Source organism: Theobroma cacao, chromosome 3, assembly GCF_053813885.1.
Source record: "Theobroma cacao isolate CCN51 chromosome 3, ASM5381388v1, whole genome shotgun sequence".
In the NCBI taxonomy this organism is placed as follows: Eukaryota; Viridiplantae; Streptophyta; class Magnoliopsida; order Malvales; family Malvaceae; genus Theobroma; species Theobroma cacao.
In genome coordinates this window covers 40135209-40201178 of record NC_142641.1, presented here as the reverse complement: position 1 = coordinate 40201178, position 65970 = coordinate 40135209, and the positions used below count along the sequence as shown (strand labels likewise).

At 36.3% G+C, this 65970-nt stretch overlaps 10 protein-coding genes, 1 long non-coding RNA gene and 1 pseudogene across 23 annotated transcripts; 9 read left to right on the top strand and 3 right to left on the bottom strand.

The window, feature by feature from the left end:
• Window positions 1-15111: 15111 nt before the first annotated feature.
• GLT1 (NADH-dependent glutamate synthase 1) lies at window positions 15112-27961 on the top strand. Of its 3 annotated transcripts, XM_007038947.3 has the most exons (22): window positions 15112-15983; window positions 16096-16215; window positions 16490-16603; window positions 17002-17154; window positions 17362-17462; window positions 17560-17656; window positions 18139-18248; window positions 18915-19018; window positions 19195-19374; window positions 19458-19801; window positions 19917-19987; window positions 20079-20548; window positions 20716-21585; window positions 21962-22116; window positions 22398-22559; window positions 22727-24328; window positions 24688-24903; window positions 25003-25271; window positions 25502-25807; window positions 26025-26292; window positions 26665-26922; window positions 27176-27961. In XM_007038947.3, the coding sequence occupies exons 1-22, from the start codon at window positions 15588-15590 to the stop codon at window positions 27458-27460; spliced, it is 6651 nt and encodes a 2216-aa protein (XP_007039009.3). In that variant the 5' UTR covers window positions 15112-15587; the 3' UTR covers window positions 27461-27961. The 3 variants fall into 3 exon arrangements, with proteins under 3 accessions (XP_007039009.3, XP_017972849.2, XP_088660982.1); XM_018117360.2 differs by lacking the exons at window positions 15112-15983; window positions 16096-16215; window positions 16490-16603; window positions 17002-17154; window positions 17362-17462 and adding an exon at window positions 17715-17848 and having other exon boundaries at window positions 17580-17634; XM_088804856.1 differs by lacking the exons at window positions 15112-15983; window positions 16096-16215; window positions 16490-16603; ... (1 more) ...; window positions 17362-17462; window positions 17560-17656 and adding an exon at window positions 17724-17856.
• Window positions 27962-28145: 184 nt separating this feature from the next.
• On the bottom strand, window positions 28146-31317 carry LOC18605742 (uncharacterized). Its single transcript, XM_007038944.3, has 3 exons — window positions 30952-31317; window positions 28482-28654; window positions 28146-28379 (listed from the first exon to the last, which is right to left on the bottom strand). The coding sequence occupies exons 1-3, from the start codon at window positions 31025-31027 to the stop codon at window positions 28362-28364; spliced, it is 267 nt and encodes an 88-aa protein (XP_007039006.1). The 5' UTR covers window positions 31028-31317; the 3' UTR covers window positions 28146-28361.
• A 549-nt stretch (window positions 31318-31866) lies between these two features.
• On the top strand, window positions 31867-32458 carry LOC18605741 (succinate dehydrogenase assembly factor). The gene has a single exon (XM_018116934.2). It carries the CDS (start codon window positions 32007-32009, stop codon window positions 32361-32363), a length of 357 nt encoding a protein of 118 aa, XP_017972423.2. The 5' UTR covers window positions 31867-32006; the 3' UTR covers window positions 32364-32458.
• A 764-nt stretch (window positions 32459-33222) lies between these two features.
• Window positions 33223-35527, top strand: LOC18605739 (RING/U-box superfamily protein). Its single transcript, XM_018117713.2, has 2 exons — window positions 33223-34049; window positions 34837-35527. Exons 1-2 carry the CDS (start codon window positions 33353-33355, stop codon window positions 35262-35264), a joined length of 1125 nt encoding a protein of 374 aa, XP_017973202.2. The 5' UTR covers window positions 33223-33352; the 3' UTR covers window positions 35265-35527.
• A 1694-nt stretch (window positions 35528-37221) lies between these two features.
• On the bottom strand, window positions 37222-39854 carry LOC18605738 (rust resistance kinase Lr10-like). Its single transcript, XM_007038940.3, has 3 exons — window positions 39043-39854; window positions 38551-38577; window positions 37222-38459 (listed from the first exon to the last, which is right to left on the bottom strand). The coding sequence occupies exons 1-3, from the start codon at window positions 39794-39796 to the stop codon at window positions 37345-37347; spliced, it is 1896 nt and encodes a 631-aa protein (XP_007039002.3). The 5' UTR covers window positions 39797-39854; the 3' UTR covers window positions 37222-37344.
• On the top strand, window positions 39702-40856 carry LOC148763824 (uncharacterized). The gene is made up of 2 exons (XR_016025436.1): window positions 39702-39841; window positions 40224-40856. It is a non-coding gene; the product is annotated as an uncharacterized LOC148763824 (long non-coding RNA).
• Window positions 40857-42675: 1819 nt separating this feature from the next.
• Window positions 42676-45467, top strand: LOC18605737 (rust resistance kinase Lr10-like). 6 transcript variants are annotated; one of them, XM_018117709.2, is made up of 5 exons: window positions 43184-43320; window positions 43388-43442; window positions 43659-43916; window positions 44050-44082; window positions 44233-45467. In XM_018117709.2, the coding sequence occupies exons 3-5, from the start codon at window positions 43727-43729 to the stop codon at window positions 45336-45338; spliced, it is 1329 nt and encodes a 442-aa protein (XP_017973198.1). In that variant the 5' UTR covers window positions 43184-43320; window positions 43388-43442; window positions 43659-43726; the 3' UTR covers window positions 45339-45467. The 6 variants fall into 6 exon arrangements, with proteins under 6 accessions (XP_017973195.2, XP_017973197.1, XP_017973196.1 ...); XM_088804864.1 differs by having other exon boundaries at window positions 43192-43320; window positions 43367-43442; XM_018117706.2 differs by adding an exon at window positions 42676-42954 and having other exon boundaries at window positions 43111-43916.
• Window positions 45468-47054: 1587 nt separating this feature from the next.
• Window positions 47055-50089, bottom strand: LOC18605736 (rust resistance kinase Lr10-like; annotated as a pseudogene). Its single transcript, XR_016025434.1, has 3 exons — window positions 49144-50089; window positions 48481-48507; window positions 47055-48334 (listed from the first exon to the last, which is right to left on the bottom strand). The product of XR_016025434.1 is annotated as a rust resistance kinase Lr10-like (transcript).
• Window positions 50090-50135: 46 nt separating this feature from the next.
• Window positions 50136-54601, top strand: LOC18605735 (rust resistance kinase Lr10-like). Of its 4 annotated transcripts, none has more exons than XM_088804861.1 (5): window positions 50136-50230; window positions 50889-51837; window positions 52620-52652; window positions 53146-53175; window positions 53282-54601. In XM_088804861.1, exons 3-5 carry the CDS (start codon window positions 52634-52636, stop codon window positions 54427-54429), a joined length of 1197 nt encoding a protein of 398 aa, XP_088660987.1. In that variant the 5' UTR covers window positions 50136-50230; window positions 50889-51837; window positions 52620-52633; the 3' UTR covers window positions 54430-54601. The 4 variants fall into 4 exon arrangements, with proteins under 4 accessions (XP_088660987.1, XP_017973201.2, XP_088660986.1 ...); XM_018117712.2 differs by having other exon boundaries at window positions 50165-50335; XM_088804860.1 differs by having other exon boundaries at window positions 50188-50304.
• Window positions 50964-51746, top strand: LOC108661186 (uncharacterized). Its single transcript, XM_088804630.1, has one exon. The coding sequence runs from the start codon at window positions 50964-50966 to the stop codon at window positions 51744-51746; it is 783 nt and encodes a 260-aa protein (XP_088660756.1).
• A 108-nt stretch (window positions 54602-54709) lies between the features above and the next one.
• EMB2261 (Tetratricopeptide repeat (TPR)-like superfamily protein) lies at window positions 54710-57904 on the top strand. Its single transcript, XM_007038935.3, has one exon. The coding sequence runs from the start codon at window positions 54755-54757 to the stop codon at window positions 57335-57337; it is 2583 nt and encodes an 860-aa protein (XP_007038997.3). The 5' UTR covers window positions 54710-54754; the 3' UTR covers window positions 57338-57904.
• A 2145-nt stretch (window positions 57905-60049) lies between these two features.
• On the top strand, window positions 60050-63003 carry LOC18605733 (protein phosphatase 2C 51-like). Of its 2 annotated transcripts, none has more exons than XR_016025435.1 (3): window positions 60050-60888; window positions 62044-62226; window positions 62370-62420. XR_016025435.1 is itself a non-coding variant. In XM_007038934.3 (3 exons), exons 1-3 carry the CDS (start codon window positions 60148-60150, stop codon window positions 62681-62683), a joined length of 1161 nt encoding a protein of 386 aa, XP_007038996.3. In that variant the 5' UTR covers window positions 60118-60147; the 3' UTR covers window positions 62684-63003. The 2 variants fall into 2 exon arrangements, 1 of the variants encoding a protein (XP_007038996.3); XM_007038934.3 differs by having other exon boundaries at window positions 60118-60888; window positions 62121-62226; window positions 62370-63003.
• Window positions 63004-65970: the final 2967 nt, after the last annotated feature.

Below are 65970 nucleotides of genomic sequence, written 5' to 3'. Positions count from 1 at the left end.
ATCTTGCTCAAGGCCAAGGCAAACCATTAGTCCTTGTCTGCAATCGCATTCTGATCATGGACCAGGCTTCCGCAACATTATTTTGGAGTGTTTACACCCAAGAATTTGACAGCAGTGGATCAAAATCTTCTATCTGTTTTGATTTTTGACAATGTCAAAAGATTGATGCAGGTCCTCGCAAACATGACTTCAAAGCCACTTGCGGTGACAGTGAAGATCTCAGTGGAAGGAAGAAAAGAGGAAACAAAGGCGAATGAAAGTAACTGCACCAGAATCTCAAGAAAGTGAACTGTGATTTGTCCAGTAAAGGTCTGGCATTTGGCTATGCAAACGACCCTGCAACAACTGCCTCCTAATAAAGTTCAACATGAAAGCTATTATTGCCTTGAATTTGCTTTTAAGGACAAGATCCACAAGCCTTAAGTACCAAAACAATTTTCAATTAACAGCTAATAAATTCAATGAGTATCCACATCAAAAGAAAACTTTTAGTGCCCGGAAAATCTAATCCCATGATCTTAGTCTTACTCTTAGGTAAACACCATCATTATGATTAATGATACATGCACCATTCCTAAGACTCCAACATACCCTTTCTTTTACAAAATTTCTTTTTCAGTACAAACCACATGGAATTATTTAAAGGAATTTGGGTTTTGATAAATCAAGATGATGCGTAAAGAACTGAATGCTTTGGGCAAATTAATAAAGTGAAACTTCATGCTAATTAAATAAACTAGAGATCAAATATGCAATTAAGTAGTAGTATATTGGGTTGGTGGAATACTAGAAAGTAGAAATAGTTCATCTAATGATGACTAGGAGGAGGTCCAAGACCTTTTTCTTTCTTTGGTTCTTTGTTAACCACCTTTTTAATCAAAAGGAACTAGGAAATGAACCCGAGCTTTCGCTGCTTGTCCTTTTCCAATATTTCCAGCTACCCACCAGTGATAAATGGTCCATCAACTCACTTGCAACACTCAACCTACTACCATCTAACAAGCCACCACCCAACACCCAGAGCAAGCACACTTCACTGTTAATTTTCTAGTAAATGTATCTGTGTTCAGAAATTTTGAAGCCAATAAAATTTGAAGCTGAAGATTCCTTTCACCTGTCACCACTGATTCTCTGAGATATATATATATTTATTGGTGAGAAAACAGCATATTCTTGGCTAATATGTTAATTATTTATTTCCCACAGGAAATATTTAAATTGTTTGAAGTGGTCAGATCTCCGGGCATGCAAATAACATTGTCAAGAGTAAATATAATAACCTGTTCTCATTTCCCCATCTTCTCGATGGACACAATACCAATTTTAAATGAATAATCACAATGACTTTTGCCTCTTACATTAAAGATTTAAAGATACAGCATAGAAAATCAAATCAATTAACGACATAAAACAACATAATTAATCAGAAATCGTGGATTTAGGGACCTATAAAAGAAACTTTAAAAACATTAAATCACATGATATCTGAAGGACTTGGAGGAGCTTGTGGAATAAAATCTCTTTCCCTTGACACCTATACAACCAAACATCAAAAATGGAAAAAAGGTAAAGAAGACGATCATGGACTGATCCCTTGTCTTCAACAAGTAAACTAAATTAATGTTTTTGGAGTCCAATCTGGATTCGTTCTCTCTACAATTAAAAAAGAAAACACATAAGGCAAGCATCTGCACGTGTAAGAGTTCTGCTAGCAGACAAAAAGGTTGTCTTGAAAATGAAATTTTGCTGCCTATAAAAAATGACCCACGTGCTCTCTCTAGTTGCAAAACTCGAACTGCAACCCTACACCTTGCTTAAGGGAGCGCAGCCCAGTGTCCCACTTCTGAGATTTTTCCTTTTATAAGCTAGACCGATTGATGCATGTTTTTGACAATGCCCACCATTACTAGAGCGCGTATCCAACCTTCATATAGTGCAAACTAAGGGTTCATTAATTCATGTAGCAATAAAAAAATTAGTAGAGAGTGTATAGATGGTACAACCGTAGCTAAAAACCTGTTCATTAGAATCTTTCTCTTATTTAATTTGCATGATGTAGGTTTATTCTATTTAATTAGCAATGTTTATTTATGGACAACTTGTGAGTATATTTGGCAAAGTTAGAATTAAAAGAGAAAAAGTACCCATTAAGGCTTTAGGATTGATCTCTCATATTTATTTAAATGATGAAGTATTGTCTTTAAAGGAGCAGCTCAACGATTGAAAGTGAAGAATTTAATTTAAAAGTTTTAGATAAAAAAGAAGATTTGTCTTAACTCAAAACCATATGCAGTAATTAATTACATGATTAACGTGAAATCTTATTAATTAATAGTATAGCATTAGCATAGCAGAGAGGTTGAGGGTTGTACCCATAATTCTGCTGTAGCTAACCTGACAGATTAACTCTTTTGTTTTATTCGGATTAATGAGTTTTAGCAGTGTTTAACCAGCTGACAGAACAACGCTGAGCTTCAATGATTGAATGGGTGTTCTATTGGGAACGTTCGTTACCTCAGAGCGCGCGTAAGAAAAGAAGGGAACAATACCAATGGCCTCTTCAACATTAATTTACGAGGGGGACAGGCATCGTCTTCACTCTTCAGCCAACGTTAGTACACACCAAGGGCTCTTTTCCCTGCTCAGTCTTGACTCTTAGAATCTGCGAAGGAGTATTGCTGGGGTCTCTTTAACTAATCAAACAGCCAACTTGCCCTTTTTTTTTTCCTTTTCCACCATGCCATTTTTGACCACATTGGTGCATTCGTGTCTCTCTCTTAAATTATACTACCAAAAGTTGTAATAAAAATATAAGAAGCGAACATGATAAAGAATCATCAAATGAATTTCATTGACCAACTTAAAAAGATCTAAAACCTTATTGATATGCCGACAATCTAGCTGTGAAGTGTGGTGTACGCAGCAACTCGAGAGAGAGAGAGAGAGAGAGAGAGAGAGGATGTCGTGACCATATTAACCCACAAAACGTGGTGCATTTTTCAACCAATTCCATTGATCTTCCGATAATGGATCTAACTTGTTTTATTTAAACATACCCAGAAAAGGAAGTTTGCAATCTGCCCCGAGAAGCCGCATTTAGTGTTTCAATGGTTTTGAAACTTTGATTACTACAAAACAGGGGACATGATTTTTAACCTTTATCTTTTAAAAAAAAAAAAAGTAGGTATTTGGGTGGTGCAAACGTGACGTATGAATCAATCTCGGCATATATGTTTATATTATATCCATGCAAATGGTTAAAATTAATATGGCAAGGTAAACATGTATAATACTCTTAACTCAAAACAATACCAAAGAGGAAAAATACGGAAGTTTTCTCCTAAATGGAACATTAACGTAATTGTGTATAATCAGACACCTTCGGTGTAATGATAAAAAATCTACTCATTTAAAGCGAGATATGGGTCGAACTAAACCTTTACAAGTGACTCCTTGGAGTAATTTTTTCCTGGAAAACCTCTGTTCTTCTTTAAAACTTAATCCCATTCAAATCTTTTGCAAGTTTCCATCTGAAGTTTTGTCCCTTGGAGATTTTAGTTTATAATAAAGATTCATGACCAGGGACAGCCAGTCATGGAAGTGTTCTCTCCACATGCAACTCGCATTCTGCATGTGGGTAAGCATGGGCGGAAGATCCTTTCATCGACAACTTTAGGTTCCCTTACCTATTAATATATCTACTATCATACATGTCAGTTGATCATTGCCCATTGTCCTATCACTATCATTGAGGCAAAAACATGCAAGTTCGGTCATTTTTGAGAACCTAGGCATCTGTGTAATCTAATCGCAAAGCAAAACAGATAAGAGGCCAGAAAATATCCACAAATATGGGGATTTGGGACTGGTTTGTCCATCGCTCAATCCATGTGTTTACATTCCACTTTGAAGCGTAAAACCCTTTGGCTTTCCATTTTACTTCAAGGGACACATCTCTCTGATTTTGTTGTCTATAGTTAAACAATTGGTGTTTGATGTGGTTTTGTTTCAAAAAAGTTTTTTCTGGCAATCTTTATGATTCCACATAAGACAAAGAAAACAAGTTTTTTGCCTGGAAATTACTGCCTATTTAACAAGAAGGAAAGTAATGGAAAAAAATAAAAAAAGAGGAACAAAAGCCCTGGTGTTATCGTGTGTCTTTTTGCTTTATTAATTTCTTCTTTGATCCCCTTAGGACTGCCACTAACCTTAATTTGTAGATTCTTAAGATTTTTTAAGGCAACGAGACGCTAAACGACAATTAATTGACTAATCAGATATAGAAAATAATGTATATTCGTATTTTTCTCTCTAAAAATTAATAGAAACAAGAATTAAACTTCCTACAACTAATACACTTCCTATTAAAAAAATTGCATTACTATATATAATTCAATTTCTTTTATCACGTAAACCACGCAAATGCCATCATCAATATTGAAGCAGTCCAAACATATGAATCTTTTTTAATACAAAACCACTAATTAATTGTTAAAAGCATGCTAAACTGTTCATGATTAAGCACCATCTCACCATTTCTTAACTATAATATTCCCTTGAGCTTGGTGATTCAAAATACGGCGGTCCATTAAACTAGGCTCTGGTCAATTTGCAAACCTTTTATATGATTAATAGTACAACTTAGTTCTTGTTCTCATTGCTCCTTGAATATGATGACATGATTAATTAAATCTTAGAGCGGAGCTTCCTAAATATGCTGTGAGAACAGCTTTCCGTCTTCCCCCCTTTGTTTATTCGTCGATGAAAGTAATGCAACGAATTTCCTAATCCAGCTGAAGGGAGCCATTACCTAAGCCTTTTGGCTCGGATTGATTTCCATGCCTCGGCTTTTAGGTTCGGGAGCAGAGTAAAAACCAAAAGAAAAGAAATCCGAAATTTACCCATTTGTCTAAGCAAAGATTAATTAGGTCGCTAATGATGACATTTCAAACGTGTTAAGACTTTGCAGCCACAAATTGCATTTCCCTTAGTATTGGATTCAATATGAGGAAAATTTGGACACATTCGAGAAAGTAAATTTTAGTTTTTCTTCAAGTATCAGCTAACTGCTCTCGGATTGGGAATGGCTATTTTTGTTGGCAGCAGGTATCTGTCTGATGTAGCACCAAACTTGAAAGATTATTTTTGCTGTACCATTGTTTTTTCTAGGGTTTCTACTTTCCCACGTTGCAATCTCATTTTTCCAAGTATTAACTACTCCTCATAATCACAAAACTGGAGGCTTATAACACAAGTTAAATGTCATTAATCAACCCATGGTCGACGGTACCTAATACCAACAAAACATTAGATTAGAAAATTAAAGAAAATAAAACATGCATGATTAGTTTTAATTTTTTGGCCAAGTAATTAACAATGATATTAGTTGATAATTCAAACCGATCGTTTTCAGTTTATAGCCAGTCACCTGGAATAGTGACCTACAAATATTAATTTAAGTAGTTAAAAAAATAAGAAATAGCCAAACTGGATATTCAGTTTCAAAGATTCCAAAAGAAGGCCATAAACCACCAATTTGACTTTTAATTATTCTATGAATCTAACAACAATGTTTTGACGTAATTAGCCACTGTTATTAACGGGTTTATTTTCTTCGTTTTGTTAATTTTTGTGGTTGCAAAAAAAAATTAAAAGCTTAAATTATTAAGCATCCACATTATAATGCCAACCCAAATTTGGTAAAACATCATTATCGTTGATACATTGTTGTGATTTAAGAAGCAAGAAAGTTGATTGGAGTAAGCCACATATTTCTTCGATTTAAAATGTCATTAGACAAGTGAAGAAATTGTGATTCGTGAGGGCAAATGTATATAGGATTTCTTACGTCATCTCGCACTGTTGTTTTATGAGCATTTGCAACGGTTTCCTATCTTTAACTTCGATAGCAACTTTACGAAATAAAAAAAAAAATCATTAAGGAAATTTAAAACACAGGTAATTTTCGCTTTCCCTCAAAAGTTTTTTGTTTCTACAAACAAAGATACTAATAAATTGATGATTAAAAAGTTTTATCCATAATTGACTGAAAAAATTGTTTTAAATTGAAGTAATAAGTTTATTAAATCTTGTGTTACATAATAGAAGTTAATTTTCTTTCGGGTTTTGGAATTAGTTTGGTCCAACAAAGACAAAGTGGGCATTATTAGAATTCCTTGGTAGTGAATATTGTGTGGACATCATCAAAGGAGGCCGACCGGCTGCCACGCCCTTTTTAACAAATCAACAACCTAATTACCTAAAATCTCTTTGGGGCCCCCATGACATGACGCCAAAGATAAAAAGGTTTGAAGTATAGAGGTCTTTTTAAAGGCACACGTGTTTTTCCACCTCTCCAGAATGTTAAATCTTTTTCCCAAGCATCCATGCTGCGGAGACAAGACCCAGTGCACCACCGAACCTGCAAGTAAAATATATGTTGTATATGTACCCTTTCCACGCCCGTGGAGCTCGTGGCATTCCATTAATCAAACAGAGCTGGGATTTCACCCGAGTTAGCATGGGTTCAAGCATATATGCTTTTTCTCTTTTCGAATCTCCCTTTTGTATCTCCTTTTTTACAATTCACAGAAAGGAAGGAAAGTGCATTTCATAGACTGTTTTTTCTTTTTCTTTCTCTCCTCCTTTTGAGTGCTGGTTGACAAATGCTTACTTGACTGCAATGTAACTTTATGATAATTGACCAATACTCTATTCTATTGTTCTTTTTACTTCATTTTTTTTATTTTTTCAAAAGTAATATATAAGAATGAGTAAATTGTTAAAATGAAATACCAATTCAAAATATAATTGCTTTGTGCATAAGTAAAATAAGCTGGTATTTGTTTTCTTATGCAAAACAAAATGTCTATAGTTGTGAAAAAAACAATTAAGTCCGAATACAATTAACAATTTAAAAAGAAAAAATTATGAAAAATAGTTTTTCTTTATATATATATTTTAAAAATAACCATTAAAATAAATTTCACTGTTTTTAATCATATTTAGTCATAACTTAATAAAAATGACCTTAAAACTATTTCAAATAAATTAAAACATTCATCACAATTTTTTCTCATTTGTGTTTCTGATTTCTCTCTCTCACCATCACAGTCTCTCAAATTTTATTGATTTCTCTATTCGACATTTGTCTGTTATGCTTCTGATTTCTCTCTCTCGCATTTTCATATTTCTTCTTCTTGCGCTTTCAAGACACCAAACAATAGTTTTGATGTGCTTTGGTGGATGACTATTTGAAAATTTTAATTTTTAGGTATTTTGGGTAAAACTAAAACGGTATAAATAATCACAGATGTTTTAAATAGTTTTCAATTGAATTAATTTGGGACGTAAACACCAATAAATACAAAAAATTAAAATTTATAAACCTAAGTTTTCAAATGATTTTTTTAATTGAAATAGGTGTTTTAAATAAGAAAATTTATATTTTGATTTATGAAAATATATTAAAAACACTTTAATAGGTGCCAATTTGTCAAAAAAAAAAAACAATGAAAATAGTTGAGAGGATTTGAAGTTTTGATTCCCTAAGTAATAACAACATTTTAGATATTAAAGTATAACAAAATATTTTTGAATATGGCGTGTAATAATAATATTTTTTTCAACATGGCGTGTAACAACAGTATTTTTTTCCAACATGACGTGTAACAACCTTTTTTAATCATGACGCGTAATATGTTTTTGTATATGACGTGAAACAACAGTATTTTTTCAATATGGTGTGTCATATGTTTCTATACATGATGTGTAACAACCTAACCAAGACGTGTCACATGTTTTTACAAATAGCGTGTAACATATTTTTGTACATTATATGTAACATCATAGCGTGTAATTTCATCAAGAATAATTTTATCTAATTTGGTTAAAAATAATTAAAATTATAAAGATGATTATTTTTGAAAACATTATATCTTTAATGGTTATTTTTAAAAATCCTCCATTTAAAAATGAGAACCAAGTGTTAAATATGAATAAGGAACTAACAGGGTGTTTGGTTAGAAAATGAAATAGTCATTCTCCCACTATTCTTAAACTCCTTCTAATAACATGTTTGTTTCGTAATAATGATTTTTCATGAAAGAACTTGAATAGCTATTGATAAAGGGGTCTCGAAAATAGCTATTTCAAATGTTGGAGATAGGTCAAAATTTTTGTTACACAAAATTGACTTAAATAAATTTAAAATTATCATCATATATAATAGAGATTTTCTTCATTTTTCATATTTTCTTTCTCTCTCTACCCATCTTTTTCCTCTCTCTCCTTCTCTCTCTAAAGTCCCTTGGTAGAGGGTGGTGGCGACACCAACGTCAACTGCGACAAACGCTAATTTGACGCTCTAGCGGCTAGATCTAACCATAGAGAATATCAAATCGACACTCCATTACGCTGATCACATATTTGGTGTCTAACTAGTGAAAAGAAAGAAAAGACAAAAAAATTGAAAATGCTACAGAGGAAAAAAACTAAAATTAATATTTTATATTTTAAAATTAAATTAAAATTTTAATTGTAAATTATAAAAATTAATATTTAAAATTTTAATTTTAAATTATTAATATTTTAAAAAATAATTATATATTATAATAAAAATATATCTTTGTCATTTATCACTTATTTATTGATTATTCTTAAAATTATTCATGTTAATTAAATATTAGAATAAATCATGATACCAATTCCTATCTTATCCATTCTCATAAACTGCATAATAATTATTCTTTTTTTATTTTATTCTTACAAAATGATTATTCCATTTCTTCCTATTTCATTTCACGAATAAAATATATCTGAAAATATTTGTCAAAGACATTTAAAATTCGTTTTATTTGGAGACCGACTTCCACTAAAACAAACCCAAATATTATATGAACTCTCTTACCATTTGATTCCAAGTTGCGTGATATTGGCTTTGTCATCTTCATGGTTGAAACTGCTTTCTCACATTGTTAGCATACCAATATATGAAATTGAAAAGATTATATTCCACAGTGAAAAATATGCGTATGAGGTTCTTATTCTCCTGATAAGTAGCTTGTTAACTCAACAATCAGAATAAAGACTTTTCGAAGTAAAATTTAAAATTAAGTTATTGCAGAATAATTCCCTCTCTGTTTTTGATCCAGCAATGAACTTCTTTCAGCGACAATACCTCAAGTCCGATTTTGGGGGGGCATTTGTTTTTGTTATATTCCTTTTCTTTTTCTTTTAGCATTTACTTTATGGATGTATAAATTTGTTTTTTGTAGATGTGATTACTTTATTCCACTTTAATTATTGGATTCGATTATTGATTACACTGATTACTTCACATTTTTTAAATTATTATTGTTGACTAATTGTTTACGATTTGGAATCAATGAATATGCCTGGCCTCTAAGTCTCCACGTGATAAACCCACTATTATTCACCTTTTTAAATCACTTGAAACTGACTTTTAAGTTTTAACTTGTTCCTTTTTTAACTAATTATCATTGCCCATGAGTCAGGGAGAGAATCTAATGCCACGGTAAATCAATCACCATATGTTCTATCCACTAGCCATAATAATTGCCTTGTTGTTTTTTGTTTTGTTTTCCAAAAAATCTTTTTGAGTAAAATATTTTTATTTTTTAAATTTTGATTAAAATTATATGAAGGTCTTTCAAAATAAACACTTCATATCAAAAAAATATTTTTAATTAAACACGTAAATCCAACTATTTGTTAATTGTTAATATTTTCATTAATTTGATAACGTGATAAAAGTAAAAAGATAATTTTATATTTAATTATTTTTTTAAATTATTATTATATAATTTTATTAATTGAAAAAAAACTTTCTATCTGGGAGCACTTTAGGGAGCTGAAGAGCATCAATCAGTGCTCTCTATTTTTTTATATTTTTTTAAATAATATAATAATAATTTTTTAAATTAATAAAAAAATATCATTTTAGTTTTTTCATAATTTATATTAATTATGTTTGTACTCTTAGGGTAGAGTTTTCATTTATAAAACTAATAGACTCACTTGAAATTTTCATTAAAGCTTAGAAGTTGGGTATTTTACTTAACTTTTTTTCCTTGATAAAAGTTGTAATTTGTAGTAATTATTTACTGTGAAAGAAAATTTGAGATTTTGTATTCTATAAATTGAAGATTCAAATGCAAATTACATCGTTATCTGCTCATAGATGACTATGAGTTTCACCAATCAGCATTGTCAATTTATTAGCCCGGCAGTCTTTATCGCTGTTGAAATTGTAATCGCTCCATTTGCAATTTGAATCTTGGAATGACAACTACCGCCCCGGATAAAGACCTTGATAGCAATATTGTTGGCAGCTTTGACGGTGCTAGCGCTTGTACCCTTATCATAATTGAATTGTTGTTTCTATGCGAAGCAGAGAACCAACCACGCTCCAACATTATGACATACTTATCTAAATTCACCTAATTATACATTAAATATTAAAATAATATATATTATATTTGTTAAAAATTTTATAATTCTGATGTGATTTTAACATCTCGTAAAAGAAAATAAAAAACAGGCCAATGAAGATGAGGAATAGGCCAGTGATGGGAAAATACTAAGTATTCGTAGCGTCCATGATTTTTGATTGTACTTGAATTCTCCCCAAGCGATCAAATGCCACGTTTTCAATTTCATGAATCACTTTATACCATTGGATATGTAAATTTTACGAAATCTTGAAAAAATAAAATAAAATAAAATAAATACTTGAGTTGACTAGAGGACAAATTTTAACGTAGGACCACCACCCCTGAGCTGCAGCAGCACACCTGTATGATGTCGTTTAGCGGTTATGGGAGGGTGATTGATGACGTGGACGCCGTTGAAATCTTTGTCTGTCCCTCACTCACACATGCTGACACCGTCTTTAATTTGTGTCTATCGGATGGACAGTTACGGTACTGTCCACTTACTCTGTATTCACCAATTTTACTGCTTTAAAATAATATACTGCCAGTATATTTAAAGTAGTAACTATTATCTAGCTTTTTTTTTTTACCTCAACCTTTAAAAAGTGACATATTATCCAAACAATTTATGAGCTTAATGTATTTGTTGCCCAAATAATTATATATCACATGTCTATAATATAATCACTTGGCACGTGCTTTCAACTTTTCATGTATTTAACCAAGAAAAACGTTATTTGTATGCTTATGTTAGAATGACAAAGTACAAAAGTATACACACTGTTTAAAACTAACCCTAATATCCAACTGGTAAGTGTGCAAATTGGAGGCTAAGCATGATGTGGTCACTCTCTATTGCCTGATGTAATAGACTTGAATAATGAGCAACAGGCAACAGTAGGTCAACAATCAACGAGAGGACTGCAACTGCGTCCAAATCCTTTTCATGGGCACCCACGTTTCATAATAGAGGGGATGCTGGGGCCCTTGCCGGGTCTACTTATCAACGTTACACGATAAAAAAAAAAATCGTAATAAAAACCGAGCAGGACATCTTTTGTTTCCATGCTTTCGTTGGGTCCCCCTACAGTTAACTCGTCTATAAAACAAATTAATCAAATTCAATGATGTTAAATTACCTTCTGACACTTTGAAAACGCATTCGACGGAATCCAGCGCACAAATTGAAAATTTGCTTTTTTTTTATATGCGTTGTATATAGAGTGATGAAAAATACAAGCATATTAGATTATCGTTTAATATCAATTTTATTTCATATTAATTTAATAATAACTTAACACATCTTAAATATTAATAATTCGTGTGTTATTATCAAAGTTAAATCTGTGTTCCCTCAAATTAAAAAAAAGGCTTTCAAAAAAAAAATAAAATAAATGAAAAATTCTTGTGAAATATCTTATGCATCCATCCCATCTTTCATGTCTTTTTAAATCAACAATATAACATCACATATGCAATTTTATTGCATCAATTTAGTATGACTGGAAATTTTTTTTAGGGAAATCGTCCATTTCCTTCCTACACCCCTAAATCAAACAACAAACTTCATGCATTAAAAAAAAACACTTTTGATTTAAAATAGGTTTTATTTAAGGATAACTGTCTTGATATTTGATTAAATCATGTTAAAAGTCCGTGATAACCCTCACCAAATCAAATCCATCAAATCATATCTCATGTATAATTGTCTAGAACGGTTGCGAAAAAGTAGAAAAAAATACGAAAAATCAAACTCATTGAATGGCTGTTCCCTCGAATGCAATACTCGTAGTGATGAATTGACAGGAAAGGGCCTCCCCATTATTGGAGGGAACATGTGAGAAACCCTTAAAAGATTCTTGATGGAATGGAGGGACATAAAGGTCCATTGATCCCATTCCTTGACTTTTAACCGCTGCTCCACCTACCAACGTCCATCACGCTGGAGGAGGAGGAGGTTGGTGGCGACAATGCCACCTCGTGTTTGCACTGTTCCCCCTGGACTGCCTAATCACCACGTGTCAACATTAGAGGCGACAGTCCATCGCAAACTAAAACCAAGCAATGAGCTTAACGTCCTCCTCGTGAAGCGGAATTTCAGAGACATGAAATGAAACCTAACTTTAGTTCTGTTAGCGAGTAGAACTTAGGCTTTTTGGCTCCGTACTTCTCGGCACATTGATAATAAGGAGTCCTTATATACTTTGTTTGCAAAAAGTGCCCTCATTTATTCTATATTTTACTTCTGAGTCCCTGTGGAGTCTGGTCGAGATTGGTGGGCTGGGTTTGATGGGACATGGTGGTTGGTAAACAACATGCGGGTTAAAATGTTACAAGAATGGTTAAAATTTAAATCCTTTAACAAGTATAAAGTTTGGTACCTTCCTAGAAGCTTACAATAAAAGGAAAGTTCAATTTATATAGTTGTTAGTTGTCAATTAGATTTTTTACTTTATATTATATCCCATATCATTAACCAAGAAACATATTTAATTATAATAAAAGAAAAAAATAAATGCAAGAGGAGCGCGGTAAAAAATAAAAAAATCTTATAATTTATTCTATCGAGTCACATTTATAAGGGAGAGATAAATATATTCAAGTATTTAACTAAATATAAGTAATGTATTTTGAAAATTTTGGTTTAATTTGGATAAAAAATAAAATTTGATGGAATTTTTTTTAATTTCTCTTTTATGAGTGATTTGTTGTTTTGATAAATGGGTCTTAATTCTTAAACATTCCTTGCAATGTTAATGACTATCAATTTTTAAGTCGATCAATCAGTTTAGTGGCCATCAGGTTCAAATCATGTATAAATTTGTAATTATTATTTTAATTTAAATTTTTGATGATAATAATTATGTGATTCAATTTAAACTTTTAACATTTTTCGTGAAGCATGAAATTAACTAGAAACTTTCCAGTAAAGCATCGTATTGATCATCGCCGGGTATCAACTTACTTTGCAAGAGAGACTACTGCTAAGTACCAAGTTCAAATTCAAATACAGGGACAACAAAATGCACTTATGTTAGGAAAAGACAACTAGTAAGTTGAAATGATGTTGTTGAGTTTATGTTTAAGGGAAACAAGTGGCGCAGTTATTTTTCGGTATTTATCTCAGGTGGAAATTCAATTAAGGTCATAGAATTTGTAGCCATCTCGCTTCCAATTGGCTGAGGGCGTCAGCGTAAAACAACAGTTAGAAATTGAGAAGCTAAGATGAGATGAGATGAGGGGATTTAGTTGACAAACATTTTGACATTGCTAAAAATAAATTAAAATTACGGCAATGACTTCAAAATAACGGAAAAATGCGTTTTAATTCGGTCGGTTGAATAATGAATGCGTCTGCAGTGGTTTAACTGTTGGCCGCATATAAACTGTTGGCAGCCTAATCACGTATACCATTGGCCGCATCCGTGGATTAGTAGTTGCTCTTTTCGTCATTCCTCGCGTCACATTACGTGGCCTACTGCGTACCTTGCTAAGTTTTTTTGTTGTTGACAAAACTACCCTTGTAAAGAGCTTTTTAGTTTAAATAATTATGCAGATAATTACAGATAATTAGAGCTGATAATGATGATTGTAATAGATTTAAAGAAAAACAAATTGTAAACATCTTTTTCTTGCATGTTAAAGAAAAAAAGTCAAGACCTTTGATTTACATCAGATTATGTGGCCTACTTAATTAATTGTTGTTATTATGTTTTAAAATTTAATATAAAAAATTATTAGTTGCATTCGAAATAAGATAGTAGATATTTTAAAATTATTTTTTGAATTATATTTGAATTTATGATGAATAGAAATTTTATTATTTGAATTTAATTATAAAATATTTTAATTTTATTTAATTAGATCAAATAATATAAAATATGTGATTACAAGATATTTATAGACATTTTAAAAAAATTAATTATATATTGATTTTTTTTATTCTTAAGTTATAAAATAAAATTGGATAATTATTCAAGAAATTTATTGTTTACTTTCAAGTTCTTCGTACCTATAAATGCTATGGTTGCTTTGGTTAGAGAAAATAATAAAAAACTTTGCTAAAAGGATGTAAATTTTTTCAAATGATAAAAAGATAAATTTAAAGTTAATGAGAAAAAGAAAAGAAGATATGAATGGATTTAAGCGAGACATATTAGTCATTAGAAAAGGCAACCCCCAACAAATACTTGTAACCACATTCTCCACCCAATATTTTTAAAATTTTCTTATCCTATTTTTAATTGCATTTTAAAAGTAATCAGTAATTGACTTTCCCAATTAAAGAGGAGTGAAACAAACTACCTTTTAATATTTAAACTTTTTTTTTTTTTTACAGTGAGACAACCTGTGGAGGCTCGGAGCCCAACCTAGCCCCCTCTTCCAAAAGCACCTCAACAAGAAAAGCAGCCACGCCCAAGGCGTCTATCCCCTCGTCGAGGGACCCACCATGAGCGGCTGTCGCGTGCCGCATACGATGTAACCTACACGTGGCTGTTTGATGAAACCCTGAGCTGTCACGTCTCTAGAAAATGGTGAGAGTATTGCTGGGTAAATTTAGAGCTTCCTAGTCGTGGTCCCCACACTCCTCTCACTAAAAAAAATACTCTTTTTTTTTTTCTAAATTTTTTCTCTATAAATCCAGTCTCATCTCTTTAGAGAACTGCCTAAAGGGCAGGCTCCCAAGTTGTTCTGCTCAAAATCTTGTTCTTGTTCTCTGATTGGGTCTCTGGGTTTTTTTTTGTTTGTTGCGATTTTAATAGTTGAGTCATATAATTTCGTTTTCTAATTTCATCGAGGTTCGCAGTTCGATCTTGAATAATCTGCACGTGACAACGAGATTTTTCATAATTGTATAAAAATTTGTTCGTTTGAAGGATTTCGTTTCCTTAAACTGGATTTGAAATTCTAATCAGAAAAATCTCAACACTTTTTTCTCGAGAAACCATTATAAAAATCTTTCAAAATCCGTAGATTTTCAGATCTCTTTTCAAATCTCTCTGGATCCGTTTAACGGATGTAAATCTGAAAAAGGAGATAAACTTTCAGTCCGAAATATTAATTTTATCGAAAACTAACAATCAAGGAATTACCATTCAAAGAAAATCGGATTTGAAAAACGGTCTCTGAATAATGTCATCGGCGTCGGCCTTTAACTCTCTTCTTCAGCTTCGAAATGGCTCTTACTCACTCCCGTCACTAAACAAATCCTCCATCACTCCTCAGCTGAATGTCGCCCCCTCGAGCCGCCGTAAAACTAGAACCGCTCGATGTTCCGTTACGAAAAAGTGCTCGGCGGCTTTGGAGAAGAAATTCTTAGGGACTCGATTGCGGGGGTCTGGATCGGAGAGGTTACACTTATGGCAGTCGGACGGGCCGGGTAAGGCCCCGAAACTCCGGGTCGTGGTGCGGTCCTCATTATCCGGGGTGCCTCAGAAGCCACTGGGTCTTTATGATCCGTCTTTTGATAAGGACTCGTGTGGGGTCGGGTTTGTTGCTGAGCTATCCGGTGGCAGCAGCCGCAAAACTGTACGTTTTCAGGAGACGTGTATATTTTAATGTATTTTTCTTTTATGTACGTTTATGTGTTCGTATTTGGTGATGTTTAAGCTTTGTTTTGATTTTTGATGGAATTTGTTAGATAACGGATGCTTTGGAGATGTTGATACGGATGTCTCATAGAGGGGCTTGTGGATGTGAGACAAACACTGGTGATGGTGCTGGGATTCTTGTGGCGCTTCCGCATGATTTCTATAAGGAGGTTTGTTTGTTTGTTTTATTGTTTCGCTATCTACTTTTAGCTTTTTTGTTTCTTTAAAGTATTTTCTTCCCTAAAAATTATGTTTGGAATTTAATTCCGTGGAATAGTAGAATGGATTGTTTATCATTTCTTTTTACCACTTTTGATGTGAGTGTGCGAAAGGAATAATAAATGGAGTGGGTCTCTTAAAGCCCATATTTATTTGTTTTATTAATCAGAGTAATTAATAGAACAAATTCTGGTTTTTTTGAGCATTTTTTATTATCTGCGACAGGTTGCAAGGGATGTTGGGTTTGAGATGCCACCATCGGGGGAATACGGGGTGGGCATGTTCTTTTTGCCCACATCTGAGAGCCGAAGGGAAGAAAGCAAAAATGTATTCACTAAGGTAATGTATACACTGAAAGAGCTGTTCTTTGATTTATTATTAATTAATCTTCACAACTTGCTAGTAAGTGTTTTGTTTGATTAGCAGTCCTTTTTTGTGTGTATATTAAGTAATAATAAGTAAATTTTTGTTTTATATTTACTTTTTCTATTGACTTTCTTGCCACTTGTCATTCCTTTTTTTTATGTAATTTTAAAATGCTTCAGTCCAACAGAGTATCCTTTTCCGGTATCTTGAAAGCGAATTTCAAGGATTTATCATTTTTTCATCTGTAATTGGAATGGCAACCATAGTGGATGTCATCTGGCAGCAATTCATGTTTATACAGCATTTCTTAACCAAAATTTGCTTCATGTTTATACAGCATTTCTTGACCCAAATTTGATTGGTTTTTTCAGGTTGCTGAGTCCCTTGGTCATAGAGTCCTTGGGTGGCGTTCTGTACCAACAGATAACTCAGGATTGGGCAATGCTGCTTTGCAGACAGAGCCAGTTATTGAGCAAGTGTTTCTTACACCTACACCTAGATCAAAGGCTGACCTTGAACAGCAGGTAGGCTTTTCATTTTGTGTGTTAACATTTTACAAGTGCCCTTTATCATCAATTTGCTGGAAAAAATAAAGCAAGATCATTTCTGGATTGGAGTATAAAATTCAGATTATGGAGTTTTTCCAGGGTAATCATGTACTAAGAGTGAAGTGCACGACAAGTTGTTTCTATTTGTTCGACTAGATCACTAACACAGTAACTGTTTTCCAGATGTACATACTAAGGAGGGTTTCAATGGTTGCTATCCGAGCTGCATTAAACCTCCAACATGGTGGTGTTAGGGACTTTTATATATGTTCTCTTTCCTCAAGGTTTGTTCTTTAGAAAGCTGGATTTTGTTAAAGCAAGAAATTTTGTCCAATGGTTTTGCATGTGAAGATTATTCACACCTTAATCTGGCCTGTGCAGGACTGTTGTTTATAAGGGGCAGTTAAAGCCTGATCAACTGCAAAACTACTATTATGCAGATCTTGGCAATGAAAGGTTTACGAGCTACATGGCCCTGGTAAATATTTTATCCATTCACTTTCTTTCGTTCTCCACTAACTCAATACTTCAAACAGCATGGAACCACCGGTAACTGAAGGGATGCAAGGTTGAGGGATGACTTCTGAGGGATTGAAGTTTGAATGATCTCTTAAGTTCTTCCACTCCCTTGATAACTATTTGAATTTGGATGCTGGATTGGATGCTTTGGGTGAGTTGGTAAGAAACCTCACTGTCAAGTAAATCATGTTTGCAGAAAATTGCTGCAATGCTCTCTATGATCGGTTGTTTGAGGATGAAACTTCCATTTACTGGTGGAAAGGAAATTTGTGTCTGGGCAAGGTAGCTTAGGGTTGTGATATTTATGTCTAGGCACTGCAGTATACCATTGTTGAAATGCCCTGAACAGAGATTTGTGTGCGCATTTTCAAACCAGATCCTAGATTCCTAGCAGAGTAGAGGAAGTTGTGAATAACAATTGTGTTCCTTTTGTTGATGCAGATACACTCTCGATTTTCAACAAATACATTTCCTAGTTGGGATCGTGCCCAACCAATGCGTGTCTTGGGCCATAACGGGGAGATTAATACACTCAGAGGCAATGTAAACTGGTATGTAGTAGGGAAACTCACAAGTTTTGGATTAATCCGTGTATGTGTAGATTTTTACTATTTTTTTCCTTTTTTTTTTTCTGGAATGGTTGAGAGGATATTATATAGTACTGATAGTAAACTTAGAGAAGATCTTCCTCTTCACGATAAATGAAGCTACTTAATAATCCCATTGCTAGCTAAGTTCTGTACTTGTCAAATTTCTACATTCCGCTATTTGATTTGTTGTTGGTCACATGCCATATCTTGTTCCTCTTAATGGTAACAATTGATAAATAAAACAAATAATGTATGTGTCTGATTTGAGTTTTGACTGTCTCTGCTTTAAAGTTGTTGTTTAACAGGTATATGATGTCATATGATTCCAGGATGTGACAATTTGTTGTTCATTCCAGAAATTTTTACTTGCAATGTTAGTGTGGAGAAGTGGTGTCTACTTGTGAAAGAAAATAGATTTTCTTTATGTTTCATGACTTGTGTGCAAATGCATCTTGGTATTGCTAATTGGCTGCTGGTAATTAAATTTTTTTGTGTGTAGATAAGCTGAAAGAAAAATAGGAAAATGGTTTTACTGGCTGGTTTGATGAAATAGTGTATAATATGTTCCTTTCTGTTTTTATCTTTAGTACTTTAAGGGTGTTGGCTGAATTTCTTGAATTTTATCAGGATGAAGGCACGTGAGGGATTATTAAAGTGCAAGGAGCTTGGGCTATCAAAGAATGAGATGAAAAAGCTTCTGCCCATCGTGGATGCCAGTTCATCTGATTCAGGTAAAAACTTGTGCATCTCTTCTTGTTTAGTCACATGCCTATGTGCTCATAAATGTATGCTTCTGTCATACTTGCATTTTCTCCCTTTTCCTAGTTCAAAATTTTGGTTGCTATCAGTGTCCATTGGACTGACATGTATTTGATTATCTGCTTTCATCCTTTTCTTTGGCTTGTAGGGGCTTTTGATGGTGTTCTTGAGCTTCTGGTTCGAGCTGGTAGAAGTCTTCCAGAAGCAGTTATGATGATGATTCCAGAAGCTTGGCAAAATGACAAAAATATGGATCCTCATCGGAAGGCCCTGTATGAGTATTTCTCAGCTCTAATGGAGCCATGGGATGGACCTGCCCTGATATCATGTAATTAAACGCTGTCCATAACTTGGCAAAATGATTTAACATGATGTTTAGCCTTCTTCAACTGATGAAAAACTTATATGCAGTTACTGATGGTCGCTACCTTGGAGCTACATTGGATCGTAATGGACTCCGTCCTGGTCGGTTTTACGTTACACATAGTGGACGAGTCATCATGGCCAGTGAGGTTGGTGTTGTGGATATTCCACCTGAAGATGTGCTTAGAAAAGGAAGACTAAACCCTGGGATGATGCTTCTGGTAGATTTTGAGAAGCATACTGTTGTCGATGACGATGCCTTGAAGCAACAATATTCACTTGCTAGGCCTTATGGTGAATGGCTTGAGAGCCAAAAAATTGAACTCAACAACATAGTTGATTCAGTTCAAGAATCAGAGAGGGTCACTCCAGCAATAGCTGGAGCGATTCCCGTAAGTGTTTCAAAATTTTTTTATTATTACTGTCTTCTGCTGCTGCTTTATAAAGTAGAGGTTTTTTTTTTTTTTGTGAACAAGTCTCATTGATGCTTTAATCTGTGACTTAAAGGCTTCCAATGATGATGACAATATGGAGCACATGGGAATTCATGGTTTATTGGCTCCGTTGAAAGCTTTTGGGTATGTAACTCTCTGTCATGCTCTACTACTAACTCAATCCCAATGCCTTTATGAGAAACTCTGTAATACGCGACTTCTGGTCTCCATGCAGCTACACTGTTGAGGCTTTGGAGATGCTGCTTCTTCCCATGGCTAAAGATGGAACGGAGGCCCTGGGTTCAATGGGAAATGATACTCCTCTGGCAGTTATGTCCAATCGGGAGAAGCTTACTTTTGAATATTTCAAGCAAATGTTTGCTCAAGTCACTAATCCCCCAATCGACCCCATTCGAGAGAAAATAGTGACATCCATGGAATGCATGATTGGTCCAGAAGGGGATCTAACGGAAACAACTGAAGAGCAATGTCATCGTCTTTCACTGAAGGGGCCTCTTTTATCAGTTGAAGAGACAGAAGCAATTAAAAAGATGAACTACAGAGGTTGGCGTAGTAAGGTTCTTGACATAACTTATTCAAAGGACCGTGGGAGGAAGGGATTGGAGGAAACCTTGGACAGGATTTGTGCTGAAGCACGAGATGCAATTAAGGAAGGTTATACATTATTGGTGCTTTCTGACAGAGGTACTACATTGTTCCCAACACTTAATAAATAAAGCTAGAGTTTTTTCGTGATCTTTGATTGAAAGTTATGTGGCATGATACTGCACTTGTCCTCCTCTTTCCCATTCTTTATTTTTCATGATTCATCATGCTTTAAGGTACTAATTTCCCGTCCTTAAAATGTGTAGCCTTCTCGTCAAAGCGTGTTGCTGTAAGCTCCCTCTTGGCAGTTGGTGCTGTTCATCACCATCTTGTTAAAAAACTTGAACGTACTCGAGTGGGATTGATAGTTGAATCTGCAGAGCCCCGTGAAGTGCACCATTTCTGCACACTGGTTGGATTTGGTGCGGATGCTATATGCCCATACTTGGCCATAGAGGCCATTTGGAGATTACAGGTAGATGGCAAGATCCCTCCAAAATCTAGTGGTGAGTTTTACTCAAAGCATGAGCTGGTTAAGAAGTATTTCAAGGCAAGCAACTATGGAATGATGAAGGTTCTTGCCAAAATGGGAATATCTACTTTGGCCTCATACAAGGGTGCTCAGATCTTTGAAGCTCTGGGTCTTTCATCAGAAGTGATTGAGAAGTGCTTTGCAGGAACTCCTAGCAGAGTTGAAGGAGCAACATTTGAGATGCTAGCTCGTGATGCACTTCATTTGCATGAGTTAGCATTCCCTTCTCGGGCTCTTGCTCCAGGAAGTGCAGAAGCTGTGGCACTGCCCAATCCTGGAGATTATCACTGGAGGAAAGGTGGTGAAGTGCACCTGAATGATCCTCTTGCTATAGCACAGCTGCAAGAAGCTGCTAGGAGTAATAGTGTTGCTGCATACAAGGAATATGCCAAACGTATTCATGAACTGAACAAATCCTGTAATCTGCGTGGGATGTTGAAGTTCAAAGAGGCAGGGGTGAAAATCCCATTGGATGAGGTGGAACCTGCCAGTGAAATTGTGAAACGGTTCTGTACTGGGGCCATGAGTTATGGATCTATATCATTGGAGGCACATAGTACGCTGGCTATTGCTATGAATAGAATAGGGGGGAAATCAAATACAGGTATGTTCTTACAGAAGTATTTAATCAGAAATGTGCTCATTTTAAATTCCTATGGCCCACTTTGTTCCTGAAAATGGTTTTGATCCTATGGTGGGAAATTTTGAAGTTATGGTCCTGGACTTTTTTGAAATATTCTTCCTTGAAATGCATATAAATGTTCTTTTTTTTTTATCTTCTTTTTTCTGGTGGGTTGTTTTATTTTGTTTTGTTTTGTTTTTTTTGGTGGAAGGTTTTGAGGGGATTGGGAGATCTTTAGCTGTAGTTTTTGGGGCATACTTGCCTATAATCATGCCTTTAATTGTTGCTTTTCTGCATGATGATTTTTTATTGTTGGAAAACCAAACCTTGATGTTCTTTATTCAAATTTTGCTTAAAGGTGAGGGAGGTGAGCAACCATCTCGTATGGAACCTCTGCCTGATGGTTTGATGAATCCAAAAAGAAGTGCCATTAAGCAGGTTGCGAGTGGGAGATTTGGAGTTTCAAGTTATTACCTTACAAATGCTGATGAATTACAGATAAAAATGGCTCAGGTATATTTATTGTTTATGAGTTCTGTACTGTTGTTTAGTTGTTTCTGCCATTGCTTGTCTATTTGTATTTAGTGCCTGTATTCCAATTGGAATAGAGGTTCCTCTTGTTTATGGATTTATGTTCATGGCAGATGATGCTGTGTCCGCAAAGCACCTCTGAGTGACTTTGCATCTTTAACTGATACCTACATTTGACATTTGGTGAGGTTAAGATATGAACTGAAGTAAATTATTCTTTGTAGATTGATTATTTTTTGACTAAAATTTTCTTTGTTACACAGGGTGCCAAGCCTGGTGAAGGAGGTGAACTTCCTGGTCATAAGGTAATAGGAGATATTGCAGTCACCAGAAACTCTACAGCTGGTGTGGGACTTATCAGCCCACCTCCCCATCATGATATCTATTCAATTGAAGACCTTGCGCAACTAATTCATGATCTTAAGGTAGGAGCGTTTACTGCTCTTTTACTTGTTTCTACATGTATCATGAATATATATGCTTTTTTGTAGCCTATTTTTAACTCCTTTCCTTACCAGAGTTGGTTATGAGCTTCTAAGATGTAATATTCTATGATTTTAGTCTCTCTGACACTCATTCTTTGTTTTTTTAGAATTCCAATCCATCGGCTCGAATCAGTGTGAAGCTAGTATCTGAAGCTGGAGTGGGAGTAATTGCTAGTGGAGTTGTCAAGGGGCATGCTGACCATGTCTTGATATCAGGTCATGATGGTGGTACCGGGGCCTCACGATGGACAGGCATAAAAAATGCTGGGCTCCCATGGGAACTTGGTTTAGCTGAGACCCACCAAACTCTGGTTGCCAATGATCTTCGTGGCCGCACTGTTCTCCAGACTGATGGCCAACTTAAAACAGGAAGAGATGTGGCCATTGCTGCACTTCTTGGTGCTGAAGAGTTTGGCTTCAGCACGGCCCCTCTCATAACTCTGGGTTGCATCATGATGCGAAAATGCCACAAGAACACCTGCCCTGTTGGCATTGCTACTCAAGATCCTGTGCTTCGAGAAAAATTTGCTGGAGAACCTGAACATGTCATTAACTTTTTCTTTATGCTTGCCGAGGAGGTGAGAGAGATAATGTCTCAGCTTGGTTTCCGAACACTTAATGAGATGGTTGGCCGTTCCGATATGCTTGAAGTTGATAAGGAAGTCCTAAGGAATAATGAGAAGCTTCAGAATATTGATCTCTCCTTATTACTCAGACCTGCTGCTGACATTCGCCCTGAAGCTGCTCAATATTGTATTCAAAAACAGGATCATGGCTTGGATATGGCTTTGGACCAAAAGCTCATTAAACTATCTAAAGCTGCTCTAGAGAAAGGTCTTCCTGTATACATTGAAACACCTATATGCAATGTGAACCGTGCAGTTGGAACAATGCTTAGCCATGAAGTAACTAAGCGCTATCACTTGGCAGGGCTTCCTGCTGGTACCATCCATATCAAACTCTCAGGAAGTGCAGGACAGAGCCTGGGCTCTTTCATGTGCCCTGGCATCATGCTGGAGCTTGAAGGCGATAGCAATGACTACGTTGGTAAAGGATTATCAGGTGGCAAAATTGTTGTTTATCCTCCAAAAGGAAGTCGGTTTGATCCTAAAGAAAACATAGTAATTGGTAATGTGGCTCTCTATGGAGCTACTAGTGGGGAAGCATATTTCAATGGAATGGCAGCAGAAAGATTTTGTGTTCGTAATTCGGGTGCCAAAGCAGTTGTAGAAGGTGTTGGTGATCATGGTTGCGAGTACATGACAGGTGGGACTGTTGTTGTGCTTGGGAAAACTGGGAGGAACTTTGCGGCAGGTATGAGTGGTGGTATTGCATATGTGCTTGATGTGGATGGGAAATTTCAATCTCGATGCAATCCTGAGCTGGTAGACCTTGATAAAGTTGAAGAAGAGGAGGATATTATGACTCTTAAAATGATGATTCAGCAACATCAGCGTCATACAAACAGCCAGTTAGCCAGAGAAGTACTTGCTGACTTTGAGAATCTTTTGCCCAAATTCATAAAAGTCTTCCCCAGGGATTACAAGCGCGTTCTAGCAAAGGTGAAAGAAGAGGAAGCCTCTAAGGAGGCATTGGAACGTGCTGCAAAAGAAGCTGAGGAGCGAGACGAAGCAGAGTTGGTGGAGAAAGATGCTTTCGAAGAGCTCAAGAAGTTAGCAGCAAATTTGATGAATGAGGAATCAAGTCAGGTATGTTGTATTTGTTATTACTATGTTTTCTTATATTACTTTTACAAAGTCTCTGCTTCCACCTCACAATTTAGCTTCTCTTCCCTCCTTTTGTCAATTTAACTTTATCTTTTTTCTTTTCTATTTGATTTCTTTCATTAAAATTTAGTGTTGGTGAGGTAAACCTGCCTTCTTCCTCTTTCTCTTTTTCTCTTTTGTGTTCAACTCGTCTCCAGAAATCTTCAATTTGTTAATTTTGTATTACACCTTTGTGTATTGCTCCCCACTTCTTTCTGGTATTTGGTTGCTATCTTCTTTATACTGCCTATTGGTTTCATGCACTATTTGATTAGATCTAATTTGACTTTTGGATCTTATAGGAAGGAGAGGCCAAACCAGTCAAGAGGCCTTCTCGGGTTTCTGATGCTGTGAAACATCGTGGTTTTGTTGCTTATGAGCGTGAAGGCGTCCAATACAGGAATCCTAATGTCCGGATGAATGACTGGAAGGAGGTCATGGAGGAATCAAAACCTGGCCCACTTTTAAAGACACAGTCTGCTCGCTGCATGGACTGTGGTACTCCTTTCTGCCATCAGGTATTCATTACTACTTTTACTCTTTTCTTTGTCATGTTGGAAATGAATTACACAAAATACAGGTTAAATTTAAGATCTCTTTTATTTTCATAAATGCAGGAGAACTCTGGATGCCCTCTTGGAAACAAAATACCTGAATTCAATGAGCTTGTGTATCAAAATAGGTGGCGTGAAGCACTAGATCGTCTTCTAGAAACAAATAACTTTCCAGAGTTCACTGGCCGAGTGTGTCCTGCACCATGTGAAGGGTCTTGTGTTCTGGGTATTATTGAGAATCCTGTGTCCATCAAAAGCATTGAATGTGCTATCATAGACAAGGCATTTGAGGAAGGGTGGATGGTACCACGGCCTCCTCTCAAGAGAACAGGGTATGGCTTGTTATTCCCTCAGTATATATAACTAGAGGGCTATGTTACATTTCAAGTTGTTTATTTTAAACCACTTCATTAGTTTCTTGGTTGAGGGTTCAAGTGAAGTTTTAAAATCTTGTGGCATAACTCAATTGAGATGCCTATGCTTCTTTGAACAAGATTGATGTGTTTTAGATGTTTACATGTTCACTAAAGAAGTATATTTTGATATATGTTTATGATTACAGGAAAAGCATTGCTATTGTCGGAAGTGGACCAGCTGGTTTGGCTGCTGCTGATCAGCTAAATAGAATGGGTCACTCCGTGACTGTGTATGAGCGTGCTGATAGAATTGGAGGGCTTATGATGTATGGAGTCCCTAACATGAAGGCTGACAAGGTTGATGTAGTTCAACGGCGGGTTAACCTTATGGCTGAGGAAGGAGTTAAATTCGTGGTCAATGCAAATGTTGGAATTGACCCTTCCTATTCCCTTGACCAGCTACGAGAGGAAAATGATGCCATTGTTTTGGCAGTCGGAGCCACAAAACCCAGGTAAATCTTAGATGGAAGAAGACTGTTGATTATCAACCATATTTGGAGATGTGTCAGTATTTTTGCTAAAAATCTTTCTTTCTCTATGGATTCTGACTCTTAACAATCAGATGATGATGGCTTAGCCAGAAAGGATAATTTAATAATACTTAGATAATCAACTAATATGCATTATAACATGGGTGAATAATTGAATGCATTTATTTATTTGATGCAGGGACCTTCCTGTTCCAGGACGGAATTTATCTGGTGTTCATTTTGCAATGGAATTCCTTCATGCAAACAGTAAAAGTTTGCTTGATAGTAATCTCCAAGATGGTAACTATATATCTGCTAAGGGCAAGAAAGTAGTGGTCATTGGTGGTGGTGACACTGGTACAGATTGCATAGGGACATCTATCCGCCATGGGTGTAGTAGCATTGTAAATCTTGAGTTACTTCCTCAGCCACCACGAACTAGAGCTCCTGGCAATCCTTGGCCACAGGTTTGACAGTTGATCCTCCATTTCCTGATGATTTTTTGCTGTGCTTTCTAATATGTGAAAGGAAAAAGAATATAGGTTCTTAATGGATTATTAATCATGATAGTAGCTGTCATTTTTCTAAATGTTCATTTCATTTTCGTTTTTCTTTTTCCTTCTAGACAACCGAAATGCATTAGACAGTAAAATCCCTTTTTTCTTGGTCTGGTTGCTTTGTTATTGAGGCTAAGTGTGACCAGTTCCCAAGTAATTTAAATTTATAAGATGGAAGCTTGGTTAGGGATATTAAATGGAAGAGCTGAGAGTTTAAATGGAATATTTAGTGTTTAGACATCTTATGTGACTGATTCCCCCCTTTTTTTTATGGAATTGTAGTGGCCTCGCATATTCCGTGTAGACTATGGACACCAAGAGGCTGCTGCCAAATTTGGTAAAGACCCAAGATCCTATGAAGTTTTGACTAAGAGATTTGTGGGAGATGAGAATGGAACTTTGAAAGGACTTGAGGTGGTACGAGTGCGTTGGGAAAAAGATGCCAGTGGGAAGTTCCAGTTCAAAGAAGTTGAGGGTTCCGTGGAAATAATTGAGGCTGACTTAGTCCTGCTAGCCATGGGGTTCCTAGGGCCTGAGTCGGTGAGTATTGTGATCACTCCCTTTTTATAATCCTTTTGCGGCTATCAAGTTTTAATGCCCTCTGTAGTGATACCTGAATGCTAGTTGGTGCCTTCAATTATTTGATTTAACTTAGTAATGTTACTTGATGATATTATATTTATTATAAACCTGGTGCGGTTCTATAAGTTTTTTCAATATATATACATTTATAGAAAAGCATTTGCATGGTTTGATCATTGCTCATCCATTTGTTTGCTCTTTGATTTTAAAGACGGTGGCAGACAAGTTAGGTTTGGAGCAAGACAACCGATCAAACTTAAAGGCAGAGTATGGTCGCTTTGCAACCAATGTGAATGGAGTCTTTGCTGCTGGAGATTGTCGCCGTGGTCAGTCATTAGTTGTGTGGGCAATCTCAGAGGGAAGGCAAGCTGCTGCACAAGTTGACAAATACCTGACTAGGAAAGATGAGGACGTAAGTGTTGATGGCGAGAGCCAGAAAGATCTTGTCAAGAGACATGAAGACCTTGCTCAGAGGCAGCAAACAGTAATGACATAAGTGATATTGATTATTACTATTTGTGACAATTTGCTGAGAAGGAAGGTCAATCTGGTTCAGAATAGAGAAAGAGTTTCCAAAGGGAGTTGTCACATGGATGACCACTGCTGGAAATAAGCATAATCTTGTGGATAACCACCAAGGGATGCTTAGTCCGCAGCAAAAGGACCTGGGAAGGCTTGGTAGAGATTTAAGGATTTGAGAAGTTGTGGTAGGATAAGGCACTCGCAGAAGGTTGAGCAAAAATCAATAAACGACTTCCATGGGACTGGTATAGGTTTGGGGATATTTTATCTTTCATATGTATCATCTTGTTTATAGGTTTTACCCGGCTTGTTTCAAGGTTTGCTCTCATGGTTGTCATAAAGGAATAATGTACAGTTTTATTTCTTAATCGTTGATTGAGAAAAAAAAAAGGTGGGGATTTTTTTGTATTTATTGTTTCTGGAGATTGGATATCCTTTTTACAGAAAAGAAAATTGGGTAAAACACCTGCTGCAATTTGTCTTATTCCACTAAAAATTGAAATAAGGTAATTTCCTACTTTAAAAAAGAAGGGTAAAATGTGTAAAACCATTGTACCCTGATAGTAAAATGATTTGAGTGCCCTTCATCTTTTGCTGAAAAGCGGTCGATGGATAGGCTTACAGTCAATTGCGACTAGGTTAAACCGGTCTTTGCCTCATGAAGAAACAGAAGCTCCTTGTACATAATTATTTTACTGAGAATGTACTCTCACCCATAACAGTTCATAAAGATGGATTGGAGATCTCTCCATCCCCAGCTCACAAGCCTTTTAACACATTAGTAGTTACATTCTGAAAATCTGTTTCACGGCGCAACAAAGGAAATAATAGACCAGGTAGATTGCGTTGCTTGACCAGGCTTGTCCTCTGAAATGTCAGAAGCAGCCCCCCAACTGCAAGGTAATGGACACACGTTAGAACCAGCTCTAAACCTTTAAAAGAAAAAAGAAAAGAAAGCCAGAAATAGTTTTCATTTCCCCATTTATTTTGCTTACCAGAATGGCCTCTATTTCCCTCTCAGAGACAGGTGTACGTTTTGGGAGAAGAGATGCTTTTCCTCCTACAGCAGTGTTGATGGGCGGTGCTGGAACATCTGACCTTGACCTTGTAATGAAGCTATCGATGATGTTCCCATATTTGGGTCTTGCTTGCGTTTCAGACACACAACCTACACAACAAACTTGGAAATGATTTTGGAATATAAATGGCAACTTGAATACAAAATGAGATTGGTTTGGAGAATAAACCAAGGACAAGGCTTTAAAATCCTGGTTTCTATCCTGTCTAGCCGACCAAGGAACACAGAAAAGCTCATGCAAATGTGGTCCGAAATCTGATTCTGCCGTTAGGAGTCAATGACTAGCAACTAGAATCAACGAAATAGAATAGATTGTAGATTTGTAGTTCATTTAAGGCCTCTATTCAGAGAAATATCCTGAGCTTACACTTTTCTCCACCTACGTCCTTTATTTATTGTTTCTATTTTTTGTTTTGTTGGTTGCCATTCGACATCCTGTTCTGAAATGTCAAGACATTACACAAATCACACTTGAAAAACTGCACCTGCCCATAACCGATGACCACCAGACAGCAAAAGCCACATTCACGAACAGACACATGTAAATTGAGGTCTCAGTGGATAAATATCAGAACTTTGGATATGTATTCCTAGGTCAAAAAGGAGCCACATTTCTGTGTCTCTCTTCATTAAAGTTTAACAGCCAGTCTGATTGAAAACTTGACTTGCACTCTTATTTATCCGACCTCTCCTCCATCACAGCACCTTTATTTTATCACACGACTTAACAACTTGCAATACCATATCACTAAACTTAACAAAACAAGTCATCATAATATATCTCAAAATACGTAGAGTCAGTAGAACTCCAATATCTAATAATATAGAATTACATGAAGGAAGGCAAATACAACAGGAGTTACGTTAGTTGGATTCTTTAGTTCCAAAATTGTTGGGTTTTAAGTTGATTAGAATTTTAAATTTTATTTGATTAAAATTCTTGTTTGTGTATAATATTAAATAATTTTTACAATTTTAAACTTCTTATTCCACATTAAATGTTAATCTCATTCTATTACAAAAATGGTTTTCAAGACTTTAGAAAAATGAGCAGTGATTCAAGAGCGAGGAAATACAATGTAACTCTATTTTTTGTTTTAGGTGGAGCTAGACTTGTCTTTGTTCTAACTGGAGCTAGAACGGGAGTGAGTGAATGTGTTCTTGTGAAGTTATTGAGAGAAGGTGTACAAAGGGTCATAGATTGATTTGGGAAACTATAAAGATAGATTTTATTATATTTTAATTTTTCAATAATAAAAGAACTGTTTTATTTCATTTAATGGACATAAACAAGAAATTGAATCAGGAACATTTTTGTAACAAATATTGTACAAGTAGGTATGCTACGGCCAAATTTACTAGACTCCTTTGTTCACAGGAGTTATTATGTCTTGGATTTCTTTGTTCACAGGAGTTATTATGTCTTGGATTTTGATTCTGGGTTGTGTTCATCATGCATTACTTTGTATAGTCGAGCTATTTGTTGCTCTTAGCCTTTCGTTTTTTAGCAACTTACACAATCAGCTCAAACCAAATCCATCCCACTTTTCTTATCGTCTACAGCTTACCAAAATCTAATTTTTATTAACAGGCCATCAGCAGCCTTCCCTATTGCTATTTGCTGAAAATTATAATGTTGATGCCAACCGTTGATATTGCTTTCGTGATGGGAGGGAGAGAGAGAATGCGTCATGTTTTGTGCTTGATGGGAACGGTTTAGGGTTCACAGGTTGGGATTCATCTCTGTATTAAAGTTCAACGAGGGTATTCATGAGAGCCTCTTCGTTGCACTGACTCTTGTGTGAATAGGGATGCGGAGAGTTTTTGACTTTGTATAGAACCTGTTATGAGCTGGTTTGGGTGATTTAGCACTGTTCTTCTCAACTGTGTCTAACAGGGCTAAATCTTTCTTGTAAGCTCTCAGAGGGGAACGATTGCTTCCCTCTGTTTTATTAATAATACACATTGACTTTTCAAAAAAAAAAAAAAAGGGCCATCAGCAGTGTTCTTAGCAATTATCCATCTCAAATGCTCCTTTCATTAAAGGATATCAGAAAAGAGGATACCTTCAAAAATAAAAAGAAAAAATCGACATAATCTATAGTTCAGAATGGATTTCCCACCGACCAAAGCAACAAAGAGCATGTCTAGTACCTTGATCGGAAGAACAAAGCATGAATTAAACTGAAGATCATCAAATGAAATACATGCTCAAACAATAACAGAGATTTAGGGTTAGATAAGGATAACCAAGTTGCTGATTTTGGAACACAACGTAAAAATGAAACTCAATTTCAAAACTAGGAACACGAAAACCAGACGAGACGATGAACCCAAAAAGGCAAAAAACTTACAACGTAAATGATAAGAAAAGAAAGAGGAGTGACCTGAGGCAGAGGATTTCGGGTGTCTTTGAGGGAATTTAATGCGTGGAATTCTCTTCAGTGCCTGCTCTGCTCCCATCTTCCACCCTTCACTTTACCTTCCTCCCTACCCTGCTCTGCTTGTCCGTCCCTTGGAAGTCGAGGTAATCATTGCTATCTTGTAACAGACCTTTTACTTTTATCTAATCGGATCAAGTCACCAAATTACCGATGAGTAATAAATAAATTACCGATTTCAACTTTTACCGTGCAAATTTTGGCATTTTACCCGCGCTGTTATTTTTTCTCCCCTCCTTTAATACAAGACAGGAAAGGGTACTCAGAAATATCAGCTAGGATTGAAGTCCTCTGGGTAGGACTGGATTCTGCTGCAAAGAATTCTCTGGAGGTTTCTTTCACTTTTACATGACCGAGCATTATCACTCGAAATTAAGATTTTTATCCAAGTTTTCAGTCACCCTTACTCTATAATAAGGTCTAAATCTAAGGGTTGGACAAGGTCCCATCGTGGGACCAACTTGTCCGTCATTCCTCGTGGAAAATATCTATCTGCACATAAACCATCTTTCATTGTCTTATTTAAGTTTTGTCTAACCCTAACAATAATTACCCACAGTATTTTCATATGCATATATAAATATAAATATAAGTATATTCTATGATAATCCACTATTAATAAACAACGTTTTAGAATTCCTTTTATTTGCTTGCTCCACAAACCTTTTGGCATCTTCGAATTCATATACAAATCGTAAATACTTCCTTTCTTTAATGATTTTTAGCTTGCATCTATATATATATATATATATTCTTTGGGTTGGGTTTTGGAATTGAATTGCACTATGGGCCCAACTCAATACTATTTTGGGCCTGAAGCCCGTTTTACAGTTTACAAGTTGCAAATTTTTATCATCAAAGCGTGGCTGCAGTATCGAGAACCAACACGACGCCGTGCTTAAGGTTCCCCCCCCCCACTCTTCTCTTTCATTTGAATCCGTATTTTCGTTCGACGAATCCAAGTTAGGTTTTTCTTACCAGGTACCTTAAAAGCAGCGACAATGGTAAGAGCCACCCTGAGCCGTCTATTCTCATCGATCTCCGAGCTCTCTATCCCCAAACCGTCTTTAAGTAGTGTCAGATCGGAGCCAATGACTCGGTTCGGATCCAACTCGGCGAGTCGGTTCTTGTGTTGCTCTGCTCAGCAACCTCAATTGAACCATCAAGAAAAAGCCAACGAGGAAAAGCGCGAAGCGGTGAAGGAGGATCCTGAAATTGAGAATAAGGAAAATGAAGAAGATGATGATGAAGATGGGGATCATGTGAATAAACAGACGGGTGAGGTCGGGGGGCCCAGAGGCCCTGAGCCCACTCGCTACGGTGATTGGGAACGCAATGGTCGCTGCTACGACTTTTGATTCTTTCTTTTCCTTTTATTTTATATATATACAGTAAGAATGTTAAAGAGAAGTGTTGTAATTGTGAGAATAAATTCAAACTTTAATTTGTGGAATTTCTGGGGTTAGTTTTGCCTCTTATTATCTCATCTGGGTTCTGTTCTTTGGTTTTTTTTAAACTACTTTAAAGTCAATTTTCAGATGTCCAATGTGATCATGTCGTGCTTAATAAGCATTCACGCGTTATTGATCATTAATTTGATAATAATTTTGTTTGATTTATTCATATGAAGTCAAGATGATGAATTTCCTATCAGTGTCTTTGAGTGGTTTCATGCTCTTTGACAGATTCTGGGTTTTGAAAATAAACGAAGCCATTAAAAGCAAGTTGGCTATCACCCATTCGATCATTTGCTCAAAAATTCATAGTCAATTTCCCATTAGCCATTGCCTCCTCCAACTTCCTTTTTCTAATGATCAGCCCAACATCCCAAGTTCTCAAGTCTCAACTGTGTACCTCATGCTTGTTCAATTGTTTTTATTTAGTGCAAATATGCTATTTGGTATCACGTTTTAATGTCTTGTAGAGACTCTATTAGAATTTTGGGATTTTGGGTGGACTCTGCAATCATTGATCCTCATCTTCGTTTTTTATGTGTTAATAAAGATTAGTAGTATTAACTTTGATCTTTGCTCTTGTGTTAGACTTTGTATTAAATGTTTGTGAAATAAAATTATATATTTTTTTTCCTCAGCTAAAATTATATTATAATTGATTAAAATTGCTAGAATTTTTATTTTTTTGGTGGGCTCCAAATATTATGATCTTTAGCTTTCTTTGTCTTTTTATTTAAGGATTTACGCTGCTTCAAACGAAGCAGTTGGGCAGGTTGACTTGCCCGATGGACATCAGACATCAGGTGGACCCGTGTTTCATTTCGAGCTTTTGATATTCTACTCATATTATTGGTGTGGTAGTCTGGTAGCTTTTCATTCCAAGCGTGTTCAACATGGACACTCTCAAAATCTTCTCCCATCTCCTCTTCTTTATCTTCTTCTTCTTCTGCTCCTACTTACACACTACAACAAGCACAGATACATGCATAAGAGCCGCGTGTCGCAGCACCAAGCCAGAGATTCGATTCCCTTTCCGGATTGAAGGCCGGCAGTCTAAGTCTTGTGGCTATCCAGGTTTTCATTTATCTTGTGATAGCTCAAACCAGACGATACTCGAGCTGCCTTACTCGGGAAAATTCAGTGTCCAAGGGATAGACTATGCTGCACAAGAAATTTGGATCAATGATCCCAACAACTGCCTTCCTCAAAGAATTCTTTGGCTTAACCTTTCTGGTTCTCCATTTAATGGTGTTAATTATCAAAAATTTACGTTCATCAATTGCTCGTTAGACTATTTGAAGTATGGATTCAATCCAATTGCTTGCCTTAGTGGTGGTAACTACACGGTTTTTGCTACTTCGTCAACAAAAGTTGTCAGTTCTTTGTCATCGTCCTGCCAACGAGTTACAACCGTTGCAGTTCCTGTTGAGTGGGCTTCCCATGATCAAATATTGAAATCAGACCTCAGCAACAATCTCCGGTTAACGTGGGACAAACCCAAGTGCCGGAAATGTGAGTCACGGGGCGGCGAATGTAGGCTAAAGGCCAATTCTACTCGTCAAACTATTTGTTCAAATGCTCCCGGACGAGGTAACTTTCTTTCTGCTCTGTGTCTTTGAAAGTGTGAATCCTTAAGAAAATCTGGTGGTTCCTTGTCGTTTTTGATCGACGAAGGATCTTTCAGAATGAACTTTCATGTCACCGTACTGGAACAAAAAATAAAGCTGATTGATTGAAGCAAATGAAACCAATCTGAATTGACTTTATTTAGGCCAATGTTAATGCCATTCAATTTACATTTTCAGTTTCCAGAACCACGATAAGCGTTGACTGAACAATAGTATAATATTGGCCAGTGAAAGGTTTGAAGTGCTCTTTTGCTGGAATTGCGCTCAACGCTTTCCCACTGTAATAATTACCTTTTGATCTCGTTGACATCTACGTTTATAGCGAAAGGCCAACTGCTTGAATTGATCAAACATTCCATACTTTCAGATACCAACAGCCATGAGCAGGAGGAGTAGTTATAAACAAGTTCGCGGCCATGTCTGGAAAGTCTCTAAGTGGCAAGATACACTTTCACATTTAATACATTTGGACTTTTTCAGCCTTTTGCTATTAACCTCTTCTTAGTTTTAATCAAGACCAACGTTTTATGGATTCTAAAAAGTCAGCCCAAGGAGAATAACAGGTCTTCTGGTAGTTGAGCTTTAAACTGCATTTACATCCTGACATAGGCTGTTTGACCCAAGCTATTTCATCTTTTTTTTTTCCTTCTTCTTCTTCTTCTTCTTTTCCCTTGAGCAATACAATTAGATTGCCATCAATTATATTTTGTTCAGTAATATTTACTGTAAAGCTGAAACTCCTCTATCAGGTATTACAAGGAGTGTTCGCTATGCAATCACAGTTGGTGCCGGAGTGCCAACTCTGTTGTGTATCTTAGGGCTATTATGCTTCGTCTGTGGCAAGGTCCAGTCTTGTACTGTAAGACGCAACTCAATCCCGGAGCTCAACGCAACGGTCGCTCCACAGCCCACCATTGAGGATGGCCTGGATGGCCCAACTATAGAATCGTACCCGAAAATAGTGATTGGTGAGAGCAGGCGCCTGCCCAAGCCCGATGACAACACTTGCCCGATATGCTTGTGTGAATACTGGCCCAAGGAGACCCTCAGGAGCATACCCCAATGCCAACATTGTTTCCATGCTGATTGCATTGACGAATGGCTTCGGTTGAATGCTACCTGCCCCATTTGCAGGAATTCCCCAGAAAGGCCGTCTTCGCCAGTTCAGGATTCATGATTTATCCATCTTGCTATTGTCAGAATCCTTCAATTGTTTCTGCTTCTAAGGGCTAAAATTGTAGATAACTTTTTTTTTGGTTCCAAATTGTAGTTTAGTGTCTTGCAGTTCTGACTCTGCCAGATGTGCATGCTTTGCTTTTTCTTTCACTTTTGTTTCCCTTCATGTTTTTTCGGATATTATATTATGTATAAGGCCCTAAGAGCTTTAGGTAATCTCAACTTAATCTTCCAGATTGTTATAAAGTTATAACTCCGACTCTCTTCTTGTTTTACTAGATTGAAGTGAGACCGTATAAGCCAAAATTCATTAAAAAAGCCTCATTCAACAGCTTCATATTTCAAATCCCAAAGCCATGGAACTTTTTAGTTAAATCATGCAACAAGGTGAAGATCGGATTCACCAAAAAAAAAAAAAAAAACCAAACAAACAAATGAAGGAAGCACTGATATCTCACTTTTTCCTTCCTATTGTATGGCAAAATTCTTGCTATTTCTCTCAGGTTAGTTTATTTGAAATTTGAATTACATCCAAAGTTAATCAATTAGATGTTGACATTCATTCACTAGGATGGATCAATTAGGGAGGGTGACCCACAGCAAATTAATCGAGGGCTATATTTGGCCCTATCGCATCAAAAGAAAGAAAAGAGGTGCTCCTGCAGCATAATTTTCAGCGTGCCTACTTAATGATTTCCGACTTATTAGTTGAGTGACTCTTTTCAAAGGAGGACTCGCTTTCAATTGCAGCCGTAGATTGACTGGCACTATAGTGAAGATGATTAGACCGTCCGATTACTTCTTTTCTAATTACCAGACTTAACCTAGTCAGCCTTACTCTCGAACGTTCTCCACCGATGCTAACAGCAAAACTAGGTACCATTCTTTGGCCCCTTGACATTCTCTCATCCTTGCATCTCTAGGAGCAAAACAAGCATTGCTGCCCTTTCTTTTGTGGAAACATGAACGTCAGTTACCCTTTCGATTAAAAGGTCAACCTCGTAAGTGTAGTGATGAATGACAAATTCAAGATTTTGAATAAAAAAATGATTAAAAAGAAATTATAAAAATAATTATATTATATATAATTTTATATTTATAATAATAATAATAAATAAAAATTAATAAATGACGGCTGTCACTGTCTACCAACCCCTTAACTCCGTCTCTAATAATAACCATAGGCTTGAAGTGGAGTGCAAGAAAAACCGCATCACTTTCCCATGAAATATGTGAATTTCTATGTCCTAGACATCTCTTACGTTAATCAAACGCTGCGACCTCCAGATGTGAGTCTGGACAAGGACAACTGCTCCATTCCTCGCAGTTTCATCCCTTCGTACTACTGTTATGGAGAAAGCCTCCTATCGTATCATATTGAACTATGGATCTAGTTGATGACAACCTAATACCATTTACTAGCAAGGGATGTTGTTGTTCCAACTAGATTAAAACAACTCCTGAAAAATTAAGTTACCACTACTCCTAAGAGAAAAACAAAAAGATACAGTACGTAGGTATAAAGTTAATTAAAGCTATTTACAATGATAGTATGCCCTTGCTCTACCTAAGAAGTATAGGTATAAAATTAAAGCCTTAAATTAAAGATTAGACTATCATGAGATTAATATATAGCTTGACATGCTATTAACATGACTTTTATTAATAGATTTGAAACATATTGCAAATATTAATAACTATTAAAGAAAAAGTATATATACATTTTATTTTATACAATTTTGTTAATAATATTGAAAGATTTTAGAAACACCTAAGAGCAAAGCATTTTGAATTAATTTGTATTTTTCCTTTTTTTTTAAATCAAATGAACAATTCGTTGAATTTTGAAACGGTGGTATTTTTTTTTGGGGTATAATATTGGAGAGTAATATGGTTTAAATTAATGTAGGAATGGATCTTTACCCCAAACAATCTGAAGTAGGAATTAACAATGGAACTAAATGACAAACATTAATTAGGTGGATTTATTAATGTTAATAATGGAAGTTAGCTAATAGATGAATCATAGTCAATTTTTTCTAACAATAACTACGAGGCTATTAGCTATAGATAGATTGCTTTTATTCTAATTCAGCAATAGCGGGAAGCTCTCTATTAACAGGCTTCCTAGGCATGTTGGCACCCATCTTCGATTGATCCGTAGAGGCAAAAGGATTTGGCGGCACTGTAAGAAGGCTACCCTCTCCTTCTAACATTTGAACCACAACTTTCATTGGAGGACGATCTACGGGATACCACTGAATGCACCAAAGTCCAACGATTGTGAGTTTCTTTACTATTCCTGTATGCTCTTCATCTTCAATTCTAATCCCCAGCTCCTCTCCTTTGTCCAAACGATTATAAGCCCATTCTGGGAAGTACACTTGGCTTGTATTCTCCGCTGTAACATCTATATTCTTTCTCCCTCCAACCATTTCAAGCAATAGCATTCCAAAACTATACACATCTGATTTGTACGAGACATTTCCAAAGTTTCGAGACAATACCTCGGGTGCAATATAGCCCATGGTTCCTCTAGCTGTTGTCATAGAAATAGCACTTTGTTCCTTGGAACACAATTTAGCTAGGCCAAAGTCAGAGATCTTGGGATTGAAGTTGTGGTCTAGCAAAATATTGTGAGGTTTGATATCAAAATGGAGGATTCGTTGCTCGCAACCTTGATGCAGGTACTCAATACCTTTGGCTACACCAAGAGCAATATCCTGAAGCTTTTCCCAACTAAGGAAACGATTCTCGCCCGTTGCTGAGAATATGAACTTCTCTAATGACTCATTTGGTAGGTATTCATAAACAAGAGCTCGTTCATATCCATCGGCACAAAAACCAACCAATCGAGTCACATTGACATGATGGATTCTACCCATTGAACCCACTTCATTGATGAATTCTTCACCATTTCCCTTGAAATTATTGAGGACCTTAACAGCAACTAAAACATCATTGGAAAGTCTTCCTTTGAAGACAGTTCCATAACCTCCTTGTCCCAATTTGTCCTTGAAATGATTTGTTATCCTTTTAATATCAGCATAGGAGTATCTTGAGGGTTTAACTGCTCTATAATCTTCCAAAAACTTTTCAATCTTGAGTTGGCTTTCTTGCTCTCTTTTCTTCAAACGATGTGCCCAGCCAACTCCAATGACAATCGTTGCAAGAATAAAAGAACCTAAGATTACACCTGCAAAATAAAATAGCATATTCCCTGTTAGAATAATGCTTCATCATCGATCTGTCTTCACTAATTGAAGGGTAAAAGAAAAATCAATTACCAGCAATTATTAGCCTTTTTCGTGCACCTGCGAAACAATCGAAATTAATCAGCTTGATACGTGATGTAATTATGTTCTTACGAGTTACAAATATTCGAAAGGTATGCAAGCATAAACTCGGAAATACAATACTGATAAGCTCAAGATACAATCACAAAAACATAAATGCTGGAAACAGAGCAGAACAAAATTAGTTAGCTCTAAACTACATGAAGATTTTAAAAAAAAATCTGCATATGCGAATTCCTAGTCAGTGAAAACCAATATTGTTACCCCTTTGCACCCTCTTCTGTTTTAGTGTTTTCTCCTATTTTAGCAGTTTTCCTCCCAAGTCATAAGTGAAAGAAAATTCAAATTTGGGCTCATTAGAAACATTAAGCTTCATTTAGGTGCATACATCAGACTAAACCCAACAACATTCTTCAGGGTGAATGCAGTCTAACCAAAAAATTTTGAATAAAATAAAGGATCAGTGCAATAGTGACAACATACCTCTATGGTGCCTGGGGATATCAAAACACTCAGTTTGATCCTGTCTGCTATTGCTCTTCAGTTTACATCCCCTGCCTTGGGCTTCACAGTGTCTACAGTTTGGTTTGTCCCAAAGTAATTGGAAAGGACCGGTAAGATATGGATTAATTGCTGCTGAGATGTTGCCAGTCTTGCTGCAATTTAACAGGTTCTCGTCATATGGCTGCTCATCAGAACCGAAAGCTATAATTTGGGAGCCAGTGTTGCTTAAGCAAGGGATTCTATAGCGTCGGTACAAAAACTCATCTTTGCTTGAACAATTGAACAAGGTGTAGAAGTCAACTGGCTTGGGCTGAAAAGCTTGTAGGCGGCTGTAGCTTAGCCATTCGTACCGGAATGGAAATGCAGATATATTGAGATCTGAAAGCTGCTTCCAGAGGCAATGACCAGGATCATACAAGCGAATCTGCTGTTCTTTATAGTCTATGTGCTTCACCAACAACTTCATTGAACGTGGGAAATTCAGCACGGTCTGGTTGTTTTCTGAGCAAGAGAGTTGGAACCCAGGATGAGGATAGCCACAGTGGGGCGGCTGGCGGTCTTGCAATCGGAAGGGAAACTTGACGGGTGGTTCATGGTGTTTGCAAGTAGTCACCTTGCATTCGTCTTGGATTGGTACAGCTTCTGCCATACTCACTACCAAGACGAAGCAGAATAAGTAATTTACCATCATTATTACAAAGTTGTCATTGAATCGGATCCTATATCGTCCCATTTAAGAACGATATTGGTTCTCTCTTCAGAGTTCAGAACATGCACGGTAAGTCCCATTTAATTTGTCTTTTTTTTTATCCTCCAATTGTGCTCTCCTATTTTACGAGTAGCAAAAAAAAAAAAAAAAGTTACTGTGAAATACAAAGTTTTCTACGTAATTTTTCTATCTTAACTAATTTCAGTGCTAAAACCTTACACATCAAACGTCCAAAAAAAAAAAAAAAAAAAGGTATATCTTCCTTCGATTTAGTGGACAAAACCTTCCCAATAATTCTTTGACCTTTTTGATATTTTGTGTAATGATTCCCAAATATTGTTGTGATCCTAGTGGGGGCACCTGTATCGTGGAGACTGACTTTAATTTTCCTTTTCTGATAAAAACTCTCATTTTGAGTCATTTTGTCTTTTCTTTTTTGTTTTTTCCACAGGTCGGGTCGCTTTTATATGTAGTGGGGGCAGGAACATCTATTAAGTGATTGCAATAATCGATCTCTTATGGTGGGATCGATTCAGAAATTTAGGACGAAACTGCATATGGGAGTTGTCAATTGCTGTCTGAGCTCCACTCACAAGATAAGTAGTAAAGGATTCGATTGAATTTCATGTTATAATGCAAGAATCATCAACCTTTAATATTTGGAGATAATTCTAGTCTACTGCAACTTCCAGCAGCATTCCTTTTTCTTTTTCTAATATCAAAATCCTTTCTAGGTTTTCTACTTTTCTAATTGTAATGTTAGCGAAGTAAGAACAGTCGATGCAGACTTCAAAAGTCAAATTTTTTGGTGATCCTTTTTCTGCAGGCGGCGGACCCATCGAGTGTTGTCAAACTTTTCCACGAAGCTTCGAGGTCTCCCGTAGTAAATTTCTACGAAGTCAACAGAGATCCAGTCACTTACAAGGTCAATGGCAGCATGCATAAATTTTGGGCTGGGCTGACCTGAGTTAGTTTAATTGAGCAGATCATACATTGTCCGAGTCCAATCTGGTTTTTTATTAGTTGCAAATCTACTGATAGACATAATCGTACTTAAGTTGACTTGCATATTTTAACTTTCAACTCTTGCTCCCAAGCATGAGATGAGTGTCGCTACTAGTATTACTTTTCAAACTCAATCATTCTTCGGTGCTAAACCTTGCATGGCATTGCCCTTCGATCAGTGTTCCGTTAGGCACCTTTACTGCGATAACAAGAAAACGAAGGGCAATTTCAAAGACAAATTAAGTGAAAGAGGTTATGACTCCATATATAAAGGAAACTTCCATAGCAGTCGTCTTGTAGCGATAAACATGATGGGAAAGCTCGAAGCAAATGGTCAAAAATTTATCAATGCAGTTGCAACCATTGATATACGATCCACCCACGTGAAATTGGTAAAATTAAGGTTTTGGTGCCTTTTTTTTTTTTGTGAAAATCAAAGGTTTTTGTGCTTTGGGATCAAATAAAGATGACTCTCTCTCTTCCAAAAAAAATAAACATGACTGCATGCTTAATGATTCTCTTGGAAAAATACATTTTTTCCCCCAAGGAGGACATATGACTATAAGTTAGGAAAGATTATGTGAGATTGCTGTGTGAGTGGCTCGTGGCCTTGAATATCTACCCCGTGGTTGTGATGTGTAAAAAACATTTTGATATCAAACGTCAAAATATTCTTCTTGAAGAGAATTTCACCTTAAAAGTCTTTGATTTTGGGCTAGCAACATCATACCAAGTAGATGATAGCATTATGCCATTGACTGCATTAGTCTAGGGGAAAAAGAGGATATATGGCTCCTGAATTGTTCTACAAAAACATCAAAGGCGTCTCCTATAAATCTGATAACTACAGTTTTGGGATGTTGTTGATGGGAATGGCTGGCAGAAGGAAGAACTTGGATGCATTTGTGGAGCATTGGAGTCAAGTTTACTGTCCTTCTTGAGTTTATGACCAATTCAATGACGGGAAGGACGTAGAAATGGGAGATGCGACAGAAGAGGAAAAGAAAATGGAAAAGAATTTTATTATAACGGCATTGTGGTGGATACAGATGAGGCCTGATGATCGTCCTTCTACGACTTAAGCCATGGAGATGCATGAAGCAGATCTTGAGAGCCTACAAACCTTTCCTGTTACCTACTGGAGCAAATGCTTGAAGGCAATGTAGCTAGACTGCTAGAGTGATGACAAGTAAAACGCAAACCAATTCGGTTGGTTTGATTGAAAACGAAGCTTTGTGATTCCACACCAAAGAAGCACTTGTACATGTTATCTAAGGCTAATATTCCACACGCTAATAAACAGGCTAGTACTAGCCTTTTTGCAATATGCGACAACCTAACAGATGTTCTGTAATTTGTTTATACTTAATAATCTGAAGGCAAAAGTGGCTTTAATTGCGGTGTTAATGTTTGTGTTCTGTCATGCAAACTTTTGTCACTTGAAAGCCCGATTAAAGTAGGCACTGGAGGTGTGGAGGTTCAAATCCAACCACTCACGCTTCTGATTGGCAAGTGCCTTGAGTAGAGACCATGATTTGTACACAAAAAGCACGTAGCAAGTATAAACGCTAATTTCTACATATATACTGTATCAAAGCTTCAAGATTTCAATGACATTGGGAGTATTTGTCCTTGGGCTACTTGAGAGTCCTCTGAGTTTACATATGCATAGGAGAGCTAGGAATATTTTTTTTTAACTTATCTGCAAGTCCTTTAGGTCGTATAATTTACTATAATTTATGGTTGGCAAATTTCTACAAATAATTCTCGACAGTTTTTACCTAAACTTATTGATCATGATAGCCGACGGGCCCAGGAGTCCGGCTACCGTCCATGCACTTGTCTAACTTCAATAGTGACAATTTTTTTTTGGTTCAATGTGACAGTGCTTTGATAATCACAAATCCAAATGTATCATATCTACTGGAAGCTCTCCTTACGTATGCGGTGCTTAGAAAACCAAAGGGATTGCTCTAATCTTTTTGTGTAATTGAAAATTTGAGTGAAGATGTTAGGATTTTGAGATCGAATTGAAAAAACTTTTGCCATATTTTTTTGTTGTGAATGACAACAAGTAAAGAACGTGGCTCCAGGAGCAGGCATGCTTTTGATAGTGTCATGCTATCTTTTCTTCATCCAGCCGACCTAGCTTATATGTGACTTGTGATTGGCTAAATGTAGGTGTTATTATTTCCTTCTCTGTATGCAAAAGCCATGCAATATATATGTACCAATATAATGAAATCTGGCTTTGGTTTTCCCCCTGTTTGAGCTTCTCTCTTTTACTACAGTTCTCTATCTCTAAAACTCTGCTCATACGAAAACTCTTACAGAAGATACTCTCCCCCTTTCTCTCTCGTCATCTTCATGCTCGCAGCAAGGCTACTCTTTGCAGTCACAGCCGTTGTTTTTCTAGCCCTGCCTCGTGAAACTTGCAATGCCAAGGGTAACCATCATTGTTCACCTTCCTCTTGCGGTAGTATCCAGAACATTAGCTATCCCTTTCGGTTAAACAGCGATCCACACAACTGCGGCGTCCCAAGGTATAATTCATCTTGTCAGAACAATCTTACAGTATTAAACTTGAAGTCGGGAAAATACTATGTGCAGGCAATCAATTATAATAACTACACTATCCGACTGGTTGACGCCGGTGTTCAGAAAGGTAACTGCTCCTCCATACCTCAGTATTCCTTGAGTTATTATAACTTCACATCAGGAGACATAGCTCCATATAGCTTATCATCATGGACCTATAACAGATCAAAGAATATTCTTTTCCTAAACTGTGCAAAACCTGTAAATGCTCATCTCTACCTGCACTCTTCTCCCTGCCTTGATGACGCATTTTCCTCCAATTTTTGGGTTCCGGAATCAAAAGGGTACCTTTATGTTAAAATTGGCCGCACAAAGGCATCAGATTTAAGCGAATCTTGCCGTATAGAGCTGATGGCTATGACATCCTTGCTAGGAAAAGATGAAAAGAACATTACATTCCTAGATATCCACGATGAGCTAGCTTATGGATTCGAGCTTTCATGGTCTCAAGTTTACTGTGGAGACTGCAGGTGGTGGCCTCGTAACCTCTGCATAATTGATGAGGCAAATCATGTATATTGTGGTTGGACACCTCTTGTTGGTAAGTAATTAAAGCAAGCCATTCCTATTTAAAACGCAGCACAAAGAGAGAAGGGGAGGAAGTTTAGGTGCTTTCTAAAATTCTGTGGTCATCATACACTAAATTTTTAGTTTTCCACTTGTATGTCTTGCAGGTACACTGGTCGGTATGGTCATAGGTACAATAGGTGAGATTATATGAGAAATGAGAATTCCATAAAAAAATATTTGAAAAAAACTTGCAACTTAGAGCCTCCTTTTCTACTGAGCAAATTTCTTCTCACCACGAAGCGATTAATATTTTGTTAAACTAATTTCTACAATTTTGTTATATGCAGCATATCTCCATTTAGTAGCCATTATATGTGGAACTCCATGTGTGACATTATTTGTTGTCCACAAGTGGCGCAGGAGACATTTATCCATGTATGACACTGTTGAGGAATTTCTGCAAAGTCACAACAACCTCATGCCAGTAAGGTACTCTTACTCAGATGTTAAGAAGATGACCGATGGTTTCAGGGTTAAGTTGGGTGAAGGAGGCTATGGCTCTGTGTATAAAGGAAAGCTTCGAAGTGGCCGCATTGCTGCAATAAAGATGCTGAGCAAGTCCAAAGCGGACGGTCAAGATTTTATTAATGAAGTTGCTACAATAGGCAGGATTCACCATGTTAATGTGGTGCAATTAATTGGTTTTTGTGCTAAGGGATCAAAACGTGCCCTTGTATATGACTTCATGCCTAATGGTTCTCTCGATAAATACATCTTTTCCCCAGAACGATGTACAACTTTAAGTTGGAAAAAAACATATGAGATCGCTGTAGGGGTGGCTCATGGCATCGAGTATCTACACCGAGGTTGTGACATGCAAATCTTACATTTTGACATCAAACCTCATAATATTCTTCTGGACGAGAACTTCATTCCAAAAATCTCTGATTTTGGACTAGCAAAATTATATGCAGTAGATGATAGTATCGTGTCATTGACTGCAGCAAGAGGAACAATGGGATACATAGCTCCTGAATTGTTCTATAAAAACATTGGAGGGGTCTCCTACAAAGCTGATGTCTACAGTTTTGGCATGTTATTACTGGAAATGATAGGAAGAAGAAAGAATTTGGACCCGTTGGCAGAACATTCAAGTGAAATATACTTTCCCTTTTATGTTTATGGCCAAATTATTGAAGGAAACAATGTCAATGAAGTCGGGGATGCCACAGAAGAGGACAAGGAAATGATAAAGAAGATGAGCATAGTGGCATTGTGGTGCATACAAATGAAGCCAAGTGATCGTCCTTCAATGAGCAAAGTTGTAGAGATGCTTGAAGGAGGATTAGAAAGCCTGCAAGTACCTCCCAAGCCTCTACTTTATCCAGAAGAGAGGGTTGGAGACCAAACAAATGAAACAGAGTCATCGTCTGCATTATCGTTAGTGGGGTAGTTAGTGTTTTCCCAATATCTAGCCATCCGATCTGGCAATAACTTCCTGTAATGGAGCAGTTTATGCTCTGGATTACAGTTTTCTGTAATTTGATTAACTTCCGGCGATACAATTTAGACTTTTTCTCCACATTGCATAAATTCAGTAGGAAAAAACCTACCAAGTATGTCTTTTCTTTTTAATGAAAAGAAGTTTGTCTTTTCTTTATTCTGCGAATTATATGACAGTGACAATGTATCACTGTGTACTGTTACTGGTAGCATCAAACTTGAGATTCAAACATGTTTCGCACGGCATCTGATATGAAAATCTGACCAAATTAATTATCCCAAAAAAGCGAAGATAGAAGATAACCCGACTTTTGCTGCATTTGTAAAAATTAGGCTTGATTTGACGCTTCCAGTCCATTGCAATCCACAGAATCCAATTTCCGCGTTAACTAGAGATACGCGGGTTTGAAAAAGAATTGTGGAGAAGCCATGGCTTGCTTTTGCTTGACTTACTTTGGAAAATTGAGTGCAGAAACTTCAAGAATAGTGGGGGTAGGTGACGCCATCGCATTCACCATCACCAATAATTCATCAAAATATCAAGTCAAGAGTCAAGATTCCTCACCAAGAAGTTATTTAACGTTACTTTTTTTAATTTTGTTTTTTCCTTTCGATTTTGATAGGATATTTTGTTTTTCTTTCTCAAACAAAAAATAAATACTATTGCGAGGATGGGGTTTTTTTGTATATGCATTATATCTATAATAATAATAATCATAATAATAATAATATGTTTAAAATTTTTTTTTTTTGAAAAAATAGATACTGGCTCATTATATTTTTAACTTATTTAAATATTTTTATTATAAATATTAATAAGATTTATCCAATTTATAAATAAAAATTCTAATTGCATTGAATGATTCTTATTTAAAAAATAAATTTTTTGAATTTTAATTGTAAAAAACAGATATATTTGGTCATTATAATTTTAAATTGTCATTTTGAATATTTTATTATAAATATTAATAAGATTTATTCAATTTATAAATAAAAATTTTAAATATATTAAATGACATTCATTAAAAAAAATTTATTAATTTTAATAGTATTGAATAATTTATAAATTAATAGTAAAGAATCATTTAGAGTTCAAATTTTACATATTAAAAACTTTTATATTTATACATAATTATTATTTAAAATAAATAAAAAAACAAATCTTCATTTAGGATGAGGCAACAACAAACATTAGTATACATAAAAAAACTTTTAAAAACATGCATATATATTGTTTTGAAAAAAAAACATGCATATACATATATATATATATATATATATATATATATATTCATGGCTGTATAAAAATCCATTAAATATTTTTTTAGGAGAAATATTTATTAAGTACACTTTAATAATTTTCATTGCAATATAGCAACACATGTGCGGATATATAAATATTTATTTGCGTAAATGTGTCTGATATTAATACTATTACATAAAGTTTTAGAATTTGGTATTAGGAGATGAGTTACAGAAACTTAATTGAAAATTTTTACTTAAAATCAAAATAAATTATATTATTTAAATATTAAATTGGGATATTTTTGTCTTTTAGTTTTTTATATAATACATTTAAAAAAAAAATACCCACTCTTCTTTAAAGAACTTGCATTTTGCTAAGGAGTTAATTACTCTGTATTTGAAACGTATACAAGAGTCGAACTTGTTTCATTGCACTACTATTCATAATCAATTTCGGGCATGCATCTTTTCTGCTGAAAATTTTACTTACATAAATTCATTTCACAGATACAAATTTCTTAACTTTCTCCAGGGATCCTAGCCTGCACATAGTTTATAATGGAATACCTTTCTTTACCTATGATCATCACTCTGTTTCTGAAATGACTGCCGATTCTTGGTGAACGTTTCTTACAGGCATACTTGGATTCATTCGTATAGGGCCTGTAGAACCAAAAGGATTAGGAGGCATTGACAAATTATCTCCTTCTCCTTCCAACATTTGAACAACGTTTTTCATTGAAGGGCGACCCACTGGATACCACTGTATACACCAAAGTCCCACAATGGTGAGCCTCTTCGCAATATTAGCATGTCCATCTTCCTCAATTCGGATTATCAACTCGTCTCCCTGATTCAATCGACTGTATGCCCATTCTGGGAAGTAAACTTGGCTAGCACTTTCTACTGTAACATCAACATTCTTCCTCCCTCCGACCATTTCAAGTATCAACATACCAAAACTAAAAACATCTGACTTGTAAGACACATTGCCAAAGTTCCTAGAATATACTTCAGGTGCAATGTAGCCCATGGTCCCCCTTGCTGCAGTCATCGAAACAATACTTTGATCCTTGGAACACAGTTTGGCCAGACCCAAATCAGAAATTTTTGGATTGAATTTTTCATCCAGCAAAATATTATGAGGCTTGATATCAAAGTGTAGAATCCGTTGGTCACACCCTTGGTGAAGATACTCGATTCCTTTCGCTATGCCGATTGCAATATCTAGAAGCTTCTCCCAACCAAGGGAATGTTGCCTCCCATCACTTGAGAAAATAAGTTTCTCCAATGATTCATTTGGTAAGAACTCATATACCAGTGCTCGTCTAAATCCATCAGCACAGAAGCCAACCAAACGAACAACATTGACATGGTGGATTCTCCCCATTGTCCCTATTTCATTGATAAACTCTTCCCCATCGCCGATGGAACTGTTGAGGATCTTCACAGCAACGTGGATCTCACTAGAAAGCGTTCCTTTAAACACTGTTCCATATGCACCCTCGCCCAACTTTTCCTTGAATTGATTGGTAATCCTCTTTATGTCAGCATAACTGTACCTTGATGGCTTGAGAGATCTGTGATCCTCCAAAAACTTCTCAATTTTTGCATCATTTTCCTTTCTCATCTTGTTAGAGCTATATAGGTAATAAACTGCAATGATTGCTATCACCACAAGACGGGAACCTAGAACTACACCTGCATATAAATCATTCTAATCATGAATAGCCATCCGCCTAATGCTAACAGTGGTTATGACTGTTTTCCACTGAATGTAAGATAATGGGCATAAGAGTGAAGTTAAATAGAATGCTAAAAGTTGTCAATGAAATAGGCAAACTCACCTGCAGTCACTAGCTTCCTCATTGTACCTGCACAAGGGAAAGATGAAATCATTATTTATTTTTTATGTGAAATTCTGGGTTTGATTGAGTATAAAAACAACTTTCAAAAGCAAATTCCATGCTAATTAGCACAAGCATACACCAGCTTTTGGTTGGTAGAAAACCATTTAAGATAAAGCCATTTATGTTTTATTTTGTCTGCTCTGTACTTTGAACTCCAGTTCTCTGCATCGCTTCCCTTGGCCATTAATTTGATGCTACTTTTTGAAGGAAGTTAATTGTTTAATAACCAAGTCCCTGGTGCTAAAAGACTTTTGTTCCTTACAAAATCCAGCTCATGTAGCAACTATTAGATATTGGCACCGCAAAAGGAAAAACAAAAATGAGAAACATAATGCAGAAGCTATAAGTTAATCAATTAGCTCTATGCTTTGACAGCCCCTGATTCGTGTATCTGCTTAACTAGGCTCATGCGTTTGTGTTCTTCGATTCTAAGGTTCATTTAAAATTACCAGCTAGAACCATATCAAGTTAGAGTTATTTTTGCAGAAAATAACATTTGGCAGATACAGCAATCAGTCGTATGAACTGGATTATACCAAACGACCATAGGTTGTCTCAAAAGTTGTAAAAATGTAGAATGTGGAAAGAAAAAAAAAGTACCTTTCGTCCCTTTGGCTTTGATCGGTGCATCAAAACGTTCAATTTGAGCTACAGTGCTATCATTCTTCAACCTACAATGCTTGCCATTTTGTTCACAAAATCCGCACATTGGCTCGGTCCATTTCAGAGGAAGAATGTCAAGAAACATACCATCAGGATATGAGCCACTGTACAACTTCGTGCAAGAGGATAGGGGATATTTGGAGATGTCGTCGACTGAATTTAGTGAGTAAACCTCATAGCCGGGAACATCAAGGCAAGGGATGTGACTGTACAATTGATGTCTTTCCATCGATGAACAGTTGAACAATGTATAATCATTCATGACCTGTACCTTGAACTGGAAGCGAGAAGTAGACAAATTCAAGCTTCGGAGTTCCTTTTGAGCAACCATCTGGATGAGATGTATATATCTCCTGAGACTGGTAATCAATTCTTTCAACAAAGACCCTTACTGAATGTGGCAGCTCCAGCAGAGTCTGATTCTTCTCTGTGCAAGATAGATCAAACCCTGGATAGCCACAGGATTCCGGATGCATACCTTTAAGTCGGAAAGGAAATCGGATGGCTGTGCCATTGCTCCCCCAACTTAATTCTGGGCAATCTTGAAGGCCTGAACCATGCTCCGGATATATTAGCATTAACAGCAAGCAAAAGAAAGAGAGATACATTTCTAAGCAAAAATTGATCGGCACCATCTTGATCTGATTTGATCTGAAGAGGATACGGATTAACTATTCATATAATTGGATATTTCTAATTGTTATTTTGGAGATGTTCAAATGACAAGCCGTTTGGTCCGAGCCATTGACCCTTTCCAAACGTTCTGCTTATAGTTAAAAGAAGGAAGTAAACAGGAGGTTTCAGCAACCGCTTACTGCAGGATGACCGGTCAACTGCGCCCAAAGGATTAGCAAAAACAAATAAACTATAAGGCACCCTAAAACAAATTACAAATTCTACTTTTCTCAGCATGCAACTTGCAGGCTTTGTATACCTATCCAGGCTGGATGGCCTTATCTCCGTTTGGAGGCAACATTAAAAATACGATTCATCAAGTCTAGTGGGGATCTTCAGGTCCAAAAAGGTGCACATAAGCCGGATTTATTTGAATTCTCATCATTTCCCTTTTGAATTGGGAGAACATACTGTTTGCTCCTGGTACAACTTCCTGCTCTTTCATTTCTATCGGGTAATCTATTGCTTTTAATTACTTCAAGAATACTTCAAGGTTTTTCAACTAAAACAACACTATGGAGGCATGGGGTGAAAATAGTATTTTGATGTCACTTTGTGTTTAAATAATTTCATTTAGATATTTTATATAATCAGTAAACAGATTTTGATCTCTTGCATATAATCATCCTTTTTTCTCCAAAGACAATCAGTTTTTGGAGGGTTGAAATCTTTATCATGATTATTTACAGTTTGTAATCGCTGACCCTACAATAAGCAAAGTACCAAAAGAAAATATAAAAAAATCACAGAGGTATGGATTTGTTATTCAAATGAGATTTACCATTAGATCACATATTATCCCAAAGTATGTAACAATGAGTAGCAGCCTGCGAAATCTTTGACTTGATGGTATGGGTACCCATCTGCTTATAAGGGTGCACTGTCCAAAATGTGTGGTTTCAAATTGTTTAATCTTGGCTTCCTCATTTGACCATTTTTGTTCAGTCAAGATTCTTGATGTTCAGAATAAGACAGGACTTAATTTTGCTATTAATTATTCCTTACAGGCGATGGAAGCATACAAATCACAAAATCAGCTTCCAAGTCAAATCTGAAAGTGAAACTATTACCTGAATATAGAGATGCCCTTGATATCCAGAAAACTTGTTTCAGTATTCAAATTTGCAATCTCTCTCAATCTCGTCCACCATGGCACCTTGTTCAGAGGAAGGCTTCTCTTCGTTGCCCACATAAGCCTTCTTTTTCTTCCATTAGTTCACCTGACTGTCGCTGCTACTGATAACAACAAATGTGCCCCTTCTTCTTGTGGGAAGATTCACAACATCAGCTATCCCTTTCGATTGAGGGGAGATCCAAGCAATTGCGGGAACAAAAGTTATGAATTAGGCTGTGAGCAGAACAACCTGACAGCATTGTACCTGTATTCAGGAAAATACTATGTGCGGGCAATCAATTACAATAACTACACCATTCGATTGGTGGATGCTGGTATTCAGAAGGAGAATTGCTCTTCCCTTCCTCGATATTCTTTAACCGTTTCCAACTTCAGCGACAAAGATGCATTTATATGGTACAAGTACCAATGGGGTAAAACAGATTATTTACCTAAACTAACAGAAAGTATGGTTTTCCTGAATTGCGCAAATCCAGTGAATTCTAGTAGTTTTCATGTGGACGCTGCTCCTTGCATTAATGGTGGCAACCATTCTAATTCTTCTTTCTCTCGTTCGAGGAGGTATTACTATGTTGTTTTTGGACCCACGGCTGCATCGGAGGTGGAGGACTTGTGCAGGGTAGAGGTGATGGCTCTGACATCGTTACCTGTAAAAAAGGGGATGAATATTTCCTACATGGAAATCTACAGCAGGCTAGTTTACGGGTTTGAGCTTTCCTTCTTTCAATAAAGGTGCGGGTACTGCAGGTCTTGGGAACCTTGTCGCGTTAATAGCACAGACCATCGTCAGTGCTTGCCATTTGCGACTACCGTAAAAGAAGGTGAAAGCTTTAGCAATTTTTCCCATGTACTAAAGCATTGGTTTTATTATATAACGCAGTCGACCCAAGTCTTAACTATTCTTGTTTCTTTCAAGGGCAATTTCAAGTTTTTTCTAAGTCTTTTCCACTTCATTTGTTCAACATATTTTATGTTACTTCACAAGGGAAATTTTGACAGATTAATCTTTACTTTGAAGAAATTTTATTCTGTTTTTGATTTCACAATATTGCAGCCTTACTTACAACATATTTATTTGTAGGTCTTCTTTCTCCTTTATCCTTCTGGTGTAAAGAGTACTCAGATGCTGCAATTAACCGCTACCCTATAACCAATTACTGACATATCAGGCTTGATCCTAATTAATAAGACTCAGAAAACAGGCCTTCTAGTATGCAGAAACATGCTTTTACAAAGCAAATAACAAACAACTCAAGATCCTAAAAATCAAGGAATCAGAACAATGTTTTCTGTTTATAGTGTTATAATGCTATTTTAGGAAACGCTTCAACTGTTGACATTGTTTCTATCCCTCGCCAAGGAAAATTAACAAATATTTATCAATCTAGTTTGAAATTTTGCTAACATTTTCATCTACACTTATTGCAAGAATTTCATCCAAAGAAGCCCAACCTTATCTGTCATGCTGGCTATCAGGCAGCAGTATCCGAGAGAGGACCATCCTAGCATTGACTATTAATGTTTTTTAGTATTTACAATTTTGAACTAACGATGAATTGAAAGATTATGTGCTGATGTTATTCCTTCCTCGTAATGAATGCAGGCTTCTTCCACAAGATGTTTTACACGGTCATATGTAAGGGACCTCTCTCTATCTTTCATTTAATGTCGTTTCTAGAGTTAGTAGGAAATTATTAGAAACAAAAAGTGGCAAACAACAGCTGCTGATATGTATGGAAGGAAGCAGAGCGCCTAGTCTAGGATTTTAGAAGCAGTTGTGCGAGGATATGGCTGCATTATACTCTCTTGATTAGTGAACAGCTGCTAAAGATTGGTCTGATTACATTATGAAATTGAAACCGAAATATGCTCTTCATTCAGCCCAAAATTGGAAGAAACCATCTTTGCAGCATCACTAAATTTCAATTCATTGCTTTTTGAAATTAGAATATATATCCTAAAGGGCATTGGCGATTGTTGCCCGCTGATAACTACAGAAATTACTAAAAGTGAATGAACTTGCAATATATCCACCAACTTCAGAAATTAGAGTTTGTTTAATTGTAAGATTGTTATTGGCCTTCCATTTCGCTAAATTACCTTTATGATTACCTTCTCTTTTCTTGCAGCGTATTGGGTGTTGATGGTGCTTATCATCGGTAAGATGCATACCAAGAATAAATCATATTCTAAATATGCAAAATGCTCATAACTCTGCAGCAAAAAGCGTTCTCTCATGATGTTCTGTGTGGTTTTGCCCTACAGGAGCTATTATCACATTGAAATGTTGTTGTGGGGCTCCATGTGTGACGGTATTTTTAATCTACAAATGGCGAAAAAGGCATATGTCAATGTATGACAGGATTGAAAATTTCCTGCAAAGTCAGAACAACTTCATGCCGATAAGATATTCATACTCACAGATAAAAAAGATGACTGAGGGATTCAAGGACAAATTGGGTGAAGGAGGTTATGGCTCTGTATTCAAAGGAAAGCTTCGCAGTGGTCATCTTGTTGCAGTAAAAATGTTGGGCAAGTCCAAAGCTAATGGTCAAGAATTTATTAATGAAGTTGCCACAATTGGGAGAATTCATCATGTAAATGTGGTTCAACTGATTGGTTTTTGCGCCGAGGGAACAAAGCGTGCTCTTGTTTATGAGTTCATGCCTAATGGCTCCCTTGACAAATACACTTTTGGTCGAGAAGGAAACACAACCATAGGTTGGGAGAAAATATATGAGATTTCTCTAGGAGTGGCTCGCGGCATTGAATACTTACATCGAGGTTGTGACATGCAAATCTTACACTTTGATATTAAGCCTCACAACATTCTTCTTGATGAAAATTTCACTGCTAAGGTTTCTGACTTTGGACTTGCAAAATTGTATCCAACAAATGATACCACAGTGACTCTTACTGCAGCAAGAGGCACAATCGGATACATAGCACTAGAATTGTTCTACAAAAACATTGGAGGTGTCTCATATAAAGCTGACGTCTATAGTTTCGGAATGTTGTTGATGGAAATGGCAGCCAAAAGGAGGAATTCGACTACAGTGACAGAACAGTCAAGTGAAGCTTACTTTCCTTGCAATGTTTATGACCAAATTGTAGGCGGAAGGGATTTTGAAGAAATCCAAGAAGCGTCGGAGGAGGAAAACAAAATAGTCAAGAAGATGATCATGGTAGCACTGTGGTGTATACAAATGAAGCCTAGTGATCGACCTTCAATGACCAAAGTCGTGGAGATGCTCGAAGGAGAAGTTGAAAGTCTGCAAGTGCCTCCCAAGCCTGTTTTATATCCACAACAAACTTTGGTAAGGAGCAGTGGAAGCCACTCAACTCAACAAGAGTCATCTTCTGCATCAACTGATTATACAGAATCAATAAGCTTAATTAACAGTGGAAGGTGACAGAAGGAATTTGCGATGAAAGCCATTACTCCAAATTTATCACAATTTGTACCCAAAAGCTATTTGTTATGTCTAAAGGGAAAAAGGAAAAATCCATCTTCCCCTGCTTGAAAAGGCAGGTAATTGCAATGCATCATTTGATTAATTAATACATGCACGTACTTTTGTACAACTTCAAAGAGTTGAGGCCCTTATCTTGTGTTGGCCGAAAGAGACACGGGAAGCCCACATTAATTGGGGATATAGGCCCAGAAAAGAACCAGCACTCTGCACTTTAACGCTTTTAACAGGGCCAGCCAGTGGAAACTAGCCGTTTAAGAAAACGATGATGATGATGAGCCTTTCTCTTCCCTCTCCCGCCAAACCCCCGCCACATTCTCTTAAACCCTCAACGCGCCCCCGCCAAACTCTCGCACCACCGTCCGTTATTCGCCCCGTCAACTTCGAAACCCTCAGGGACCGTCTGATCAATCACCTCGATGAGGGCCACCTCCACAAAGCCGTATCCACCCTCCATGTCATGGCCAGGCAAAACACGCACCCAGACCTCATCACCTACTCTCTGCTTCTCAAGGCCTGCATCAGGTCACGTGACTTCCAGCTCGGTAAAATCGTTCACACCAACTTGAATCAGTCTAAACTCGAGCTTGACTCGGTCCTTTTTAACTCACTCATTAGTTTGTATTCAAAATCCGGCGATTGGGCCAGAGCCCATAAAATATTCCAACGTATGGAAGATAAACGAGATTTAGTTTCATGGAGTGCAATGATTTCTTGTTTTGCTAATAATAAAATGGAATTTAAAGCAATTTTGACATTTCTCGATATGCTTGAAAATGGATTTTATCCAAATGAGTATTGCTTTACTGCGGTTGTTCGGGCTTGTTCAAAAGCTGAGTTTTTCTCAATTGGGGAGATAATTTTAGGGTTTTTAGTGAAAAGTGGGTATCTTGAGTCTGATACAAATGTTGGGTGTGCTTTAATTGACATGTTTGTGAAGGGAAATAGTGATTTGGAGTCAGCTTTTAAGGTGTTCGATAAAATGCCTGCGAAAAATGTTGTTGCTTGGACTTTGATGATAACTAGATGTACACAATTAGGCTACCCAAGGGATGCTATTGATTTGTTCTTGGATATGGTTCTAGGTGGCTACGTGCCTGATCGATTTACACTAAGTGGTATCATTTCAGCTTGCACTGAATTGGAATCAGAATCATTGTCACTTGGCAAGCAATTGCATTCTTGGGTTATTAGGTCAGGATTCGCTTTGGATGTTTGCATAGGATGTAGTTTAGTGGACATGTATGCTAAGTGCACTGTAGGTGGGTCTTTGGATGATTCTAGAAAGGTGTTTGGTAGAATGGAAGAACATAATGTTATGTCTTGGACTGCGATTATTACGGGGTATGTTCAATGTGGAGGTCGCGATAAGGAAGCTCTTGAGCTTTTTTCCAAAATGATGGGAGGTCCTGTTCAGCCAAATCATTTCACATTTTCTAGTGTTCTTAAGGCATGTGGAAATCTCTCTGATTCATGCACAGGTGAACAGTTTTATGCCCATGCAGTAAAACATGGTTTTGCATCAGATGATTGCGTGGGGAACTCTCTTATAAGCATGTATGCTAGGTCTGGCAGGATGGACAATGCTCAGAAAGCTTTTGAATCTCTATTTGAGAAGAATTTAGTTTCCTACAACACTATTGTCGATGCTTGTGCTAAGAACTTGGATTCTGAAGGAGCTTTTGAACTTTTTCATGAACTCACAGATAGTAAAATTGAGCTTAATGCGTTCACATTTGCTAGTCTATTGAGTGGAGCTTCAAGTGTTGGTGCAATTGGAAAGGGGGAGCAAATCCATGCTCGGGTGCTTAAATCAGGGTATCAGTCCAACCAGTGCATTTGTAATGCATTGATATCCATGTATGCTAGGTGTGGACACATAGAAGCTGCTTTTCTAGTTTTTAACGAGATGGGTGATCGAAATGTTATATCTTGGACATCTATGATCACAGGTTTTGCAAAACATGGATTTGCTACGAGAGCTTTGGAAATATTCCATGAAATGCTTGAGGCAGGGATCAGGCCCAACGAGATCACATATACTGCTGTTTTATCAGCCTGTAGTCATGCAGGTTTGATTTCAGAGGGATGGGAAATTTTCAATTCAATGCCCATAGAACACGGGCTTGTCCCAGGAATGGAACACTATGCATGTATGGTTGATTTATTGGGCCGATCAGGATCTCTTAGGGAAGCCATTGAGCTCATAAACACAATGCCCTGCACACCAGATGCCTTGGTCTGGCGTACTTTTCTTGGGGCTTGCCGAGTCCACCATGACAAAGAGCTCGGGGAATATGCTGCAAAGATGATACTTCAGCAAGATCCTCATGATGCTGCAGCCTATATCTTACTATCAAATTTGTATGCCTCTGCCGGTCAATGGGAAGATGTGGCACAGATTAGGAAAGATATGAAAGAAAGAAATCTGATCAAAGAAGCTGGTTGTAGTTGGATAGAGGTGGACAATAAGATGCACAGGTTCCATGTGGCTGATACTTCACACCCACAAGTGAAGGAGATTTACGAGAAACTGGACGAAATGGCTTTTAAAATAAAGGGATTAGGTTATGTCCCTGATACAGATTTTGTACTTCATGAACTTGAGGAGGAACAGAAGGAGCAATATGTTTTCCAACACAGCGAGAAAATTGCGGTTGCATTCGGACTTATAAGCACATCAAGATCAAAACCAATTCGAGTTTTTAAGAATCTCCGTGTTTGTGGAGACTGCCATACTGCAATCAAGTACATTTCCATGGCCACAGGGAGAGAAATAGTATTAAGGGATTCAAATCGGTTTCATCATATCAAGAATGGAACCTGCTCTTGCAATGATTTTTGGTGACAGAACACAATTTAAATTGGTTTCATCATCTTAAGGGATCTATTTGACAACTGCATTCTTGGTAAAAAGTGACTAAGAGCTCCCAATAAGTTTTTTGGTCTCTGATCTTTAATTTGTCAGATGCCACAACTGTCATTGTCACAGTGTTGCAGATTATCATTGACTGTCAGAACAAATTTGATCCTTGTTTGGCAAGTTTATCTGTAATCTTCATTCTTTTCCGCCATCGAAGATGAGGCAGGTATCTCTTGTTCCATTAATTGTTACCTGTATAGTTCTTATTCCCTTATTTATTTTATACAATTGTACATATCTGCTTACTCTAGATCTAATATGCTTGCAATTTATGTAATCTGTTTTCTTCTTGTTTTGATATGAATAGATGTTTATATAACAGTGATGTGTCATCATTAGATCCTCCCATTAGAGCCCCTGGAGAATTTTTGCGGCTAGATTGTTAAGATCTTGTATTATTAGAACCCCATTTCCATTTCTATATTTGTAATCATATACTACTACCATATGTTTATATATAGAATCTTAAGTGTTTGTGCTCTTGGTGTAATATGTAAATGAGTGTCCTTCCCAAACTGCAAAGCAAATCCAACGCATGTACCTTTGTAGGATTGGAGAGTTTCCTGCAGCTTGAAGACATAGTAACTGATTGTATTACGCTTTGTATTTATTACAGTACTTCCTACTCTGTCAAAAAAAAAAAAAACGGTGATGTGTCATAGTTTCCTTTGATGATGTTTGATGCAGAAGCATGTATTTTGCATTTTAATTTCAAGCTGTAGGTTGTAAATTACTCGGTATTCCCGTCAGCTTGTGGCGCTTTATCTTGACATGACTTGAGCACAGGAAAGTTTCTTAACGGAAGGTAGTAATGAGGAAACATTGAATCAACCCCTTAGCTAGCAAATCAGGTTCTAACTTCAACTTCTTTCAGTTTCCTTTATGGCCTTTCTTTCCCCTCCTTTAACAGCTTTGTTCCTTTAAACCAATCATAGCCTTTCATCTTGAGTTCATGTGTATCATTTGCATTGATGTAACAATTCACATGTATCTTTAAGGATGCATCGTACTTGTCAAACATCATCAAAGGACCAATTGTGAAGTTTTTCTTATTGATGTTGAAGTGTTCATGCTACAAGGGATGTTGACATCTTGCCATTCCCCTCGGGAAATTGCAGACTTGTTGATAGAGAGAGGGAGATGGATATTGAGTGATCATAATGTGGAGGGTTCGTTTGGTAATCAAAAAATAACTTGTTAGAGCAAAATTTTTTCTGTGTAAAATGTTTTACAAAAAAATTTAATATTTTTTTATTATTTAAATAAATTATCGAAAATATTTTTTGTTCTTTGTATCGTTTTATGAAAAATATTTTTCATCATGGTAGTTGTATAATTTAAATATTAATATTTTATCTTTTTAATATTTTAAATTAAATATTAATATTCATTATACTTATACTCATAAATTTATTATAAAAGTGTTTTTGTTATTTTTTAAAAAATGTCTTACGCTCTTCAAAGTTGTAAAATATTTTTCGTTATTAATTCTGTTAATTCGTAAAATATTTTACATTTAAAATTAATTTTTCATCTCCCAAACAAATATAAATCTTAATAATATTTTTTAAAAAATATTTTATTACAAAACAAATAGATTCGAAATTTCCCTATACAATCTGATGTAATATTAGGCTTGATTTTTCAATTTGATTGAGTCCTCAGGTTGCGTTAACATCAATAACTTCAGAAAAATAAACATGAAACAGTCAACTTTCTACCACTGTGTGAATGTTGACATGCATTAGCGAGGACAAATGCAACACTTGTCCAAGAATTCGGAAAGGTCGAAACACCAATTTAACGGGCAACGGAAACCTACAATTTTGCCTTGGTAGAAAAGCAAGTTATTGCTCATTGTTAGGCAAGTATAGTAGCAAGAAAAAGACCCAGAGGACTAGGACAGTTAGAGCCCACCCACCGGTTCTCTCATTTAAACCACGTGGTTGGAAAACATGCTTTCCTGCCCGGCCAGAAGTTTGTGCACCTACTTAAGACCTTTTGATTAACGAGAGATTATTAACTAACTAGAAATTCGAGTCTCCTGACAAGACAACATACGTTGTGTAGTGGACCAATCAGATTTCAGGCGCAAGTCTGTACGCTTTTCACATCGGTAATCCAATCAGACCTCCCTGATATTTTTCAATTTTTTCTCGTTAAGATAATACTACTTTACTACTACATTTTCATGGGACGGAGCTTAAGATCTGCACACGAGATATCGGCAAAACCTGACCCAATGTGCGAGGTCCAAATCCCACACGCGACCGAGCAAGATCTAACACGTGTCCGATCAAGCCATCGGGGTCAACATTCCTTGTCAGATAAAAACACATTAACAAAAACCTTTCCGAAAAAGCATAACCCGCCCCCCTTCCCTCTGAAAACACGAGAGGCCACGAAATACGACTTCTAGAGATCAATAGTGGGGCCCTTCCCTAACCCGACCAAATCACTAGCCCCAAGATCCAAGCTCCACGTGTTTGGAACCAAATTATTGCCGTCCACGTCTCTGTTTGAAAAATCCCAGTCAGTGGTACAAAAAAGCCCATGTGGCTACCGCCAATTGCATCGCAGAAATCAACGGCTCGAATTCAATGCTTTTCTCTCCATCTATTTATATCAACTTTAATCTGTTTAGGCCAGTTGTCGCTTTGCTTTTCATGCAGAAAAAAATGAAGGCGCAGAAGATACCGAAGCTTCACTCTCCATCAACTAAAGCTCCCCGGAGAATGACATCTGCTTCCGGTGAACTCAGCAAGCTTACAGTCGTCAGAACCAAGAATGCTCGCCGGAGAAGATTGGAAATTAGAAGATTGAAGTACACGTGTCAGACAATGATGAATATAACCATCACAGAAAGCAGCAGCAACGGCGATAAAGACAAGAATCTTCTTCATGGATCAAAACCAAGCAATGGTTTAACGGATATATCGCTTTCATTGTCTTCTTCTTCGTCAAAGCAATCATCATCAGAGGAGAACGACATCGTTTTAGCTGGTTTTGGAGGGAAAACTTGCAAGAAAAAAGATGATATTGAAAGTTTAACGTACATGTCTCACGGGTTACTATCAATTATGGGTAGGAGAAGAGAGATGGAAGATGCAGTGAAAGTGGAGTTAGGTTTTATGGTCAAAGGAGGGGAAAATTTTGATTTTTATGGAGTCTATGACGGGCACGGCGGGTCCAGAGTGGCGGAGGAGTGTGGAGAAAGGTTGCATAACGTGCTGGTGGAGGAAATAGTAGAGGATAATGAGGAAGGAAATGGGATTGATTGGGGAAGAACGATGGAGAGGTGTTTTGAGAAGATGGATGAAGAGGTGAATAGAGGGAGGGTGGGGGAGGAGATGGTGGGGTCGACGGCGGTTGTGGCGGTGGTTGGTAACGGGAAGGTGATAGTGGCAAATTGTGGGGACTCTAGAGCTGTTCTATCGAGGGGTGGTGTTGCTGTGGCCTTGTCTTTTGATCATAAGGTAATATTCATTTTTTTATATGCTTCTTTTTTTCAAATATATTTATATTCTTTTTAGTTTTATCATGTTAAAAGGTTAAATTTTTAAGTATGTTTTCTGCTGATAAAATTGAAAGGAACACTGGTAGACATGGTGGATTTTTGTTTAGTTTAAGACAAATTAAGAATCTCTTCGAGCAGGATGATCGTGTTTATGTGCTGATGATAAACAAAGAGTAGATTGAGGTGGTAGTTCAGAATATACCCTGCAGACATATATGGTATAATGAGAATCTGTACCCAAAAGATGTTTGTATAACTTATTAATTGGGGCAATTGGGCACAGATCGACAAAGAATGAACTGTCCAGATATATATGAGGTGAGAAATAATATGTAAATACATGGGAACGCGACTAAATTCGAAGCCTCAAATGATCAAATGAGAGATAAATGATTAGGTAAAAAGTGTGGGCAGAAGATCATTGCTTCCGGTCTGAAAATTGGATTTTGCAGAAGGGGAGGAGATTGTCCTCGATTTGTACATGCTGATATTGATTAAAAATCTGCAATGAAAAATTTTGGTCTGGTTTTCTCCTTTAATTAGAAATATTGGGTTTACCCCATAGCTAGACTGGACTTTTCTTATTGATCTTTTGCACAAATACTGTCTGATATTGGCAAAAAGTAATCCTCTATTTAAGGGTCGTCAAATTAAACAGCATAACTATGTTAAATCAAGAATTATTGAGATCAAAGTACATAATAAAAGGCGTTAAGTGACAGACTAAGGAGTATGTTGTACCTAACAATTTCAATTTTGGATCTATCATTGACTAAACTACCATTCAGTCGTTAATTTTGTTAGGAACTATTAAGAAATCTACCATGTGATTAGTAGGACTTCTGTGTTCTTTTACCAAATGATTAGGAGGACCTTCTTTACGGTCCTTTCTTTGTCCCCTTTAGGCTTTTCTGACCTTTCTCCTTTACATTTCCTTTACCATTGTTCCCTTTTTCCGTTTATGATGATTATATATTTGTCGGTAGAAGAAAAAACAAAACTAGTCATGGAAGCAAGACATATATATATATACTCAAGTTACTTCAAACTCCCTGGCATTTTATCCCTCGGTCAGCTGTTTGAAATATGGTTTGTCATCAATTTGATTGTTTAGACCAGAAAGAGAAAAGAGCAGCTTCTTAAAAGTTTAGCAGCAAGAAATCAATATATTGACACGTTCTTTGTGCAAAGCCTGACAGACCTGATGAGTTGGAGAGAGTTGAAGCCGGTGGTGGAAGGGTCATAAACTGGAATGGATATCGTGTGCTCGGAGTGCTTGCCACTTCAAGATCCATAGGTAAGTAGAAAAGCTTCTACTGTAGCTAAACAATTACAGCATTTATCAATTTTAATAGTGCTAGAGATCATGGCCGCAGAGCTAAATTTGAAGGATTCGATTGCCAGCCATTTTTCTCACGGGATAGTACAATTTGAATGCAGGCGATCAATGCCTTAAACCATTTGTTATATGCAAGCCAGAAGTAACAGTAAGAGAGCTAACCAATCGCGATGAGTTCCTCATACTGGCCAGTGATGGCCTGTGGGATGTGATATCTAATGAAGTCGCATGTCGAGTAGTGAGGAGATGTCTGAACGGCCGAATAAGGAGGAAATCCCTTGAGAATATTGTCAACGAAAACCGTGCCGCCGAAGCAGCAGCAGTGTTGGTTGAGCTTGCAATAGCTCGGGGTAGCAAAGACAACATTAGTGTGATAGTGGTTGAGCTAAGAAAACCAAGTACTTTCCTCCCCTAAGATCACTAGCCGTCTGTCTGAAGTCAGTCTCAAACACAGCGGATGGAGAAGAAGAATTCTCAATCTGGGATTGCTAACCAAGGATTTCGTTTGAGATGATCCATCCAATTAAACTAGAAGGAAATTAAGTGGTTGCTTGGGGGCTTAGAGCTGATTGGGTATGATAATACCATTTGATTCATTTGTCTCGGTGCTTTTACATGAGCACCATTCCCCTGAACAGATCTGTTGTTATAGATAATATCGGCATTTAAATATAAAAGCTCTAATGGAACAAAAAACACAAATAAAAAACTTATTAAGTATTGCCATTTTATCAAGATTAACCTTTTCCCAAAAATGGTTCTCTTCCTAGTTATAAATTTCAAATTTAACATTGAAATCATTATTTTTCAGAATATCTAGTCGGCCTCTTCCTAAATATTTTGGGGAAGATAATTGTAATTATTTTGTTCATGGCCTCTTCCTCAATCTTACCCACCCCATGCATCATCCAAATTCAGTGAATTGCAGGCTCAAGCCCACAAGTAGGGGAGGGTGCGAGGCTGCGGAGCCGGATCGGTTATGTGATAAAGGTTGAAGCCTGATGAGAAGCTTAATCAGGTCGTATATTAGTTTTAAGTTTGAACAAGCATATTATCTCGCGGGTTGCTACGGAGATTTAATGATAAAGAATATTTTTAAATAAAATTAATAATAAAATTAAATTTTCATCAATTTTTTTATGAAATTAGTTTCGACAATTACAAAATATATTGATAATTGCAATTTTCAATTTTCAACTTTTTAATTAGTTAACAAATTATATATCATTAAGGTATTATTTCAACTATTTATAAATAATTAATAATTTAAAAAATTAATGTTCATTGTAATTTTGGCATTTAGATGCTGAAAATTAGTATAGTCTTATATTTATCATGATGTTAATGTTAAGATAATTATACGAGTTATATAATTAGAGTTATAATACAACAATATTACTTAGTTAGATTATAATATTTTATTAGCGTTATATTATAATACTATTTGTTAATTATAGTTAAATTATGAATAAGATTAAAATTAGTCTTATATATCTATAACATAGATAATTAAAATTCAGATTTACAATTTTGTATTATACAAGTTTTTCTTAATTTTTTAACTGTTAACTCATTAAATATATAAATCAATTCTCGCAATTCTTGATTTACACTTTTAAATCAACTATTTAATTAAATATTTACTAAAAGTTTAAATTAAATCATTTTATCGAGTACATCCATTGAACCTAAATCATTTCTAAATATAATTAACGTGAATAAAATAATAAATGAAATCTAACTTTATTTGTGAAATTTTGTGATTGAAGTCAAGCGTTGATTTAAAATGATTTTATGGAATAAACAAATTAACTATAACAAAGTTTAAATGTCAAAACTATTACTAGAGCGCTTATCGTCGTTTGAAAGGAAATGACAAACTTGGTGAAAAGGAAAATGAGACTTAAAAAAACAAAATCTAAAGGGCGTTCAAATGCCAAATAAATATATTGTTAAACCGTAGTAAAAGGGGATGAGTCATGAGGCACAAATTGGAATGACGAAATTACGAAAGAGCCGAAGCCGCGCCTCTAAAAAGGGGAAGGTTATATTTATTTCACAATATGCAGGATTAAGCCAATCAATGAACAAACCGGGGCCATGTACTTTAATTGGGAAAAATGCATTTTGTTATACAGTAGGAGGAAAACTTACTAACCAGTCTGAAATGATTTTTTTTTTAAGGAAAAATAATTTATTATACTCTAATCAATTGAGGAAAACATATCCCAACATATTATTTATCAACAAATTTCGAATTTTAACTAAAGCAATATTATAAAATAAATAATCATTCTCTATAAAAAAAACTCTTACTAGCCATGAAATCAACTAATATATTACCTTTTCTATAAATATGTTGCGTACTAACTTTCCATTGACGCTGAAAGCGGTTGTTGAATGATCTGAATTAGAGCATAGATGAACCGGGGGTGAAGTAATGGCATGCACAACTAGCCCACAGTCCACTTGCGAGTCAATCTTACGATAGTCGATAGCCCAATTCCTATGTTAAACATAAACCACGTAAACTCCTCACAACTCAGCCCGATACGTTGTGCGCTTTTCCAATCGAATAGCATAACTACCATATAATTCACCACTTGAGTCTTGAAATACACCACCTGCAAACCGACATATCAATTGATCTTCTATATGCTCCATCGGAATTCAAAACCAGCCATCCCGTAGGATGAGCCGATGAGAACCTTCTCCCGTCTGTTCGTGTTAGTTCCTCCACTGTCACCAATAATGCAGCAAGCGTTGTTGATGGCTAAAGCAAGACTAAATATTACCTTTAAGCGCCCTTCCATAGATGCCAACTTTTCTTCAAATAGAAAAGAATTTCTCCACTTTCATAAATATCGGCAAGTAACTCCAAAGATGATCACTGACCATGGGATGCCATTCAACACTATTTTGCATAACATTAACTTTTGTTTCACCATAAAAGTCTAATACCTTATTATCACCGTCTGTTATTGTGAAACTCACTCATGAAGTGTATCCATCTTACGTATAAAGGATTGGTGATATGATAGACTTATGTCTACCATTGGCTAAGAAAAAGTAATGAAAGGTAATCCTGTTAACAAGCACATTGGGATTCAATGAACGCATTTGGTGATTTTGGTAACATATTCCAATTCATTCAGAAGATGGAGAATATTTATAGCCCATATATCATGCAGAGATGAAAGGGAATAAAATAACCTTTTCAGAAAAGCAAACATCTTTGATGAGAAGTATGGACATGGTGACATATACACCACTTAAATCCGTCCGAAATCAAGGGTTTGAAGATAGGAGAGAATCGATAAGTTTTGTCATTGGATAAAAAATATAGACCTCCTTTGTTCATGACTATAAATAGCTTATCATGATAAGATTCTTTTAAAAAAACTTGATCTGACAACAAGGGTTTTATCTAAACTGAAAAGCCATAGATAACTTGATTCCCCATTTCATCTTTTTATCATATACTTAATTTTTTAAACTCTATTTTTTAAGTGAAAAATACATATATTAATCATTAAATTAAATATTTAAATGCATGAATTCTTAATTTATTTGATAAAAAAATTTAATGATTAGTTAATTACTAGAGTAATCTTATTCTAGCACCTTGCCTTGCCAACCATGGTAGTTTCTAATTTAACAAGCCGATATGTTATAGTGGATGGTAATATAACATATTTATAT

Bases quoted from the DNA above. Each gene is read 5' to 3' on its own strand.
- GLT1 (XM_007038947.3), top strand. From the start codon at position 15,588: ATGTCATCGGCGTCGGCCTTTAACTCTCTTCTTCAGCTTCGAAATGGC. The intron at 16,216-16,489 runs GTTTGTTTGTTT...TATCTGCGACAG, and splicing joins CGCATGATTTCTATAAGGAG to GTTGCAAGGGATGTTGGGTT. The intron at 17,657-18,138 runs GTAAATATTTTA...TTGTTGATGCAG, and splicing joins TTACGAGCTACATGGCCCTG to ATACACTCTCGATTTTCAAC.
- LOC18605742 (XM_007038944.3), bottom strand. From the start codon at position 31,027: ATGGGAGCAGAGCAGGCACTGAAGAGAATTCCACGCATTAAATTCCCT. The intron at 28,655-30,951 runs GTCACTCCTCTT...TTTGTTGTGTAG, and splicing joins CCCGAAATCCTCTGCCTCAG to GTTGTGTGTCTGAAACGCAA.
- LOC18605741 (XM_018116934.2), top strand. From the start codon at position 32,007: ATGGTAAGAGCCACCCTGAGCCGTCTATTCTCATCGATCTCCGAGCTC.
- LOC18605739 (XM_018117713.2), top strand. From the start codon at position 33,353: ATGGACACTCTCAAAATCTTCTCCCATCTCCTCTTCTTTATCTTCTTC. The intron at 34,050-34,836 runs GTAACTTTCTTT...CTCCTCTATCAG, and splicing joins TTCAAATGCTCCCGGACGAG to GTATTACAAGGAGTGTTCGC.
- LOC18605738 (XM_007038940.3), bottom strand. From the start codon at position 39,796: ATGGGACGATATAGGATCCGATTCAATGACAACTTTGTAATAATGATG. The intron at 38,578-39,042 runs GTATGTTGTCAC...ATTGTTTCGCAG, and splicing joins TATCCCCAGGCACCATAGAG to GTGCACGAAAAAGGCTAATA. The intron at 38,460-38,550 runs GTAATTGATTTT...TTTATTTTGCAG, and splicing joins AAAAAGGCTAATAATTGCTG to GTGTAATCTTAGGTTCTTTT.
- LOC18605737 (XM_018117706.2), top strand. From the start codon at position 43,145: ATGCTCGCAGCAAGGCTACTCTTTGCAGTCACAGCCGTTGTTTTTCTA. The intron at 43,917-44,049 runs GTAAGTAATTAA...TATGTCTTGCAG, and splicing joins TGGTTGGACACCTCTTGTTG to GTACACTGGTCGGTATGGTC. The intron at 44,083-44,232 runs GTGAGATTATAT...TGTTATATGCAG, and splicing joins TATGGTCATAGGTACAATAG to CATATCTCCATTTAGTAGCC.
- LOC108661186 (XM_088804630.1), top strand. From the start codon at position 50,964: ATGCCCTTGATATCCAGAAAACTTGTTTCAGTATTCAAATTTGCAATC.
- LOC18605735 (XM_088804861.1), top strand. The intron at 53,176-53,281 runs GTAAGATGCATA...TTTGCCCTACAG, and splicing joins GTTGATGGTGCTTATCATCG to GAGCTATTATCACATTGAAA.
- EMB2261 (XM_007038935.3), top strand. From the start codon at position 54,755: ATGATGATGATGAGCCTTTCTCTTCCCTCTCCCGCCAAACCCCCGCCA.
- LOC18605733 (XM_007038934.3), top strand. From the start codon at position 60,148: ATGACATCTGCTTCCGGTGAACTCAGCAAGCTTACAGTCGTCAGAACC. The intron at 60,889-62,120 runs GTAATATTCATT...CTTTGTGCAAAG, and splicing joins CCTTGTCTTTTGATCATAAG to CCTGACAGACCTGATGAGTT. The intron at 62,227-62,369 runs GTAAGTAGAAAA...ATTTGAATGCAG, and splicing joins TGCCACTTCAAGATCCATAG to GCGATCAATGCCTTAAACCA.